This window comes from Telmatherina bonti (assembly GCF_933228915.1).
Source record: "Telmatherina bonti genome assembly, chromosome: 5".
NCBI classification, from domain to species: Eukaryota; Metazoa; Chordata; class Actinopteri; order Atheriniformes; family Telmatherinidae; genus Telmatherina; species Telmatherina bonti.
The window spans coordinates 7769971-7842059 of NC_136623.1; the positions used below are offsets into that span (position 1 = coordinate 7769971).

General features: G+C 41.6%; 3 protein-coding genes across 4 annotated transcripts; all 3 read right to left on the reverse strand.

Moving 5' to 3' along the window:
* Positions 1 to 19158: 19158 nt before the first annotated feature.
* LOC306755779 (protein rapunzel-like) lies at positions 19159 to 20422 on the reverse strand (the record flags this gene model as incomplete). Its single annotated transcript, XM_079240294.1, has 2 exons — positions 19159 to 19852; positions 19929 to 20422. The coding sequence occupies 2 exons, from the start codon at positions 20420 to 20422 to the stop codon at positions 19159 to 19161; spliced, it is 1188 nt and encodes a 395-aa protein (XP_079096420.1).
* Positions 20423 to 25088: 4666 nt separating this feature from the next.
* rpz (rapunzel) lies at positions 25089 to 30700 on the reverse strand. Of its 2 annotated transcripts, XR_013771299.1 has the most exons (3): positions 30636 to 30700; positions 26585 to 27925; positions 25089 to 26314 (listed from the first exon to the last, which is right to left on the reverse strand). XR_013771299.1 is itself a non-coding variant. In XM_079240139.1 (2 exons), the coding sequence occupies exon 2, from the start codon at positions 27879 to 27881 to the stop codon at positions 27198 to 27200; it is 684 nt and encodes a 227-aa protein (XP_079096265.1). In that variant the 5' UTR covers positions 27882 to 27925; positions 30636 to 30700; the 3' UTR covers positions 25089 to 27197. The 2 variants fall into 2 exon arrangements, 1 of the variants encoding a protein (XP_079096265.1); XM_079240139.1 differs by having other exon boundaries at positions 25089 to 27925.
* A 4291-nt stretch (positions 30701 to 34991) lies between these two features.
* LOC306756467 (uncharacterized protein) lies at positions 34992 to 45166 on the reverse strand. The gene is made up of 4 exons (XM_079241197.1): positions 44588 to 45166; positions 39185 to 39451; positions 38998 to 39088; positions 34992 to 35866 (listed from the first exon to the last, which is right to left on the reverse strand). The coding sequence occupies exons 1-4, from the start codon at positions 44973 to 44975 to the stop codon at positions 35449 to 35451; spliced, it is 1164 nt and encodes a 387-aa protein (XP_079097323.1). The 5' UTR covers positions 44976 to 45166; the 3' UTR covers positions 34992 to 35448.
* Between the last annotated feature and the right edge of the window lie 26923 nt (positions 45167 to 72089).

A 72089-nucleotide genomic window follows, 5' to 3' on the forward strand; every position in this document is an offset into this window, starting at 1 on the left:
ACGTAAAGTATCAGTCAACCGTGTTAACTTTTCCAAACAGCTAAGCTAATGTTAGCCAAATGGTCAGACTGTAGTCCTCTGAAGAGACGAAGCAGAGGGGAAGGGAATCTTTATCTAAAGTTTGGTTCCATATTGAACATTATAACCAGGCATGTACAGCACAGCCTACTAAGCTAAGATCCAGTTATCGGGGATAGTGGGAATGATTCAGACAGAAAGACAAAGCCTCACTGTTTTACTAGTGACACCTGAAGTGCTCATGTTACCAGAAGTGTCATTATCCACAGTGGAAAATATGTAAGCAGGACCAAAATACAAGACTGTGAGACAGGAGATAGATAGGTGCTGTTAACCGAGTCTTTATCTGATCAATAAATTTAAAGTGCTGCAAAAGTAGAAGGATCCAGAAATGAAACTTGAACTGACAAACTGACTTAGCTAGCTAGCTAGAAACAAGCTAAACCAGACAACACAACAAAAACCCTGTAGAGTTCAGCAAGAATGAACCATTTTACACTCATAATGAGGCAGGATGGATCCATGCTTTAATTGTCTAATGAGTGTAAAAATCTGAAGACTAAATCTGAGCGGCATCTAGGAATATAATAACAATTATTTTTAATTTCCCCAGAATAACTTGTTGTTAAGCAAACTTTTCCGCTATGTTTGTCTGACACACAGTCAACAAGTGATGGCTGGACAGATACAACACATAAACATGACTAATCTGATTCGATCCCATCTCTACGGGGGAATTCTGTCTGAGCAGTAAGCTAACATTAGCTTGGTTGGTTGGAAAAGTTACGCAGGTGACTGACACTTTAGTTCTGCTTTTCAGCTCAGTCCTACTTTTAGACTTAGACTTGAACTTTATTTTAATCTCACAGTGAAGAAATTCACTAGTTACAGCAGTCTTGGTTTGGAATAAAGTGCAAGAAGCAATAGAAAATGAATAAATATAAATAAAAAATATAACACACAGATACACACATTTTAGCTTTTTTCTTTTTTTGCACCATCTGTAACGCTTTTAATGTTTCATGTCAAGCACTGGGAATTGTCTTGTACATGATAGGTGCTGTACAAATAAAATTGCCTTGCCTTATTTATAATTGAATCAGAGAACTAAACAGGTTAATGTATCATGTTTTAGTTCATTATTTGTCTTTTATTCGCAGCCAGTGCTTACAGCTAGGCTAAATGTTTCTCACCACCTGTAGATCATCTGTTCCAGTGTGGACCATTGGACAAGCTGGACCGAACAAACTCAAAGAGGAGTGTTGGGTTTTTTTTTGCTTATTTTACAGAAACAGAAAAATAAAGACTTGGACAGCACAATTAGACCAGAATGCAATTGGAGACATTGAAGTTCTAAATGAAACCAAAACGCTCCACGTTCGTAAACAATTTTTCCTAGTTTTCCTTCAGAAGTCCTGATTTTAAGATGAAATGTTTTTGTCTACTGTTTCCTTTCTGTTTTTCTCTCTTTCCCCTTCTCCTCTCCACATACTGGTCCTGTATGTTTGCACCTACTATCACAATGGCTACGGTCACGATATTCAGAATTATCATTCATAAAAGGTTCTCCTTACATGGAAACTCATTGTTACTTAACTCTGCTTTAGACTGGTGGGTTCTGAAGGGGTTCATATGGATGGCGGACGAGATGTCTACAGGAAATAAGCCCACTTCCTTTTTCTCTTCTTTTTGATCACAACATGGAAAAAACGACATAATAAGTTCCAGTTTTGCCTTTATTTTTATTATCAGCTCGACACGACCATACTGCTTCACTTATTTCAGCAGCTGAGGAGGAGAATGAAGATGAACTACAGAAGATCAGAGGCAGACTACGGGACAAGATAACAAGCATGCGCAGACGGATTGGAATTAACTTAGTGTGGACTTAAGGTTTACATGACAGAGGAATTAATCAGTTCGGATCTAAAATGTGAAGCAGCCACTTACTTTGCAATTAAGTTTAGTTCTGGATGGTCTTTTTTATTCAGAATTGGGTGTTTACATGGTCCCTTTTCATCATTTTAAAGTGGATTTAACTTTGATTTAGAACTAAAGAGGAATTAAACTCCCATGTAAATGTGGGTATAGAGACAATAATCTTGAGAGTGAAGGTCCTGCTGTGTATGTACAAAGGAGAACCTTCCTCCCTGTGGAATGTGATGAGTGTAGGACTCGTCTTTCTTTGCTACGCCTTCGTTTTCTTCAGCTGATTAATGCAGAAAAAATCCTCTTCAGGTTGGCTTTGCCACTGTCCTGCTGTTATCATGTAAATAGAGCATAACAAGCAGCTCTCCTGCTCCTCGTTGCCCATTTCTACTCGCATACTGACTCATTTGCCTGGTCTGTTGGGTGTTATTTGCTTCTGACTGTATCTGAGCTGCCAGAAAGCAACATTTTATTATTTATTTTCTGCTTTTTGTTGCTGGTATGAACGTCAGTTTCACACTGAGTACAGAGTTTGGATATGGTAAAATATCCTGATTCTTTTCCTAAATGGCCACAAATCCAGACACCAAAATCTTGCAAATTTAGCGCTAGCTAAATATGAGTAACCCAACCAGAATTCAGACAGCTAATTTTCACTCAAAGACCTATCATCATCCCAGATGTTTGGTCCATAAACACGTTAACAGCAGGTGTAAAAATGACTGTAGATGTAAAGCAGTCTAAAGTTAAAAAAAAAATACTTCTGAATTCAAACCAAAGTCAGCAGTTTCCATGCTCCGAAGCCATGAGAGTATGCACAAAATTCCTCATTAATCCAGCTAGTATTTGCTGAGATATGTCATCCTGAAACAACGTTACAACCTGGCAGCTTGTGTGTCTAACAAAAAACACACAAGCACACACTTGTACACCACACCATTAGATGAAAATGCCAGAAATGCATCTCTTGTCTGCATCTGAACCGTCCTTGACGGATGGTTTAGATGTCGACACACTGTTTTCTCTCAGGAATGTCTGTTGTTTGGGTTTTTAAAGTGGTGTTTAGTTTCTGAGTAACGTCGATTTTTCCCTCTCCAGATGTTTCCAGGTCACGGCGAACTGGGCGAGCGTTGGCAGATTTCACTATCACTAGCTTGAAAGAAGTCAAGGCAGCGCAGGGACAAAGGAAAAGAGCTTCCTCGGTTCATGTCAGTGTGCTTTCATGGAAAACCAAACTAACGGGTTGCTCTGCCATCTCGTACTGGAACTTGAACAGCCGCTGTCAAAAACTCGTTTAATATTTATTTTTTTATGGCCTTGCTGTGAAGAGCTTCGTCATGATTTCCACCACAACACAGCTGAACTTTGCCCAACAACCTGATCTGTATGCACAGCAGCGAAAAGACCGCCAGTCGGCCTTGTCGCGAGCCCGCATGTCACTCAGGCGGATCAATACAAACTCAAGTTAGATCTGAAGAAACAGATAAAGATTCAGAGGCTGGGAAGAGGTGGTGTATTGATTCCAAGCAAATTCACCCCAGAGTCCATCTTTGTCCTTACACAAGCCACTCAAAGCACCTTTAATCTCTGAGCAAATTGGAAATCTAATCACTCGTACGGGCAGACATTTTGTTTAATTTGTTAGTATTTGTTAACATGCTAGTTGAGCTCAATAAGTAACAGGGAAATCTGAAGTCTTTATTTGGTCCAAACTATGAAAAAGTTTAATTAAAATATAAGCGTATAGATGTCACCATTTTTTTTACCGTATGTTAGAATTATTTTAGGTGAGGCAAATTTATTTTATTACACAATTCAGCAACAGGGAACCTTTACTCAAACGTAATCTAATCAGATGTTGGTTAACAGATTGGATCAAATCTTGAAAATCGGGCCGTTTGAAAAAGAGAGAGAAAGATTCTGCAGTCAGATTGGATGTAATCCAATCCTAGTTGTGATCTGGATAAAACATTTTGTTTGTGTTTCAAATGTTTTAGTGTGAGCTGGATAACTTACCAAGAAAACAGGATTATCCTGATCCCAGCAGGGGGTTGGATTTCAGAAGGATAAAGTGGTGAAACTTTCAATTTGGTTAAATAATTAATTTTTAAAAAAAAATTATTCAGTGTATATGTTAATTTTTTAAAACATAAAATGATATTGTCACTATGAAATGAAACCTGACACAAATTTCAATTACAAACAAAAAAATAAAATAATACATTTTCCTGTGACTCGTCAATGCATAGACAGAGAAGAACCTGTTAAAAATAATTTCTTACAATAGCATCCATGACTACACCTCCAGTCAGGCCCTCATTCTGACAGAACGCTATATGTGGGTCTGGTTCCTCAACACGGGGCTCAGGAGCATCATCAACAAAGAGGGACACCGCGTCTTTTTCATTTGAGACGTTTATAACCTTCCAGTGTCGTTGTTAATAAATTTATTTAAAGTGGCTCTTCTGCCTGCTGTCCTTTACATAACTGGTAACATACATTGTTGTAAATCCTGGTCATCTGGATTTGGTAGTTTTAAAAACTGTGAATCTGGATCAATGTGATCTAATCCAATGCTGCTTTGGAAAACCGGCACAACAAGACAGATTAACAGATCCTGGATGCCAAAAAAATGCAATTTCCAACTCTTTGATCAGCTGGCCCAGGGTGATTCAAAGTGCATTAAACCTTGTAGTGCAAAAGGAATCCACCAGGGAGCAGAAGACAGACTGTAAATCTGCATTACGACTGTATATCTGTGGACCTCAGAGAAGGAACAAGAAAGAACTGTTGGATGACGCCATTCTTCTTTGTTTCTAAGTTCTGTTTTGGTTCTGCTTCAAAGAAGGCGCCACATTGTGATGGCGTCATGCTAGCCGAGGATATAACAGATGGACAGAGCTCCATGACGTCACCCGTAGCTTTCTGAAGAGCTGAAATGAAGCTCATTGGGCGGTTCCTACCATCGCTATCTCAGAAGCGTCATTTGTGTCGTCTCTCTCGGAAAATACAAATATGGGCAAAGAGGTGGAGCTGAGAGAGGGGCTGTGAGCGTCATGGTGGATGATTGACATCGAGTGAACTCCGAGCTTTCTGTAGCTAAGAGCTAACCAAGAAAACAAGGAGCTAACAGGGCTAACCAGTTAATGGAGGTAAACGGGCTAAAGCTAAGTCATGTTGTTAACCGGTTAAAAGGTGCGGTTGTTCTACATTCCTCCTTCTTGAAGCGGGACATAGGGTACCTGTCAATCAAAAGGACACGCCCCTAAAAATGCCGCCTTTCAAGATGAAATTACTTCTAAACGGAGGAGTTAGAAAAAAATTAACTCCCCTCACAGTTGTCATGAAGGTGGATGAGGGGTGAAGTGCAGTTTTTGGCACTTCTGCCTCGACTTCACTTTTAACCACTGGAGGTTGTAGCTTCATCTGCACCCTTCCAGTTTACAGACATACACCCATTGGTGGAAATGAGGCTTAAGCACCCGAAACAGTACACCCAGCCTGGCTCTCTTTCATTGTCCCAGTTGATCCACCTCACAACAGCATCCTACCTTAAACTTTCATTAAATCAGTGAACTCACATTTTTGTGATTTGGCTTGAAATGATGTGTGTTGATTTGTGTATGTAAAGTGCCCTTTGACAACATTGTTATGAACACTGTCAACACTGTTCTACGGAGAAAGATTGATAAAGAATGACAGGAAATCAACACACCTTCAAACATCTTCCTTTTGTAATCTTTCTGTGTTTCCATGACACCTAGAATTGCGCAAAAACTAATTATAAGAAAACGATAATGGAAACACCTACATTTTTCAAAAAAAGTCTCAAATATCACTAAAACGTTTTTTATGAGATGGTTTTTCAGACGTTTCGATATTGAAATATATTGCTACAGTGTAATAGAAACACTTTTCGCATTTACATGTCTCTGGATGTGATGTGAAGGACATGACCAGTTCATTTCCAGTAAATTTGGTGCGGTATAGAACAAAATGAAGCAAATTTCAGAGTTTTACAAAAGAAAATGAGGGAGAAAAGCTTCAAAAAGCCGTAGCGAATTCTCAACAGCGAATAATGCTACGTGGCTACCTTACATAAACCACAATTCTTGTACAATCTCGTCCGGTTGATGAGATTTCACAAGAACTGAGGCTTCCTTCAAATGATAAATTTCTGCTTATTGTCATGTCTTCAACCACGCCATCCTGAACTTTGCCCACCTTCATCGACACAGACAAACACCATGTAAATGGCACAGGAAGTATGTCCATATTTAGATAAAACATGTCTCATGATGACAGGATTGCACATTTCTAATCCTGTGTGCAGGTCGATCAACAAACCGAGCTCTCTGACATGTTTAGTTGAATCCAGCAGGTTGGAACTAAAAGTCGGGGGGGGGGGTTATATTTTCCTCAGGCTCTTAAATGATTAAATCCAGTTCTTTATCTTGACCCAGACTGGGAGGGATTACAAGGATGAAGGGAATGACTCTGTGACGTTGCATTTCCTGGTTTTACCCTCCTTCATTTCCTCTTTCTCATGCTTTTACTCATTTACCTCGACCTCTCCTGGGATCATTGAGCACAAGTCCACCTCCCTCATTATGTTCATGCTGCACAGTCAGACTCCTCTTGTCGCTGGAAACACTGAACCAGAGAACAACAACGTCTTCTCATAATTATGAGAACAATACAAATTCCTGCTTTTAAAAACATTCAGCGACATAATCCAAGAAATGACTCAAGTAATAACTCCTAATTGTTTTCTAATGATCACAATATGTTTTTTGTTTTCATAAGCCAAAGGGTTTTTGAGATGAGTGTGTGCTATCAAGAATAATGTGAGAAAAGACAACGGAGGCAGCGGCCAAAGCACAATGCAATGATGTAAGTCATGCAGAAAAAGAACATTAATAATCTGAGATTCTTCAGTCCTGACAGGACCGCTGAGCTGCAGCAAATGAAGGCGAGAGGAATCCGAGTGTGTGTGCAGGAACTTCAGGCTGCAGCAGTGTGGAAGGTTTCACAAGGAGACCTGATGGGGCCTCGGAGAGGGAGGCAGACGGAAAGGGCATCAGAGGCGAAAGGAAGGTGTTGGAAAACACGAGAGGAACGTTGAGGGGCTGCAGATGGCCGAGACATATGTTTATGCTTTACTAACATCTGACTCACACACACACACACACACACACACACACACACACACTCTCTCACTGGACATTTATCAGCTAGGAATGGGTTGGACCAATTTTCCCCCCCAGAATGACTTAATTCTTGGTGTCATAAGCTGCGTTTCCATTACATTTTAGCAAAATAAAAGCCGTATTTGTAAGTTTTGACCAACAACAGTTGTGATTTGCAGGTGTTTCTACTGAACAGTGTGAAGCGTATAATCCTCAGTTCTCGTAAAGTCTCGTCCAGTTGATGAAACTTTATGAGAATTGTGGCTTCAGCCAGGTAGCCAGGTAGCATTATTTTGGGGTTTTCTACTTACTACAGAGAATTTGCTACATCTTGTCGAAGCTTTTCTACCTAATTTTCTTTTCTAAAACTCGAAAATTTACTGTTATTTTTTTTCACACAGCGCCATCTTTACCGGAAATTAACTGGTAACGGGACCCCCACGTCACATCCGGGCACACGTAAATGCAAAAAAGTGTTTCCATTACACTGTTGCGATATATTTCTTTATCAAAACACCAAAAAAAAAAAAAAAAAAAAAAAACCACCTCATGAGAGGGTAAAACCGTTTTACTTTTTCAAACTGTAGGCGTTTCCATTTGTGGTTTTTTAGTTATTTGCACAATTCCAGGTGTCATGGAAATGCAACAATAGATTCAACAAAGTGAAAACATTCTTCAGAGATTTTGCTCCATATTGACATGAAGCATCACACAGTTGCTGACAAGAATCTCCACATTGTCCACCACATGCCAAAGTTATCATGGTGTAGTCGAGGGTGAAGGCAGGACCTGAATGCAGGACCGAGCAGGGGGAAAGTGGATGTAAAACTCTTACGGTTTACTGTGAAATAACAAGCTGCTCCTATAGAACAACAAAACAAGTTAAAAGCCCATTTCTGCTCCTTTACGTGCGTAAATGTGGACATCTGTTTATAAGTTGTCATACGTCATTGTCCTCATACTTCCATGTGTCTTTTACGTTGCCATGGTTGCAAAGTCAGTTCATCCACTAGTGGGCAGCGCTGAGTTCAGATTTCACTTCCGTACTTTGACACTGGTTGGACAGTAACACACCGCCTTAAAGTATATATACTGGGGCTTTGAATACATGTGACTATATACATGTGGCTTTGAATAAAAGAAATGGAGGAAAATGAAGGGTAATGACCAAATGACCAGCAGATGTAATGATAAAATGAAGACCAGGTGTAGTGAACAAGAAATGAAATGAAATAAAACAGGAAACTTAAACAGCCACTTATAACAGCCAAAACTAAACCAAAATCTCAAAAGTCTGGACAAGTTTGGTTCTGGACAGTAAAGGTCCTGCAGGTTTTAGATGTTTCAGACAATCTGGTTCAAACACAGCGGCACCTTTTCATCATGCAGTCATAAAATGTAACATAACTTTGGGAAGTGGTTGACGATGCAGTCGGCCATGCAGTCTCCAGCTGGTCTACATGCTGAAATATCCTCTGAGTCTAAAGATGCATTCACATCAGGAGAGTCCGCTACTCTCGGTCCGATTGGGGACTCGGCTCAGTCATAGTGTATCCATGTGAACCGAGATCGTGTTCACGCTGCATTTTGGTCAAACCAGTCAAACCATGAGAATAATTTATCCCCATTCCCACCAGAGGTGGCGCTGCACTAGCATTGGGCAAAACAGAGGACAAGACCTGCGTGAAGAAGAAAACCGTTTCCTTCACCTGCGAGTTAAACATGGAGACGAAACTATGGCTGTTTTGGGTTTTTATTGTGTCTTATGCAAGTATACTGCAGAAATCCACTGCAACAATGGACGCAGTATGAACACCAGACGAGGCAGAGGACCCTTAACGCCATCGCTATGGATTTACCCACAATGCAATGCTACGCCAAATACAGGAAGTGATTTCTTTTTTTGTAGTCTGCTTCCTGTATTTGTTTCCGTTTGAAGAAGGCTGAGACCTGCGTTTGTAGGCAGACCGAGTCCGTTTCTTTGGTCCGAATCAGAATTTATTTGCCGTGTTCACATTTCCCCAAATGAAGTGACTTTCCGAGCAAACGGACTCGGATTAGGACCAGAAAGGCTGATGTGAATGTGCCTTAACAAACCCTAAAATCCTGACAGATTTATGATGTAACATTAAATGAATGCGCACTTTACATTCTTAAAACTTCTTAAAAGGGTCATTTATTATATTTTAAAAACATTATATGACAGCAAACAGCTATCTGCTGCCAGTAGGAATAACAGGACCTGAAAAAATTAGTCCTCAGTTCTGGCTTGAGACCTGCAGCCAGTGTGTCACTGAACAAATGTTTTAATGCTTTTTATTGGATTAGTCCACTCACAGAGCAGCAGGCTGGTCGATCCGTCCACTCTGACTGACGGCTAATAGCGTTATGCTGCAGGAGCTGGCGGACAGAGCTATCCTACCATTGATTGACTCTCCCCTCCAGGGCCTCTCTGATGCGAGCATCCATCCCCTCTTTCATTTGTTTATGAAATATTGATATTGGCTGCTGTCTTCTTGTGGAGACGGGAAGATTCAGCTTGATGGAAACTAGAATATTTAGAGATGTAAGAAGTTTCTGATCGTAGCTTTCTGATTTATTGCTTGTCTATTAACAGAAAAGGAAAACTGTCATTTTATGGTTTTAACCACGTGCTCCCAAACAAGCAGAGTTTTTAAGACCTCGAAACACTTCTAACCTCCCCACCTCCGGTTTAATGTTTTGGGCTCATTTTCCTGTTAAGCCGGTGAGAAACGTGGCTTCAGAGAGACTGTTTAACTCTGGGCTTCTTCTTTAAAAAGGCCTGTCATCGGTTCTGTGAGCCAACAGCGCCCTCTGTCTGCAAACTCCTCATCACACCATTTCCTCACAATATTTCACTCTCCTTTCTATAAATCCTCAGTTTAACTTTCCTTTAACCGCAGAGCTGTGATTCTCTGACTTGTGCTGCATGAGATATCTGCAGTGCATCCTCGTTCAGTAGTTTTCCCATAATGACAGTCAGGATTGACGGGCTACCACAGCCAGAGCCTTTTATGCAGGAGGAGAGCCTCTTGGATCAATAGTTGTTACCTAAGAAAAGCCCACACAACCACTAATGAATCCACTGGCTCACAGTGCAGAAATACAGTCCATACAGGAAACAAACCGAACACTTCTTGAAGTACTAAAAGTGAAAAAACACACAGGTTTTCTGACAAGCAAACAGGCCTGTTGGAGCAGTTTCTACTTTTTTTTTGTAGGTTTGTGACGTTTAAGTGGTCAGATTGCTGAGCTGCTGTCTGGCACGCCTGTCTGTCTGCGATTTGTTGTTTCAGTGCAGGATTAAAGTCCTTAAACGCATCAAAGCTGTTAAAGTGTGTTAGTCACCTGTCTGGGATTTCTGATTGTGAGGAGGTTTATGCTAATAAGCTAGCAGGTGCAGCATCAAGTGACACATTGTCCTCTGTTCTGTTGTTGTTCTAAAGTATATTTTCCTCATAGTGACACAGTGATGATGACGAACGCAGCAGCTGGATATTAGCCTGAATATAAAATGCACATCATGGAACTGCTAAAGCTCCTGAACATTATTTCTATACCTCAGACAATAAGGAGTCATGTCTTGATGATTTTCCATGTTTAATCACACAAATATGCCAAACTTGTTTAATTTTTTACATTTAAAGAGTTATTTTTTCAACACCGGAGGGACAAATAAGCTGGCTTGCCAGTGTTTTTGTGTGTTAATATAAAATTTTGACACTTAAATGAGTAAAAAGCCTGAATTGTAACTTTATGATGCCGAAAGGAAAGATATAATGGTTGCAGTTTACATAAACTAAGCATCTCCACACACAGAGGATGTAACCTGCAGGGCTCAGACATGTCCAAACCTGTGCTTGACTTTACAAGAGCTTTATGAGCTAAGAGAGGGATTATTGAAATATTACCAGTGACTAATAAATAATAACAGCAAGCTTTTTCCTTGCGGTTTGTCTAAAAGAAATAACCCTTTTTGTTTTTGATTTCATTTGAGCAGCTGACACCACAAAACTCCATGTTTGTCTTCGTTGCGTGAAGCCAAAAGTGGAGGCAGTTGTTTGAATAATGCATGTTACCCTGATTCCATCTCCTCTGGCATCGGTGTCACGTTAGAGCGCAGTCTGACAGAAAATATGTACAGGGTGAAAACACATCTGGCTGCTGCTGGAGTCCTGCTGCTGACCATGTCCATCCCTTTCTGAGCACAGTGTAGCATCTTCTGATGGAAACTTCCAGCAGGATGATGCACCATGTCACAAAGCTCACATCATCTCCACCATGACGATGAGTTCACTGTCCTCCAACGGCCTCCACAGTCACCAGATCTACATCCAGCAGAGCAGCTTTGGGACGTGGTGGAACGGGAGATTCTCATCATGATGTGGTGGAACGGGAGATTCTCATCATGATGTGGTGGAACGGGAGATTCTCATCATGATGAGGTGGAACGGGAGATTCTCATGGTGATGAGGTGGAACGGGAGATTCTCATCATGATGTGGTGGAACGGGAGATTCTCATGGTGATGTGGTGGAACGGGAGATTCTCATCATGATGTGGTGGAACGGGAGATTCTCATGGTGATGTGGTGGAACGGGAGATTCTCATCATGATGAGGTGGAACGGGAGATTCTCATGGTGATGAGGTGGAACGGGAGATTCTCATGGTGATGTGGTGGAACGGGAGATTCTCATCATGATGTGGTGGAACGGGAGATTCTCATGGTGATGAGGTGGAACGGGAGATTCTCATCATGATGAGGTGGAACGGGAGATTCTCATGGTGATGAGGTGGAACGGGAGATTCTCATCATGATGTGGTGGAACGGGAGATTCTCATGGTGATGTGGTGGAACGGGAGATTCTCATCATGATGTGGTGGAACGGGAGATTCTCATCATGATGTGGTGGAACGGGAGATTCTCATCATGATGTGGTGGAACGGGAGATTCTCATGGTGATGTGGTGGAACGGGAGATTCTCATCATGATGTGGTGGAACGGGAGATTCTCATCATGATGTGGTGGAACGGGAGATTCTCATCATGATGTGGTGGAACGGGAGATTCTCATGGTGATGTGGTGGAACGGGAGATTCTCATGGTAATGAGGTGGAACGGGAGATTCTCATCATGATGAGGTGGAACGGGAGATTCTCATCATGATGAGGTGGAATGGGAGATTCTCATGGTGATGAGGTGGAACGGGAGATTCTCATCATGATGTGGTGGAATGGGAGATTCTCATCATGATGAGGTGGAACGGGAGATTCTCATCATGATGTGGTGGAATGGGAGATTCTCATCATGATGTGGTGGAATGGGAGATTCTCATCATGATGTGGTGGAACGGGAGATTCCCATGGTGATGAGGTGGAACGGGAGATTCTCATGGTGATGAGGTGGAACGGGAGATTCTCATGGTAATGAGGTGGAAAGGGAGATTCTCATGGTGATGAGGTGGAACGGGAGATTCTCATCATGATGAGGTGGAATGGGAGATTCTCATGGTGATGAGGTGGAACGGGAGATTCTCATCATGATGTGGTGGAATGGGAGATTCTCATCATGATGAGGTGGAACGGGAGATTCTCATCATGATGTGGTGGAATGGGAGATTCTCATCATGATGTGGTGGAAAGGGAGATTCTCATCATGATGTGGTGGAACGGGAGATTCTCATCATGATGTGGTGGAACGGGAGATTCTCATCATGATGTGGTGGAACGGGAGATTCCCATGGTGATGAGGTGGAACGGGACATTCTCATGGTGATGAGGTGGAACGGGAGATTCTCATCATGATGAGGTGGAACGGGAGATTCTCATGGTGATGAGGTGGAACGGGAGATTCTCATCATGATGAGGTGGAACAGGAGATTCTCATGGTGATGAGGTGGAACGGGAGATTCTCATCATGATGTGGTGGAATGGGAGATTCTCATCATGATGAGGTGGAACGGGAGATTCTCATCATGATGTGGTGGAATGGGAGACTCTCATCATGATGTGGTGGAACGGGAGATTCTCATCAGGATGAGGTGGAACGGGAGATTCTCATCAGGATGAGGTGGAACGGGAGATTCTCATGGTGATGAGGTGGAACGGGAGATTCTCATCATGATGTGGTGGAACGGGAGATTCTCATGGTGATGAGGTGGAATGGGAGATTCTCATCATGATGAGGTGGAACGGGAGATTCTCATCAGGATGAGGTGGAACGGGAGATTCTCATCATGATGAGGTGGAACGGGAGATTCTCATCATGATGTCGTGGAACGGAAGTTTCTCATCATGATGAGGTGGAACGGGAGATTCTCATGGTGATGAGGTGGAACGGGAGATTCTCATGGGGATGAGGTGGAACGGGAGATTCTCATGGTGATGAGGTGGAACGGGAGATTCTCATCATGATGAGGTTGAACGGGAGATTCTCATCATAATGTGGTGGAACGGGAGATTCTCATCATGATGAGGTGGAACAGGAGATTCTCATCATGATGTGGTTGAACAGGAGATTCTCATCATGATGTGGTTGAACGGGAGATTCTCATCATGATGAGGTTGAATGGGAGATTCTCATCATGATGAGGTTGAACGGAAGATTCTCATCATAATGTGGTGGAACGGGAGATTCTCATGGGGATGAGGTGGAATGGGAGATTCTCATGGTGATGAGGTGGAACGGGAGATTCTCATCATGATGAGGTGGAACGGGAGATTCTCATCATGATGAGGTGGAACGGGAGATTATCATCATGATGTGGTGGAACGGGAGATTCTCATGGTGATGAGGTGGAATGGGAGATTCTCATGGTAATGAGGTGGAATGGGAGATTATCATGGTGATGAGGTGGAATGGGAGATTCTCATGGTGATGAGGTGGAACGGGAGATTCTCATGGTGATGAGGTGGAACGGGAGATTCTCATGGTGATGAGGTGGAACGGGAGATTATCATGGTGATGAGGTGGAACGGGAGATTCTCATGGTGATGAGGTGGAACGGGAGATTCTCATGGTGATGAGGTGGAACGGGAGATTCTCATGGTGATGAGGTGGAACGGGAGATTCTCATGGTGATGAGGTGGAACGGGAGATTCTCATGGTGATGAGGTGGAACGGGAGATTCTCATGGTGATGAGGTGGAACGGGAGATTCTCATGGTGATGAGGTGGAACGGGAGATTATCATGGTGATGAGGTGGAACGGGAGATTATCATGGTGATGAGGTGGAACGGGAGATTATCATGGTGATGAGGTGGAACGGGAGATTCTCATGGTGATGAGGTGGAACGGGAGATTCTCATGGTGATGAGGTGGAACGGGAGATTCTCATGGTGATGAGGTGGAACGGGAGATTATCATGGTGATGAGGTGGAATGGGAGATTCTCATGGTGATGAGGTGGAACGGGAGATTCTCATCTTACAGTTCTGCAGGAAAAAAGTGTCCAACCAGGTACAAGAGGTGGACCTTATAAAGTGGGAGATAAGAGCAGATGCAGGCTGCTTTTTTACACCCTTTAGCATGTGTTATGTAACATAAACTTCACCCTATTTTCACTCTGAGTGTGAAACAGAAAAGCAGAAGGAATGTTAAGAACATCACGTCTCAATCCCTGGATGATGTGTCTCGTACTTGTAAGGGACCAAATGAACCCAATGCAACATGTTGTCATGCAGCAAGTGAGTGAATCTTCAGCCTGAACTGTGACTGAGGATGGATGAGGTTATTACATTTTCTGTTTAGAGACTGAAAGTTGTTTTCCAGAAACTACTCTTTAGCTTCTGGGTTTCAGGCCTGAAACCTGCTTTGTTCTGACATTAAAATCTCAAAGCAGATCCTCCCGGTTTATACTAAATTACAGCACCACATGCATCTTCTGACAGACCAAAGACATAACTGTACTCATTAATAAACCAAATTATTAATATAAATTGGTCTCCAGTTTTGCAAAGAAAAGAACAGCTCCTTGACGTCTCTTGCAGCAGTTTCCACTTCCTCCAGCACTGCGCTGCCGTCTGTAAACTGCTCTGGATTGAATCTGACAGGCTTGATTTACGACAGAGAGGATAAAAACTCTGCAGATCCGCTGAGATACGAAATGATGACCACAAGCTCTGCACCTCCACAGAACATTATGACTGATAGCATCCTGCTAAGCCAAGCACTTTGCTGCTCGTCTGCAGGATATCAGCTCAGCCAAAGGTTATTCATAGACTATCAAACCAGAGATGCGGTCAGGAAATGCTGACTTATGTGTAAATATCAATTAAATTAGCCCGAGTCGCTGTTGCTGAGGGTGCAGAGCCTCGTTTTAATGTGCAGCGCTGCGTAAATCACATTTGTAAGAGACAAGCAGATATTAGATTACACATGTTTACACATCCAGTTGCTGTTTGTTTTGTCAGTAGTTGTTACTAAGCATCAGAGCTGATCATTCATCAGGAACAGTCAGGAATACAGAAGAAGATGAGGCTTAAAGAGGTGAATTATTCACCAATGTACAAGTTGTAATGTTTAAAGTGAGCAGGAATATTAACAAACATGACTTTATGACTACAAAAACACAGAAGGTGAAAGGATAAAACGCAGTTGGAGGCACAGTGCCGGGCAACGCTGGAGTTCTGCTTCAGGCTTTTAGGAGTTGGACTCTTCAGAACACAAACGGCACATTGTCTCCTTTCCAGCACCGAGCTCTTACAGGCTCGTTTTTCACGCCTGAAGAGGCAACCTCTCCGTTCCCTGTGAGAGCTATGTAGGCCAGCCTGCTGAGCAGAGGAAAAGGGAGCCGGTGGCGTCACGGATGCAGCCTCAGCAAAACCCTCCAGAGGCCGAATCTGCAGCATTTCTGTCTGCAGCGGCGAGGGAAACGTTCCTCACTAAACCTCTTAGTTTACAAAGTACTGACGGTTTTCAGAGGTTTATAAAATATGTGGAGATAGTATTTCATCTGTCTCATTATGTAAACTTGTGTTGAAGGTCTGGAAGTGAGTTAACTATTTAAAATCCTTCAGTTTTCACATAAAACAGCTTTTATGGACCAACTATCTACCTGGATCTTTGCAGATGTAGCAGGATTGTTCATGTCGCAGCATTATCTGCTGCTGGAGGTCCCACCATGGACTCAAAGGTAAACTGCACTTGTAACTGGTGGGAAGTGTTCACTGAACATACAGTTATGATTGTAGTCGGACTGTAAAACATCATTAACGATCTGAGCTTTCCAGCAGTCTGGATCATGTGTTAGAAGGTAGACTGAGTGTTTAATCTGTGTTTATTGTCACGTCCACTCAGGATGCCTGGCTCTAGCAGGTTAAAGTTGTTCAAAATTAATCTCTTTTTCCCACCAGGACGAACCAATGAGGCGTCATTCTGGCTGGTCTCAAGAAGAAATAGTAATCCAGAAATAAGCAGAAATATAAGCTGATGGTCATAAAATGCTTTCCTCTGTATTGTAGAGTATTCTGCAGATGAGATGGGGTCCGTTTCAAGTGTTTCACTGATACTAACAAGTGGATTTTAACACCTAAACACGCCTACACAGTTAAGGGAAGTGTAACTAAGCAATGTCTGAAAGCAAAAGGTATTTTAAGTCAGAAGTAATGAAGAAAACAATGAACTGTCATGACTGCAACGTTGCCACCAAGTCCCATCAAAAGCCTCTTTTTCAAAATGTATAAACACTCCTGTGACAGCTTTACTTCATGAGAATCTAATATTTGCAGTCACTTGTTTCTTTGTTGCATCCAAAAAACATGAATATTATAATAAAAAAAAGTCATTCGCAGCTTAAAAAGCACCAGTTTCACATTAACAGACAGTAGAGCAATGCCTCGTTGAAGTTCTTCTCAGACTTTCTCTTTATGGCAGAAAAAACTTCAAGTTAAAGTTCTCTTTTAATAAAATAATCCAAATGCCCTTTTCAGACCATCCGAGTGGCCTCCAAAAATGCCTACTGGAGTATTTCTAGGCTGATGTTTGCCTTTTAAAATCATCAAATCTCTAGTTTCGCATCACATTTGCACCAAAACTGGAAAAGTTTAATATCTGAGGCTCCAAAAATGCACACAATGTTGTGATGTTGTGTAAAATAAAATATATATGATTTGCACATCCTTTTTACCCTTAATTAAAATGAATACACAAAAAAGACAAGAAATTTCATGTTCAATCTGAAAAACTTTATTGGTATTTTCACTCATTTTTAACTTGATGTCGGCAACACGTTCCAAACCAGTTGGTACAGGATCAAAAAAAGACTGGGAAAGCTGAGGAATGTTAACAAAAAACACCAGTCTGGATCATTCCACAGGTGAATGGGTTGACTGGAAACAGGTGGGTGCCATGATTGGGTATAAAAGAAGCATCACCGGAAGACTCAGTTGTTCGTTTGTATGGATGGGGTGAGATGAGCAAACTGCATAAACAAGTATTACAACCATTTACAAACAACGTTTCTGAACGTACAACTGCAGGAATTTCTGGATTTCATCATCTACAGTCTAGAAAATCCAGAGAAGATTTAGGGAATTTGGCAGGATCTCTGCAGGCAAGGCAGAAAACCAACAGCTGAATGTGCGTGACCTTCGATCCCTCAGCCGGCATTGACTTAAGTGTTTAAAACAACAAAGTTTATCAGTTTGAACTTTAAATACTTTGTTTTTCTCGTGTATTCAGTTGAATAGAAGTTTAAAATGATTTACAAGTCATTGTATTGTGTTTTTATTTTTCACACGTTGGAACTTTGTAACTGAGGTCGTAGAAGAGGAATGACGATCATGTTACGTCTGTAAACAGATTGTTTTCTTCACTTTCTGTCGCAGTTTGTTCGCATTAGGCAGAAAAATGCACTTTTACTGTTAGATATGAACACATAAAGATCAACAATTAATGTTAAGAACAGAGAAGAGAGGCTTGAATATGAACACAGAAAGACGTTATGTTGCCTGAATGTTGCCATGAAACGCATCGCCATCGCACAACTTTCTGCAGCTTTGTTGACTCGACCGTAAGCAGGATACCAGTCTGGTCCATACTGGTTTTTTGGCCGGAGCTGGTCCGCAGAATCAATAACAACATGGAGAAGATGTTTGGTAGAATCGGTGGAAATTGACCCCCCCATTCGGCTGTTTGGAGCTGCCAGTCTGAGATTGGCTATGGACTCAAGGCCGAGGGCAAATTGTTTTCCTCTTCTGGAACCCAAACAACAATCATATCTGGATTCGGATTCCCAGCGGTCTTGGGCCAGCGCAACCCCCCTGAGAACGAAGAAGAGATGTTCATAGATGCTCTGTCCCCCTCCTCATCCGTCCCCGGTCCCCTCCCACATGACTCACAGCCTCCCTGGACTTTGTGTCTTGTTTGAGTTCGTGCTTGAGTGTATGAGGTTTTTTTCTCTGTCTCTTCGGACTGCGACATCTAGAGGCGCGGCCCGGAGTTACATGACCTTGTTTCCCTCGACCCCCTATTATCCTAATGTATCTCTGTTCTCATCTGTTATAAGGCGGCGCCGGTAAAACTGGTTCAGTTTGGTTCTGTATTATTCTTTTGTCATTAATGTTACATGTCTGTATGTCAAACCTTGGACGAGCTGGCTTGAACCCTGAATTTCCCCACGGGGATGAATAAAGTATCTTTGATTTGATTTGATTTGATTGATTACTGGATTTTGGACAAACTTGTTTTCTGATGAGACCGGCGGCCAGCTGTCGCGTGATAAATGTCTGAACACCTGCTGCTAGAATCCATTTTCTTTCCTCATCGCTCTTCCTTCCACTTTGACGTCACAAACACGCCAGGATGCCAGTCAGAAGGAGAACTTCATGTACACAGTTTCAACTTGTTGATATTTGCATCCTTTTGTAATTAAATCAACAACTTTATTCATTATGATACTTTATTATTTGGATATTTTGCTGATAAAGTGACTTGTGTGAGTAATAAGGTTAAATACAGATGCACAGAGCTGTAAAACCCCCCAGACCCTGAACGCATCGTCTTTACTCTGAGTGCACGCAAACAGCCACGTTCTTGTGCCTCTCCCAGTAGTGGCAATCTTCTGGAAAACTCCATGCGGCGGCAGACTCCTTGTGCCGACTGACGGCGTGAACAACAAAGCTGCTGAGCTGCTTCTCCAGCACCTCCACCACCGCCGGGGCGTTCCCCTTCTTCCCCTGGCCCTCCATGGCCTGCAGGATGCAGTCGCGGGGCACCGGCTGTGGCTGGCTGCTGTATGACACCACCAGGTTGATGTTGTTCACCTGAAGCACTTCGAACCAGTTCTGTCCTGCCACGTGGTGAAAATGCTCGCCGGCGCGCCAGTTCCGGTAGGCGCTGCCTGAATGGTTGATGAGCCGCACAGACCAGCACACCCAGTCGTACTTCTTCACCAGGAACTCCAGCAGCTGCTGAGTCGTGTCCTGCAGACTCAGCTCGTCTGTTTCTTGCAGGAGGCGTTGGGCGTCCACCTTGGCTTGCTCTGGGAAGGCAGCAACGCAGGACTCTATTGTCGTCTTCATCCTGGACTCTACCTCTTCCATTTTGCCGCTCCACTCCTGGATTTTGTCTTGCTCCTCCTCTTGGCTCTGCATTGTAAGAGCATTGTGGCCCAGCAGAGCAATCAAGCCCAAGCAGAAGAGCTCCTTCATGCGGACGCAGAAATCCTCCAGGAGACGGCGATTCCTCGCCACGTACCTGCAAAAAAAAAACGGTTTCTGCTTTCTTTCTCATCAAATTATAAGTTTGTCTTTTAAGAATTGATCATGTTTACCTTTCCACCACCTCTAAAATCGACTCTCCAAAGCTGTTGTTCCCCATCACAGCATCGTAGAGGACAAACAGGTTCTTCTCTCCTCCAGTTTTTGCAAAGTGTTCCAAAAACAGCCTCGTCTTCACCTCCTTGAACTGCTGCTTCGCCTCCAGGATGTCCATGTACTTCCGGAACTGGTTTCTGATGATTTCCTCCACGTGGAAGTACTGCCAGTCCAGCTTCCCCTTCTTGATCTCGCAGTCGATGTCCTCCAGCTGGCAGGACAGAACATCCAGCTTGTTCCTCACTGTCAGGAACTGCTCTTTCACATAGAAGACCTCTTTGCTCTGGACGTTGTCTAAGGCCAGCCGCAGGACCGGAGCGGCCGCCTCGCAGAGAGGAAACATCTCGCCCACCGCGCTCGCCAACACCTCAGCCCCCCTCTCAAACATGTCCATCACCGCCTCAATGGCCTCCTTCTTCTGGGCCACGACTTTTTCCAGAGAGTTGCTCATTTTCTGGGAAGCAAAGAAGAAAAATCACTTATTAGACGACACAGTAGATGATCTGTTAGACGTTTCTGCACTTTTACACACCTGTTTACAGCGAACGGATCATAAACAGGTTTGCAAAGAACTTGGAGAGAAGCTGCATCGACCTGGATCAGGTGTGTGAAGGAAAACATCTAAAGCAGGGGTGTTAAACTCCAGTCCTCGAGGGCCGGTATCCGGAAGGTTTTTGTTGTTTCCCTCCACCAACACAGCTGATTCGAACCACATGCATCCAGCAGCTTCTTGTCAACCTGTTTTTAAGTTTTGGTCAGGTGTGTTGGAGCAGGGAGACAACTAAAACCTGCAGGAAACCGGCCCTCCAGGACTGGAGTTCGACACCTGCGATCTAAAGCATGCATGGTGGTGGTTAACCCTTTCAAACCTTCCATAGCCAGAGAGCCAGAGCATCTTTCTGCATGCCAGTGGGTCATTTTTGTAACATTTTAGGGACTGAGATAAAGAAACACTGGATTACATGACATCCAGACACAATGCGTTTAGTAAACATTAGCTGATGTTTTATAATAATAACAATAATACATTTTATTTGTTGGGCGCTTTTCTAGACTCTCAAGGTAGCCTTACATCACAAATGATAAAACTGCATTAAAACAAGTTGAAAACAACAAGCATTAAAACAGACATTAAGGGACAGTTCAGTTATGGGTGAAGTGTTCGTGTTCTTGTCTAAACGGATGAGTTCTGAGTCTGGATCTGAAGTTTGAGAATGAATCGATGTTGCGTTTTAACCTTCCCGGGTTTTAAGCTTTCTACACACAAACACGAAGAGCTTTTTGCTTCATTTGAAAATCTGATAAAAACCACAAAACATCCACGTGTGAAGAGTTTCAGAAGAAAAAGGAGAAAACCAGATTACCATCTCACTGCAGTGCAAAGTTCTCCTACGACGTCCTCCATGTGGACGTATCGACCAGAAGCCCCCACAAGCTGAACGCCTCAGTACCGCAGCATCTCTGTCTTATAGGAGTTGCCTCCCCCAGCTGGACAAAGCAGCCGACCAGGATCAGCTTGAAAAACTGGACTAAAGGCCCAAAGCCTTGACCCAGCCCTGAAACTCTCCAGATATCGATCTAATCAATCGCTCCCTGCATGAACATGTCAAAAATCCATAAAACCCGTCTGAAAACTGAAAACTAGATTCCTCATAGAGGTTCTGGGCTCAGGAGGACCCGGTCCAGGTGATTTAAATTCACCCAGAACATCCAGCTCCCAACAAGTCATCTTACTGGTTTGTTTTATTCTGTAACGTCACAGTATAAATCTGTCTTCTCATGTTGGCTGGACAGACATGCTGCTCACTTCAGATGCATCTTTTTTAAATCTAAACTGTGAAATAAAAACGAATTCCCACGTTTTCAGCAGAGAAAATAGATGCAGGTTATGATGTCACAGAAACAAGATGGCCTGAGACAGCTGGATGAGGAGAGGACACACGTGTCCTTCCGCCTCTGCATGACTCATCTGGAGAAACAGATCAAGCCAAATCATGTTTAAAATCTGCTTTCAGCAGACAGAAAGTGTCCTCTGCGTCTTTCCTCCAGCTGCTGCGTCACCAAACAGCCGACAAATGAACTGAAATCTTTTTTTAGTTTGATCATATTTGCCAAAAAATCCGCTGGTTTATTCTGTTTGTGATTAACAAGTAAAACACGCAGCTTTCTGTGGTTTTAAATATTAAATATAAGCAAAGACAGCAGAGAGAAAATGGTTTTTCTGTGTGGAAAAAAAAAAAGTGCACCATTAACTGTCATGCGCAGGGAAAAGAAATGCGCAACGGAGGCTTTTTACGCACAAATCCTCTGAGAGATCCGGACACACCTTGGACTGTTCCCCCCCCCTTCAGATGGCAGATAAACACATTCATCACATTCCTGCAACAACAGCGTGTTTTCTGTACCTGATGGAGCTGCTGCGCTGCGCCTTCACGCCCGACGAGCAAAACAGCCGCAAACAAGTTGGTTTTTTTTAGCTTCTCCAAGTTGGAGAGATTCTCACTGGTCTCTGTTGCGTTGTGGAGCTCAGAGGGGTCCACAGCGGGATTCAGAGATGCGCTGCAGTCTGGTCTGCAAGGGAGAGAGAGAGGCGTAGAGAGGGTGAGAGGGGAAAGAGGGAGAGAGAGAAAGAGCGCAGAAATCTGCGGAGGGTCCATTTTCTTCTCAGCCACCATGAAAGAAGGACTCTCCACCATGAAAACGGATAAACATTCCACGTTTCTCTTTTGGGGGTCTGCGGCAGCTTTCTTGCGCACTTGGATGAGATGGAATCCAAACTTAAGGTGAGACAACAGCGCAACTGTTTTGTGGTTTTGGTGTCTGAACGTTGCGCGTTTATTTAGATGTTCCTTTTATCCGCGGCAGCATCAGACTTGGTGCTAAAACACATTCTGCACCTCTTTCCTCAAACCTTTCCGTTTGGCACGAGCTCTCTCCTCATCAGAAAGATGTTAGACGTGCTGGGAGGAGAATGTGAGGACCACAGGGTGTATTTTTAACTCCAGGAGCTCTGTGCGTCACATTCAGCCTGTCACGACTGGAAACCAGACAATCCGCAGGGAAATCTGCTCCATTTGCAACTAAATATACTTTAATTTGTCTCTTTTACTGATGATCGAATAAAATTTTTCCCTGTGGGGACACGAGACGTGAAGGCTGCGCATCTGACCCCCACCCCACCACCACCCACGCGCCTGTAGGGTGGGAATAAATCATTTAAAATGGAACATTATGAATAAAACAGATTCCATTTAAATCTCCCAGTATGGATGTTAGAGTCTCCAGTCCTCAGCTGGAACCTGGCTCATCTCAATCAGAGGAGGTAATTAAAAAAAAAAAAAAAAAGCGCCATCTCATGACGTATGATGCGCGTGCTGGCTCATTAACCTGCAGGAAAGTGCCTCATATCTGCGCGCGCGCGCTAGTCTGCGCTACAAACTCCTGCTTTGCGCATTTTCCTGCTGCTTTTTGCGTCCCTGACCCTGAGGTGTGAGTCAGACCAGTTTATCTGGATGAAGATGGATGAGGGCCATTCCAGAAGGGCTTAACCTCGGTCATGTGTCGTCCGCCCCCCCCCCCCCCCCCCCCCCCCCCCGCCCCCCGCCCCCCGCCTCTGCATGGATGCATGTAAATGTTCAGACCAGCAGGTTCTGCAGCAGAGAGAAAACAGCTGGACAGATGTGAAAAGCTGATCTTCTGGCCCCTGAAGGAATTCACAGAACAGGTGTAGTGGTGACGCACGCGACACGCGCCCTCTGGCGGACACATCGCTGAACTGCATCCACCTATCCATCCTTCCATCCATCCATCATCCATCTGCAGAGATCGCGTTCTTTCTAACATAATTTAGCTTTCAGGATCTTTTTTTTTTTACATTTCAGTTTAAATATTTGTTGAAACAAACAGGAATCACATGTTCACCAGTTCAAACCAGTACTTTCATGAGGAATGTTAAGATGATTATTTTTCACGTGATGAGACAAAAATTGAAACTATATCTAGGCAGAATGAAAAAGAAATAAAATCTGCACAACACAAAGCACCTGTTTTACATTTCAGGTAAAAATTGTTGCTAAAAGAAATTCTGTTTGGGTTTCTGGGTGGGAAAAAAGCATCTGCTGTTTAACGGTTTAACACACTGGAAAATGACAAAAAATGTTGCATTTAAAGCAGAAAAGAAAGTTTTTACACTCCTAGCAAGCTTTAAAACCACGTCAGACATTTTGTTGTAGAGATGAATCAGTCGAAATGCAGCTTTTAGCTGAAACTGATATTTTATCATGAATGCAGGAGATTTAAAACCAGACAGAAATGATTTCTGCCTGCAGACGTCGACCTCGAGACATCATCCTCTATTTATTATTATTGTTCTTCATTTAGAATAAATAAATTAATAAATTATTGTTTTTCATTTAAAAGAAATAAATGAAAGAATTTGCTTCCGTATTGATCATAAAGTCACGTGATGGGAAATTAATGCCTAAATAATTTACTGAAACAGATCGGAACAGCAGCAGACTGATCCACCTGCTGGTACGTTTCTCTGATGGAAACACGTCTCACAAGCTGACCCGTAGAGGGTCTGGTTCTGTGAGGGATCCTACCCAGAACCAGGACCTCCATGAGTCAAAGACAGACTTTATCCAGAATCAGGACCTCTTCGGGTCTTATGGAGGGAAGGATCTTACCCAGAACCAGGACCCATAGAGTTCCTGGATCTTTGGGAAACATCTTGGTGAAAATGCAACTATCTGCCTTTAAACTGGTTTTTATGGACGTTAACAGGTAAACGCTGCGTCTGCCAGGCTGCTGGTATCCAGTCTAAAGCAGTTTTTAAATAGTTGCGTGTCGACACAACGTGGTTCCTCCGAAACACATGAATGATTCCTCCGTCAGGTCCGTGTGAAATAAAAACTGGCGTTAAAGCGGAAGAAGAAGCAGGAAAATGTGCGAAGAAACCTGGTGAGGATCTGATCGAGTTGTCTCGCTGCTGGGAGGAAATCACAGATTTTAGTTGAGATTTCTGCAACAGTTAAAAAATGTATTTATTTCCTGCACAAACATGTTGAATTAAATGTTTTTACTGCGACTTTGCAAAAATGACAAAACTAAAAATCAGAGTTTTCACTTGTTTATTTATAGTGGAGAATATATAACCAAGCATCAAACAACCACAAGAAAAAGGCAAAATATTCACATATACAGCATTTTAAAAAAGCCTTCAGAGGTCCGTAGAATTTCCCTCCCTGTCAGGAGAGTTTGGACTTTTTAGTGTTGTAACAATAAAATGAGACGGTGAAGACAGAACGGCGTGGAGGGAAGGGACAGTTGGATGGATCAGTTTCTACTTTTCCATTTAACATGATCTGATGCTGCTGAGGAGGAAAAAAAAGACGTGACAGGATTGTTTTATGGTTAAATATGAACCTTTTACAGCCAAACATTAAGATTTATACGTTACTGCTTATTAATAATAGTCATTAATGAGTTTGGATATGAGGGAAAAAATGGCTGGAAGAACGATTATGACAATAAAATCCCAGAATAAGAAAGAAAAATAATATAAAGCTACTGGCACATTGAGGCACTGTCGGTCTGAAGAGGAGCGACCACCAACAAATTAGATGCTGACGACAAAAATCTCAATCAGTGGCAAAAAAAATGAAAAACATGCGACACATATTTATTCTGTCTTAAAGTTTTAGTGCACGTTAAGAGGAGATGAAATATTGAAAACAATCCTCTGAATTATTAGTGTAAAATGTGATTTATTAGTGCTCCGTAGCTGGTGTATTTCAGGCTATGAAATACACCACATGCAACGTGCAGCTACGCGCAGCTACGTGCAGCTACGTGTAGCTACGCGCAGCTACGTGCAGCTATATGCAGCTATGTGTAGCTATGTGCAGCTACATACAACTATGCGCAGCTACGTGTGGCTATGTGCAGCTACGTACAGCTATGCATAGCTACCTGCAGCTACGTACAGCTATGCGTAGCTACGTGAAGCCACCTGCAGCTACGTACAGCTATGCGTAGCTACGTGAAGCTACCTGCAGCTACGTACAGCTATGCGTAGCTACGTGAAGCTACCTGCAGCTACGTACAGCTATGCATAGCTACGTGAAGCTACGTGTAGATATGCGCAGCTACATGCAGCTACCTGTAGCTATGTGCAGCTACCTGCAGCTGCATGTAGCTACGTGCAGCTATGCGCAGTTACGTGCAGCTATCCGCAGCTACGTGTAGTTACATGCAGCTACGTGCAGCTACATGCAGCTACGTGCAGCTATGCGCAGCTACGTGAAGCCACCTGCAGCTACGTACAGCTATGCATAGCTACCTGCAGCTACGTACAGCTATGCGTAGCTACGTGAAGCCACCTGCAGCTACGTACAGCTATGCGTAGCTACGTGAAGCTACCTGCAGCTACGTACAGCTATGCGTAGCTACGTGAAGCTACCTGCAGCTACGTACAGCTATGCATAGCTACGTGAAGCTACGTGTAGATATGCGCAGCTACATGCAGCTACCTGTAGCTATGTGCAGCTACCTGCAGCTGCATGTAGCTACGTGCAGCTATGCGCAGCTACGTGCAGCTATGCGCAGTTACGTGCAGCTATCCGCAGCTACGTGTAGTTACATGCAGCTACGTGCAGCTATGCGCAGCTACGTGTAGTTACATGCAGCTACGTGCAGCTATGCGCAGTTACGTGCAGCTATCCGCAGCTACGTGTAGTTACATGCAGCTACGTGCAGCTATGCGCAGCTACGTGTAGTTACATGCAGCTACGTGCAGCTATGCGCAGCTACGTGCAGTTACGTGCAGCTACGTGCAGCTATCCGCAGCTACGTGTAGTTACATGCAGCTATGTGCAGCTATGCAGCTGTTCATGATTAACATTCATCGTTCTGACAACATGTTCCCGTGTTTGAGCGCTTCCCGCCCCGTCATGCTGATTCTCCTGTAGTGTTTAGATATTTCCCATAAATTGCAGTAAACGGACAGTTTTTTATATCGTTCAGAAAGTGCAAAATGGAGGTGAAGCCTGACGAGGAGCAGTGAAGTGGGGATAAAAACCGTACAGACAGTGATGAGAAAATATGATGCGGTTGCTTGGCAACAAGATTTCAGCAGCTAAAGAAACGTTTAACGTCCCGGTTGCTGCTGTTGAAGCGGTGGAAGGAAGGAAGGGGGGAGGCGCCGCGGGAATGTGGACCGTCTCTCAGTTGCACCTGCTCAGAGCCTCCTGCATCTTCTCCTGCACGTGCTCCATCTTCTCGGCCCACTCCTCGCTCAGCCCTTCCTCGTCGTCACCGATGATGGCGGCGTAGCCCATCAGTGCGATGAGGCCGATGCAGAACAGGTAGGTGAGGCGCGTGCAGAGCTGCTCCATAGTGCGGCGGTCGCCCTGCGAGTGCTTCAGGTAGACCTCCAGGATGGGTCTGCTGAAGAGCTTGGGCTTGCCCACCACGCCGTCGTACAGCGTGTGCAGGTTCTGGTCGCCCAGGTCGTCGCTGTAACTCTGCTCGAAGTCGTCCTTCTTGCGCTCGCGGTGCTCCGGTCGTGCCTCCACCATCTCCATGAACTTCCTGAACTGGTTCTTCAGGTTCTCCTCCACCTGGCAGTACTGGCCGTCCAACGTCTCCTTCTTGATCTGAACCAGCGTGTTGCGGTTCTGCTGGGAGAGCTGGTCCAGAGCCCGGTGGACCGAGCCGAACTCGCGCTTCAGGGTGCGGATCTCCTCATCGTCCACGTGGTGCAGCACCACCCGGATCAAGGAGCCGGCGACGCCAAAAATGGGGTTGACCACGGCGGCCGCGGAGGAGATGGTGGCGACGCACTGCAGCACTTTGACCACGCCCTGCTTCAGCTTGGCTCGGTCCTCGTTGATCTCGTCCTCCATCATGGTGACTGCAGCTGTGGAGGCCACGGTGTGAAGATGCAGCGGATCTGAGGCGGACGGGAAGAGAAGAAGAAAATTCATGAGAACTATTTAATCTGACTGAAGAACATCTCCACAACTAGAAGGACCGGAGTTATAATCCAGGTCTCTAGAAAAAGCTGAGACGTGTGACGTCACTACAGGATAGGTCTGGGTGATTAATCGGATTTTAATCTCATTACGATCTGAGTTTTCAACCATGATAAAAATAAAAGGGTGTGATTATTTTCCTCTCCTGCTGTCTTCAGCTGCTAATCGAGCGTCTCTGGCGTTGCAGCGCTGTGCTGTAAACTCCTCCCACAGCCGCTTTGCTTTCATTCAGACACTGTTGCCAACTTGGAGACTTTCTCGCTAAATCTGGAGACTTTTTTTGTTAAAAGCGACAAATCTAGCAGCTTTTACTGGAGTTATTAGAGACTTTTCTGGTGTTTAGGCGACTGACTTGAAGGCACATATTGTTCTGCAGTTACTGTAAGGAAGGAGCAGCGGGAGCCTCTCCCGTCCTAAAGCACTCCCAGGCGGCCAGTCTCAGTCGGCTCCGGCTGCAGGTCAATGTAGAATAACTGCAGTAGGTTGTGGAAGTTCACCTAAACATGGTTTATACCATTGTCAGTGACAACTGGCTGCATTATTTTCCTATACATAGTTCGGCCAGTTAAACACTAATATCCCTCCGTTACGGGGCGTTACCATAGCAACGCGTTAACCAGCTGGTTCAGATCAGCCGTCATTTAACAGGTGAATGAGAGAAACTGAGTCCCGAACGAATCTTTCAGTTTTTAAATGAATCATCTGAACATTTCCGTCCAGCTCGAACTTTCTGACCTTCCGCTTTAAGCGCCACAGAAAACCAACATTTCTCTGCATGACTGTGACACTGAATCAGAACGAAGAGGCACGTTTGACTGCGTGCAGCTGCCAGCGGTGAAGGAGTTAACAGCTGCCTGCGCTGCCGGCTTTCAGCACCAGGCTGCTGTCTGTGTGTGTCTATGGGCCGAGCTGATAGCTCCTCAGCAGCGGCGGTGCGGGGAACGCTCTCTGACACACACACACACACACACACACACACACACACACACACACACACACACACACACACACACACACACACACACACATCATGCCGTCTGCTTCTTTTTGTTTCCACCAGAAGGGGGCAGTGATTTACCTAAAACAACATCCACCCTCTGATTTCAGCACCACCTCTGTGGACTGAAAAGGCCTCAAGCCAAATTAACCCTTTCACTTCAGGGTCGCTTTAAATGATTAGTTTTAACAAACTGACCAGCAAAAACAGGAGAAAATGTTTCACTTATGCAAATAAATTCCTGCAGAATTAAACTAAATGCCATCAGATCTTCCTCAAATGTCGCATTTACAATGATTTTGACTCTTTTTTTCCCCAACATTTGGGGCAAATTTTGTGCTGAATGATGTAAATTCTGTCCAAAAACACAACAATCCAGATTTAAAGGCATTTTTGCTTCACAGATGTTGTTTAAAAAGCAACTAAATCCTTAAAATGTTATATTTTTATGTCCTCAATCTATTTATTTTGCATTTTTTTGTTCACAGATGATCATCCGCTGCAGAAAAACTCTGTTTCTCAGCATAAACCAACGAAATCCAAGAGGCTATGCAGGTAATTAAAGGGTTAACAACACTTTTATGGTTGAAAATGTTGCTTTTTTGTGTCAAATGTAGGAATTTCCTCAATTCTATTAATAATTTTAGATATATTTATTGACAAAAGAGGTTTTTAGGGCTCAACTGGACGCCGTTTGACAGCTGTGTTCACATCTGTATCAGTCAATTAACCCTTTGTGTAAATTATGCAAATGAAGTCTTAAATCTGCAGCAGGACTGAAGGGATCCTGACGGTGTGAGAGACTTTTAACACGTTTAATGAGAAATTACTAATAGTTTTTATATAGTTAGTTAATATAAATAATTTGTAGGATGCATTAATGGAGTGATTATTGGTTCATGTGTTAAAAAGTCTCTGAGACAGCATGGCCTGCACAGACCTCATCAGTGTTTATACACACACACACACACACGCACACACACACGAAACGTCTTCAGCAGGGGAAAAGCCTGAGTCTGTAAACAGCAGCCGGACCAGGAAGTGTCAGCTTCTCTCACCTGCCTCCACCTGGTGGAGAGGCCATCTTGAGATTAGCAATGCTAAGCTAACCCAAATTCACACATTAAAAATGAACTAAAGAGTTTAAAACGTACACAGATGACATTTTTAAATCTAATTTGCATCATTTAGAGGTTGTTCCTGCTGTTTTCTGACAGCTTGTGTTGTTTTGACAGAGCTCAGCCTGTGTGGCAGCTGGGACTCCTTCCTCAGGACATCCACCTACAGCCTCCTAAACTTCTAACAATAACTGTGCTGATGGAGGAAAAGACACAACAAATAATCATCATCCGGAGTTTTTCATTGTTTGTGAGTGTTGGAAGAAGCAAGGCATCCCTGTAGGCATGAAAGCCTCTTCCTGGCCAGCTACAGCTCCCCCTAGCCACCTCTCCATATTTCCTTGTTACTGCACACCAGAAGCTCTGACCCTCCCTGCCATTAAACCCAGAAAATGCACTAAAATACACCTGGAAACCGTAGTTTTTCTATCTAAACGTTGAGTTTAGAGAGTCTGCCTGCCTGTGAGCCAACGCAGAGCCTCTGTGGCTCCAGCAGAAGACAGGATTTCTTACCTTTACAGTCTGACTCTGTCTACAACTCCCTCTCCAGAGTCCCAATCTCGACACCCTCCTTCTTCTTCCCAGCAATCCCTGCAAAAAGGACACGTCCATATATGTTGAATATGTAGGGGTGATCAGATTGGACAAAACCATTTTTTATAAGCTCAGCTTGCCTCATAAATCTCCCAAAAGGTCATTTAGGCCTCAAGTAGACATATTCACCAATATGGCATTAAAAAAATGGTGTAAAATTAATTTAAATGGCAAATCCCCCTCCTCTTAAATTGTCCAATCTACCCCCTAAAATTTCGACTTATTTTGCTCCATCCAGTAGTCACGCAGTTGGAACTGAAGCGCGTTTGTCAGCCAGCGCGCAGAGGAGCTTTCAGGGACTTTCTGTGCGTTTCTGAGCCCTGGAGCATCTCTGGGAGGCTACAAGCGCTCTGCTGCTGGCATTTAGGACTAAAAGAGACCATTTTATTCTGGATTTGGCTTCGAAAATACAAAATAATATTTGCTCTCCGGGTTAAAATCCAGCGACATCGACAGAGTCGTGAATCCAAGCAGAGGTCTCCAAAAGCGGACAGGTGGATCCAGAGGCACAAACATCTTCCCAAAGCTCCGTGGCGCAGAGGAGGGAGGATTTCTTCTGGTTTGAAATGTTAAAATAACATTTAAGTCTAATTTACTTATGAAAACAAGAAAAAAAATCTAATAAAATCAGCGTTACACTCAACTATGAGTCCACTTTAGAGTCCAGTTAAACCAGTAAGATGTTCCAAATGGCGCACAGACAGCGTAGTTTAGAAATTTATCAGAATTTAAATTATTTTACCTAAATATTACTTTATCAATGCAGACAGCATCGCGTGAGTCTGTACAACTACAAACTACCGTCATCTGAACCAGCAACAGCAGCTAAACCGTGGTGGAAACGCACGCGCTGTGCGCCACAGCCCCGCAGCCTGACAGCGTTCATTCTGCCTGGAAATGGACACGTTCCTCCCACTGCACGAACACGCGCACAAAGCCAGTATATCCCGCGTGGTGGGGGAGCACCAGTCCGACAGCTGAGCTTGTTTCTCCCACAACAACCAGCGTCCTACTGGTCTGACTCCAGATCAGTCCTGCTGGTCTCAGAGTGTCTGGTGCGCGTGAGAACAGCAGCAAAACGCGCAATTATTCTGGGCGTTTTCCTCTGTACGTGTCCAGACCTGGCGGTCCAGCAGCAGGTTCCAGACCCCGCACCCCCCCCTGCATCCCCCCTGCATCTCCCCCATCTCCCCTCTCCGCCTCCGGCTGCAGCAGCACAAGAGCAGCGCTGTGCTCCAGACTCAAACTGGGATAAAAAGGCTCCTTTCTGGTCCAGATGACAAAGCTTTATATGTTCAGAAGCATCAACACCCAGACCGCAACAGGCGCGCGCTAAGCCGGAGCTTCAACAGGACGCACGCACGCCCGCGTGCTTGTTGTGCCTTTACAGCAGCAGTTGTCACGGTGGGAGAACACACACCCAACTACACATGATGCACAGCTAAGACAACTTGTGCAACATCAGCTGTTGCTGCAGGATTCAGGACAAACAGCCGCTGTTGCAAGAAGGGGTGCAGGTGGCGCGCGCTTTGGTCTGACAGCTGCTGCGAACCCTAAACCAGCTTTGTGTGTGAATGAAGCTGGTTTCCTGTGATCCGCGTGCACGCGCAGCAGCTGTCACTGAAATGATGCTTTATTTTGAAATAAAGTATAAAAAGATAAAAAGACGCATTCTTGTCTTTATTATGTTATTTATTAATTATGATCTTGCTTTAATTGGCTGATGAGGTGGGAATTTTATTCCGAAACGGGAAGAAACCAGTAACAGACTGGTCCAAGTTTAGTTTTCTTTTTTAATAGTTTTTCATTTTCTCTCGTTTTTTAAAAGTTTTTTTTCAAGGAAATAAACTAATAACACACATTAAACACACACTTAATAAAAAACACATACATGAAAATATGTGGAAAAATATATAGGCTAGCACCATTTTATTTAAATCAGGTGTGTTGCAGCAGGGAAACATCTAAATGTGATGAGAAACACCAGCAGGATGAACATTTCAGGTTTTTACCTTCATGTTTGGCTGTGCTGGTCATCCCAGAGGAGAACGATCAACACAAGTTTTATCCAGCTGGAAAGCTGATATCAGACTGATGGTTGAAATTAACATTTGAACATAAATAATTAACTGAGATGTTTCCAAAGTTTCTGGAGGACTTTTATCCATGTGTCCCTCTGGTCCTCTCCAACACACTTCAGTCTTCTGGCTTCAGGTTTGACATCTCATCGGGGGTCCAGCAGCTCTGCATGTCTGGATGTTTTTATCCCAGGATGGAAAAACACTGTAAAATCTAGATGTTGTACCTTCAACCACTCATGTACGCTGAATAATCTCCTGTATAATAATCGGAGAAATGATTCCTGCTCTGATCCACAACTTCCAGTTCAGCACTTTTAACAAGAATCAACCTCACAGTTGGATTTAAATCACGCTTTATTATTCGGCATGTTGAAATACATGGTTTTATTCAGCCCAGTACAAAGTCATAAAGTCAACTGGTAATAACTGTTATAATAATGGGTAATAACCCATCATGAACAGATAATCTGACTGTTGCAGTTACAGATGTTGGACGCCAGGTGGAGCTGCGCACACGGTCCTGTCCAGATGCTGCTGCGCACCTGATCCCCAGCTGCAGTCCTGCATCTCCTGCAGGTGTCAGAGAAAATGTTCCCCCAAACCTAAAATACAGAGTTTTTCATCCTATAAAAGCAAAACAACAGAAATATTTATTTATTCCATCAGACGTCCGAATTTCATGAATATATAAAACTGTTGCGGCGTCGCAGCTGAACGTCGTCGTTCTACTCTCCCGTTGAGAAAGAAATGTTATATATTTATATGTTAATTTATAGAAATTGTATAAGTTACTAATTTACACCATCCTACTTGCATTAAAGCTGCTTTGATCGGGTATTTCATACTGTTGAGTCATTCTGCCGTCAATCACTTGAAGTTTTTATTAAGTGAAGGGCCGATTAACTATTCAATTACTGTGATTCAGCACATTCTGATTCAATTATGATAATTAAATTTTTTTAATTATTATTTTTAAAATTTGATATTAAATCCATGACAATTTTTTTTAAATGAATCTGCATTTTATCTAGAATATTTCAGCCCAGATTTGAAGAGTCTATGTGTTGTAGTTTTTTGTCAGGACCTGGTCTAATGTGGTCCAGATGCCAAAAATGTCATAAAATGAGCCTTATTTGCATTTTCACAATTAGAATAAAGGTTTCACAAATATATTTTCTTGAATCTGCATAGTATGTGGATTATTTTAGTCCAGGTTTGAAGAGTCTAGCTATTGTAGATTTTTGTTATTGTTAGTTATTTTTGTTGCAGGAAGCTAGCTGTTAGCAAGAAGCTAGCAGTTAACAGGAAGCTAGCAGTTAGCAGAAAGCTAGCAGTTAGCAGAAAGCTCGCTGTAAGCAGGATGCTAGCAGTTAGCAAGAAGCTAGCAGTTAGCAGGAAGCTAGCTTTTAGCAGGAGGCTAGCAGTTAGCAGAAAGCTCGCTGTAAGCAGGATGCTAGCAGTTAGCAGGAGGCTAGCAGTTAGCAGGAAGCTAGCAGTTAGCAGAAGGCTAGGAGTTAGCAGAAAGCTAGCAGTTAGCAGAAAGCTCGCTGTAAGCAGGATGCTAGCAGTCAGCAGGAAGCTAGCAGTTAGCAGGAAGCAAGCTTTTAGCAGGATGCTAGCAGTCAGCAGGAAGCAAGCTTTTAGCAGGAAGCAAGCTTTTAGCAGGAGGCTAGCAGTTAGCAGGAAGCTAGCAGTTAGCAGAAGGCTAGGAATTAGCAGAAAGCTAGCAGTTAGCAGGAAGCTAGCAGTTAGCTGATAGCAGGAGGCTATGGCTCGCTAGCAATTAGCTGCTAGCAGGAAGCTAGCTGCTAGCCTTGCAGCTCCTGTTACTGAGTTTCAGATTTAAAGGCAGCATTTGCAAACATGTTAGTTTTAATAGACACGAGACCTGGACAAGATTTACTGCATATCAAAGAGGTTTAAAGCCAAAATAAAATAAAATAGTAAAACTAAAAACCTGTGACAACATCTCCATTCCAGCCAAGTTGGAGAAGCTTGTTGTTGTTAACTATTGCTCATACGTTTCCTGAAGATTCCAGAGAGAGAAATTAAAGACAACATGAAAAATGTTTGATATGTGTTGGATTTATTTATTTTTCTACATAAATATGTTAAAAACTTGAGCTAACAATACTAAATGGAGTATAAAGTGGTATTAAGTATCAACAGAGTGAGAAAAAAAAAATCTGCATTGGTGAGAAAAGAAGCCTGAAACTTCTGACAATAGTTTATTCAATAGTTTATCCAACCGTTGCACCCTGAACCGTAAGCAAATCGAAATGTAAGGTACCTAAAATGGCACACTTTTTAAATGTGACGTTATTTTTTAAGATCGTACTTAAGTTAAAGATAATTTATCCACCAACATGTTGATTAATTATCTTTAACTAATAACACAAACTGAACTGTATGACACGCAGGACTGTGTTGTGATCAGGACGCACTGATTGTTGCACGTTTGCACTGCGGAGCAGGAGAATCGCAGCAATGCGACTGCTGCAAACACACACATGGATCACTTTACTTTCAGACAAACACAAACACCATCGGTTTATAGACAGTAAAATATAAACTACATCCTAACATTTACAGTCAACGTGAAACAAAGTGAAATCTAAAACTGGAATGTTTAAAAAAGCAACTTTTCTCCATCAGCTGCACATTATTCCTCCACTGCTAGTGTGGGGCCCTTCCATGTTTGGCCCCTGTGTGGCTCCAGATGGGTGGTAGCTGTCCAGCAGGTGTCCGTATTGCACACCGTCAGTCTGATTGCGGGTGATTTTGCGAGCGTAGTACCTCCTGGACGCGGCTCTCCACGCCTCCCTCTGCGTGGTCTGGGATTCCGCGGGCAGCTCGGATACGAGCATCCGCCTCTTGTCCACCGAACAGCTCGGCTGGGAGTCCTGGTACGCCGGCATGTGGGTGAAGGGGATGGGGTGCGAAGGGTTCGCCTGCTGGCGGGCGATTTTTCGGGCGTAATACCGCCTGGACGCTGCTCTCCAGGCCGCTCTTTTCAGGCTCTGAGCCTCCTCCGTCAGATCAGACATCAGGACTCTTTTCTTCTTGCTCCTGCAGAAGAAAACAGATTAAAGCAGTGAAGGTGAAGTTTAATGAGGTTTTACTGGAAAATCAGGACACATTATACCATCATAATGACAGGAGAAGAACCAGTTAGAACTGGTAGATAGGGAACCACTGCAGAGTTCTGCATCTAGTGGTTCCCGCTTATCATCTGGGATTTATGATATAAAATCAGTTATTATGATGAGAGCCAATCCCTGCTGCTGGTGAATCGGACACTAGCTGTGTTTCCATTACATCCAAAACGTCGCAAAAACTAAATATCGCAATAAAAAAAAGACGCTAATGGAAAACTTCCATTTCGATAAAAGTCTCAAATACCGCAAAAGTTTTTACGCTCATGAGATGGTTTGCAGACATTTCGAAATAGAAATCTATCGCAAAAGTGTCATGGAAACCCTTTTTTTGCATTTACGTGTCCCTGAATGTGACATGGAGGGTCATGTGACCAATTCATCTCCAGTACAAACAGCAATTCAGATCGGGATGCACCGACACCAGTATTGGTACCAGTATGGGTATCGGCTCAATACCAAGCGTGTGTAGTTGGTATTAATAAAAGTGTACCGATACCACGACCGATACTACACTAGTCAAGCTAGCGCAGATGTGTTTGATGACATGCTTCGGACGTGTTTTAAGAGAAATAAATGCCATGATTAAAATGTGACATTTTTTGTTACACTAAAAGCCAGATCTTTGTTTCAAAACCACACATTTCTAGTTGTATTTTATGGAGAGAAATTTGTTTCTTTATTATCCGATCAAATAAGTAAGATTTGAAACCAAAAAATATTTTTGAGAACAAAAAATAAGTGAGAATCAAATTTTTCTTTGAAGGGATAGAAACAAATTAGGTTCCAATTAAAAAAAATATATATATTTGAGAAAGCATACTTCTCCAACTTCAATCAAAACTAATCATTGTTAGTAAAAAATTACAACCATTGTGCATAAAAATAAGTTCTCTTTACAGTTAAAAACATTTCGTTGCAACTTCTAAAGTTTTGGTTGCAAATTTAACTGCATCTGATGGGCGGGGCCTGCGCTGGTGACTGAGAGCAGAGTTTCTATTGGTTGGTTTCACCTGGCTCCGGCGCCAGCTACGCCTTCTGCATTTCACCCATTTCTCTCTTGCTTTTCCTGCTTGCAGGTAAGTTAATAGTCCTGTTGGTCTTGAAATCTATCCCAAAAGTTATCAATTGCACTAATTTGTTTCTATCGCACCCAAAAAAATTGATTCTCACATTTTTTTTGTTCTCAAAAATCATTTTTGGTTTCAAATCTAACTTATTTGATTGGATAATAAAGAAACAAATTTCTCTCCATAGTATTTAGGTAAAATGTTCCAAATGAGAATAAAACTTGTTGAAATTGTTAGATCTGTAATGTTATTATATTTGTATTGGTGAGGTAACTTTAGAAAGGATGGATCATTTATTACAACGTGATGAAATCTGACAGTTATAACAGCAATAATAATCATAGTCACAATAATGTTCACATAAACACATTTGGTATCGGCAAATATCGGCATAGAAAGATATTCATATTTCAGATATCTGTATCGGATCTGAACGCCCAAAAAGTGGATCGGTGCATCCATAATTTAAGATTTTTAGAAAAGAAAATGAGGCATAGAAGCTTTGAAAAGTCTCAACAAATCCTCCACAGCAAGTAGAAAATCACACGATGACGCTATGTGGCTACTTCGCCAAACTTTACTACACTTCTCGTAAAATCTCGCCTGGTTTGCTGAGGCAAAGGCGCTGAACACTGTTCAACGGAAACACCTCCACATCGCAGCTGTTGCTTGTCAAAACTTACAAATAAGGCTTTTATTTTGTGAAGAAACAAGAGATGAGACGTTTGAAATGGAAGCACCGAAGCCTGTTTCCTTCAAATGAGACGGACTTGGTCAAAACTCTGCATTGAAGCCTGTATGAAAGCTCTGCCGTCACGTGACCAAGGACATGTGACTCTTCATGCGCCCATTTGACGTCACTGATTCAAAGCGTTGGCGGTACTGGTGCCATGTTATCTATTGAAACAAGAAACGCCCGGCGTTCCCTCCTGCTCGCCGCTTTACAAGCTAAGAGAGCATTAAGATGGAGAGAGAAAACTTGGAGACATGGAGACTTCTACTGGAAGAAAACGATCCCATGTATGGGAAAACTTCCACCTTGTGCCACTCACAAAAGGAGGAGAATAATAATATGGCAAAAGATGAAATAGTATTAGATTACATGTAATACTTAGTAATGTAGTATTATATTTAGCATTATATGGTCCTGCTAAATATCTCTCTGTGACACTGGCTAGGATAACTGACAACAGAAGATTGGTTCATATTAAAATATAAAATATCATGATGTTCAGGGTGTTGCTGACGGATGAGGCTGTTCTATCATTCTGAAATCAGGAAAAAGCATAAGATTATTCTATAAAATTCCCACTAAGATGCATAGGCACGTCTCCCAAACTGTCACATATCCCAATAAACTAAACTTGACATACCTGTCTGTCATCTTGTATCAGAACACACACTTTGTATCTAACTCATGTTAGAAAATCTAATGAATCCCAGGACAACACATTGAGTCTTAACACAGTGAGGAGACAGAATATTACAACACTTATAGAGGTAACAACCCCTCAGAATAAAGACCGCTGTAAGACTGAACCGTTTGTGTCAGAAGTTAAAGCAAGTTGGAGAAACTATTAGACCTGTGCCTGTAATTCCTACAGCTGACCACCAGGTGTCACTGCTACGGTCTGTTTTATAAGGCTTTGAAGCTTTGACTCTTTTCTCAGTTCAATCAAATCGAAGCTTTAAAAGCTTCGCAAGGCTTCATCGATCCATCTCTAGAAATGTAACAAAAACGCAGCGGGTGTTTACTGCAGTTACGACTGCAGGATTCCCGAAGCGAGCCTTCCTGCTCCGTGGCGTCCTGCGTCTCCACCCTCAGGCGGTGTGGCGGCATGTGTAAACGGGCTGACAGATCGGATGAAGGAGATGCGGCGCGTTGCGGAGTCCTTGAAGCTTTTGGACGCCTGATGTCTGAACGTCTGAAATGTGTCGATCCACGATGAGCTCCCAGTTCCAGACTGGAACTCACCCCTGCTGCTGATCCTCCATCATGTGAAGAGCGCTCAGCTCCGCATGACGCGTCTCCCTCATCTTCATCCTCTCGCTGTTCTCCAGTCTTTCTGCAGATGTTGGAGAGGAGCAGACATTTTGTTCGTCACACCGTCCAGGACAACCAGGAAGCTCCGACAACCAGCAAAAAAAAAATCCCAGCTTACTTCTCTGACTGGGACTCCCTGCTCCCATCTGCTGCTCCTCACTCATCTCCCACTTGATCAAAACGGCGTCGATGTCGCACGGCTCCTCCTTGACGACGAGGCTGCTGGGAGATGACGGCAAGTTTCCGGACGACTCCGCGGCGCCCGGACCCTCCGGGGAGCGGGAGGTGCAGGTCTGATCGGAACCCATGTTGCTGGGGGACGACAGAATAGCCGACTCGTGGCTGAGGGAGGAGACGTGAGAGGGGGGTCGAGCAAATACGCCCACTGTGGAGAGAGAAAACATCGCAAAAGCCATTTATTCCTCTGGAAATAAACACGTTGCCTGTATTTAAACATGTCCGGTAGCTTCTGTCACACCAATAAATGTACGATTTATCCTGACATACGTTACAAAATCCTTACAACCCCCTAAACTTTCTACTCTTCGATCATATCGTCCTGTTTCATGTTAAACATAAAAGCCACGATGATTTCAACATATTTCACTGAACTTTAAAACGGTGTGGACTCAGGTTTGGCGATACATGGAAATGATAAAAAGCAGCCATGCTTTCACAGTTCTGACGTTTTATTTTATTTATTATCTATATTTATTAGATCAGGGGTGCCCAAAGTGGGGCCAAAAAATCAGCCCGCCAACACTTTGCTTTTGGCCCTTGAGTCACTGTTTATATTAATGCCCTACAGAGGTTGATGAAAAGACACTTTCAGTGTCATGAACCCAAATCAGACCAGACTCAGAGGGACCCTGAGTGACCCTAACAGTGAGCCAGGTGCAACCCAACATGGAGAGACTGGTGATGTCCAAACATCAACTTCATGTTTTCCAACAACAACTCGCCTTGTTCCACATGAACTTTTTCTGGTTGTTGACACGTTGCACTTGGTTAAAGTTTAGTGTCTGGAATTATTGTTTCTAGTCCCTCGAACTATGGCGTCATTGTTCTATTGCTATATTGATGTTTTGTGTGACATTTTATTTGCCCAGATGGGAAAAAAATACACTGTATTTGCTATTGAGCAATAATTCTAACTTTGTACATTTTCTTGTGTTTCATCCCTAAAGCTGCAGCGTTTGGCTCACTGGGTTTTCAGTTTGGCCCTTTGGAGGCAAAAGTTTGGGCACCACCGCTTTAGATCTTAGAAATGTAAAATGAGATGGTGGAGAGGCCATTTAAGAGTTTTTGTTTTCTTTTGTGAGAAATGGCTGTTATGGAAGTTAAATTATTTTTGGATTATATTTTTTGTATATTAGGTTATATTACACAGATAGATTTTTATTTAAAGTTTGTTATTAGCGTTTTGATCAGTGTAAAAACAGTGAGGGAAGACAGGAAGTTTGTCACGTCTGGGGGTGGTGTGTGTTTTTTTTGGTTGGAAATCAGTGTCAGGTGGTGCGAGACAGGATGAAAAGATTGTTTGATCACTTTCAGGCGTTTCGTTTTGTTGGTTTTTGTTAACTGGAACAAATATATAACAATCCACCTTTATTCTATGTTTTTGTTTAAAGAAAAATAAATTATTTGTAATTTTCTAAATCCTTTCCTTTTTTTTATTTGGATCTTTGGAAGTGCGTACAAAAATCGGACAGTCCACCGCCTTTAAAAGAAACGTGGAAAAGGCTGCTACAGATGGTATAAATGGATCCATATGAACATGAAATTGTGACATTTACGGCCCGTAAGAAGAGTATTTGCCGCTTTGCAAAAGATTTAACTTGAAAAATTAACACTTGGGTTTCAACTTCCTGTCTGGATCAGCTCAAGTGGCGGCAGAGAAAAGGAAGGGAGCGTGAACGGGTCGAGAGAAAAGCTCCTGAGCAAGGACAACGCAAGTTTCTCCTTCAAGTGTTTCACATGACACTGCAGGTAAGTAACGGGGGGTCAAAGTGTGAGAGATCAACGTGTAAACTCCTTCCGAACGTGTTTCAACGCTGCGTTTTCCTTCCCACCGGGCCTTCCATCATATTTAAATGTCTCCATGTAGCGACCATTAAGCTGATCTCAGATCAGATCCTCCCATACGGCCTCCTGCCGTCGTTTCATTAAAAACCAAACATCCCAACTTTTCCATTTTTCACCTCTTCACAACATTTCCCGCTGAAATGACCAGTGATGCAGAAGCCTGTACAGAGACTGTACAAAGACTCCTTCAAGCTTGATCTGACCTTCAATGATGGATGGAAATCCACCGTAACCGATGCAGATCAAACTTATTTAGCTGATCCATTCTGGGTCAATAAAGGTAATGCAAACAAATATAAAGCAACAAAGGACTTCTCAGGTTTATTCACCGCTTTCATACCTCAAAGTGGGTCCAATTCAACCCAAACGGCGTGCAAGACTGAAGCCTAAATGTTTCCTTTAATGTGATACACAGTAAGACTGCTCGATTATGACAAAATTATAATCATGATTATTTTGACTGAAATCGAGATCTGGATTATTTAACACAATTATCCAGTATTTATAAACAACGCTGCGCGTTGTGGTGTTCTAGACTCCGTGTCGTGCATTATAACCGTCTAATGCACGGTCTGAGTTGTTTAATCTGCTTTTACCGCTTATATAGGAACTATTTTACGTTGGCCTGGATGTACGTTTTATACCAAACAACCGCTGTCAGGCTGCAGCGCGTTTCTCTCATTCACCTGTTAAAAGACGGCTGATCTGAACCAGCTGGTTAACGCGTTGCTAACTTCCCGTAACGAAGGGATATTACAGTGTTTAATTGGCCGAGCTATGTATAGGAAAATATTGCAGCCAGTTGTCACTGACAATGGTATAAACTATGTTTAGGTGAACTTCCACAACCTACTGCAGTTATTCTACATGGACCTGCAGCCGGAGCCGACTGAGACTGGCCGCCTGGGAGTGCTTTAGGACGGGAGAGGCTCCCGCTGCTCCTTCCTTACAGTAACTGCAGAACAATATGTGCCTTCAAGTCAGTCGCCAAAACACCAGAAAAGTCTCTAATAACTCCAGTAAAAGCTGTTAGATTTGTCGCTTTTCACAAAAAAAGTCTCCAGATTTAGTGAGAAAGTCTCCAAGTTGGCAACAGTGTCTGAATGAAAGCAAAGCGGCTGTGGGAGGAGTTTACAGCACAGCGCTGCAACGCCAGAGACGCTCGATTAGCAGCTGAAGACAGCAGGAGAGGAAACTGCAGAGAGAAAAATAATCACAACCTTTTATTTTTATCATCGTTGGAAACCCAGATCGTAGTTGAGATCAAAATCTGATTCATCGCCCAGATCTAACACACTATGATGGGAGTATTTTGTGTCCCTTTAAGAGGTTTTTCTCCTCTCTGACTGGCAGGTCGCCGCAGTATGCAGAATCCCCCCCCCCTTTATACAACCTGGAGCCAAATCATTTCAGTTAAAATCTCTGACGATGGCGTCTCGCTGGCAGAAAGTTCTGATGGAAATCGCACACAGATCTTCAAACTGGTAACCATTGAGATGCTTGTCGACTCGGAGCACTTGGTCGTCATCGTCACGTACTGTGTCGCGTACCGATCTGCGCAGACGCACACACACGTGTGTGTAATGTTTTGCACCTTTATTTTTCGTTCAAACTTTCACATTTTTGTTAAAAAAAAGAGAAGTAGTTAATTTTCTCCATGGCAACAACCGAGTCAGTTCTTAGACACGGCTGGTTTGGGAATCTCGCTGTGAAATCAAAAGCAAAGATTCTTAATCTTGATAAGACTGCAGGCAATATCCTGCCCCCCCCCCCCCCCCCCCCCCCTATCCCCGGGACCTGCTGGAGCAGGCCACATGCAGGCATGCAGGGAGCAACTTATCAGATGACAAACATGTTTTGCACCATGAATACAAACCATGAAGTCAGGGAGGTGCACAGAGATGGAAAAGTGGGACGAGGGATGTCGGTGGGTATGAGGTGGAGAATACCACACAGGCAGATTTATTTCCTTATCTTTAATTAAATAGTTTAGGACTTTTTGTGTAATTGTAGCTGCGATACGGACTGCATCGTGGTGAGCTGGGTGTCAGCTTCTTTCTCCAAGATAAATAAAGTCACACTGACTTCAGCTTGACAGCACTGATAAAAAAAAAAATCTGAAATTTATTTGCTGAATGTAATTAGTTTTTTTTTTTTATTTCGAACAAATGAAAGAAAATAAGAAAAATATACAACATACCTGTACATACATATGTACAGAAATACATGTGTGTATACATACATATATATATATATATATATATATATATATATATATATACACACACACACACACACACACACACAAACACACACTAGGGGTAGGAAAATCGAATAGAAAAATAAAATATAGAATAATCAAAGATTTTAAAACGATTTTTGTTTTTTAAAAAAATGTTTTATTTAAATAAATAAAAACAATCCATTGCAAAATTTTTGTTATTTTTGATTGTTTTTATTGATCTTTTGTACTTGTCTTCTTGGGCATTATACCAGCAGAATGATGGTCTGGCTGCTGTGTTATTTTTTCTTAATTTAAATCAGATTTTTTTTTGTTTGTTTTTAATCTACAAAAATCAGTAATAAAGAAGAATAGTGAAAATCGCAATTTAAATCAAATCGGCACCCTAAAAAAACCGGAATCGAATCGGGACAAAGGCATATCGTCACAGCACTGATACATACATACAAATTAAGAAAATAATAATAATCACAAATATTAATAACAATAATAAAAATAATTCCTCATCAATTTGATAATTAAATAAGTTCGTGAGATAAAAGGACTTGGAAAAAGGAGTGGGAAGAAGTGTCCTCTCCAGTCCGGTCCAGCAGTAGAAACTTTGTAATAGACACAATTATGCAAAATAAATAGAAAAATAAAATAAAAATCCAGAATATCAAGGGGAGCACTATATCTATGATGCTTCCCTACAATACTTAGACTCTTCAAACCTGGACCAAAATATTACACATACTATGCAGATTCATGAATACAAAGTGTCTGATTTGTGAAACTTTTATTCTATTTGTAAAAATGCAAATAAGGCTCATTTTATGACATTTTTGACATCTGGACCACATTAGACCAGGTCTTGACAAAAATCTACAATACTTAAGACTATTTCAGTCCAGATTTGAAGAGTTTAAGTGTTGTAGTTTTTGTCAGGACTTAGTCTAATGTGATGTAGTTCAAGAAAAAAATCAGTGAAATAGCCCTTTACACAAATTGGAAAGCTGCGAATCAGAAGCTAACTTCAGCCTCGTTAGGCTATACATGTTTATAAATACTTCTACCGAGCCCCAGTTTGGGAAGCACTTATCCAAGCAAAATGCTTCAGTACCACTAAAGCAGGGGTTCTTAAGTGGTTTAGTCAGAAAATGAGCCCTAAATGTGTGCTGGAAGCAGCGGGGTGTGGTGCATCTGTCTACCCACCAGACAGCATCATGTCACAGTCCTGCGCTGCTGCAGACATTTCCGGGTCAAGGCAGCCTGCTTCCAGCCCGCTCTGCTCGCCTTGCTCAAGGTTACCTGAGCTCCGGGATCTACCTGGGTCGGGCTCATGTTCGAACAAGCCGCACGTGCACCCCTGGCATCGCAGGACCTGCATCTCGTGCTCGACCTCCGTCAGCCTGTTCTCCAGGCGCTGGATCTCTTTGTCCCTGTCGGCCACCGTCCGCTGGAAGTCATGAGTCCTGGCGCTGTTTACTCCGAACAACACGTTCAGGATGGAGTCTATCGCTAGCCGGATGGCGTTTTCCACCACCGCGGCCTCCTCGTCACGCAGGTGTGGGTACACACTTTTGTTTTTCACCAGATTCATGTCTGGGGGGGGAAGGGGGAAAAAAAGCGATTTGTGGATTTTAGCAAAGCGAGGAGATACAGCGGCGATGTTAGGCGACCAAACGCACACAACCGTCCCCGGAAAATAGCGTTAAACACGCGGATTTAAACGTTTTTAGTCGCGTTAAACGATCGACATTAAACAGGAAATACAGACTCGCATTAAGGAAACAGTCGGTCGGTCCACCGCAACCTGCAAACGGGGAAGAAGAACACTTCTTCACTTTTACAGCGGATGTCAGGTTGGAGTCCACAGCGCCCCCTAGTGGCACAATATATGTATGCATCTATCTATCCATTTATCTATCTATATATCAAAATCTATATATGTCTATATTTATATCTATATCTACAACTATATATATATATATATATATATATATATATATATATATATATATATATATATATATATATATATATATATATATATTTGCAATCCAGCGGTGGGGTCTATGCCATTGTCTGACATAGGAGCCAAAATTCCTGGTGGCGCCCTTGTGTGTGTGTTATATATATATATATATATATATATATATATATATATATATATATATATATATGTATATATATATAATACATACTTTTTTAAAAAGGTTGTCATAAAATATAGTAGTAATATAAACTGATAAACAATTTATATTAAAATAACATAGATGTATGCACTGTGATTTAACCCTTTGTAGTGCACTCAAAGAAATACCTTGAAATTAGAAATTTTAACCTAAAATTGTCCTTCTGGTATGAACCAAGACTTCCATTATGTTGTTACATTAACAACAACAACAACAAAAAAAAACAGTTGAAGCTGAATATGAAAGGATACAAAGTGATCAAAATTTGCAATCCAGCGGTGGGGTCTATGCCATTGTCTGACATAGGAGCCAAAATTCCTGGTGGCGCCCTTGTGTGTGTGTTATATATATATATATATATAACACACACACAAGCTTTTTAAAAAAGTATGTATTATTCTTATGAAGGTTTAATGATTTTCTTGTACATCTGTACATCTCTTTGGGCCCCTATCAAGTCGTGGGGCCCTTAGAATCCTATTAACCCCTTATTAACCCCTATATATATATATATATATATATATATATATATATATATATATATATATATATACACATACATACAGTTGTGTTCATATTTACTCATACCCTTTCATTAGAGAAGGAAAAAAGCAGCTGCTAGTCAAATAAGCTAATTGACTAAGTAATAATGCATTTTATTTATTACTACTAAGTAATAATAAATAAAAATTTCATGAATATCATATTTTCTAATTCTGGTTCAATGGAATTTAAAAAAAAAAAAAAGCAAACAAATAAGATAATTTGTTACATACTACATCACTTATCAACTAATATTTAGTTGAACAATCCTTTAATTTTTCCGCTCCAGTCAGGTGTTTTCTGTTCCTCTCAGTCAGACTTCTGCACCTGTTGACAGGTATTTTGTCCCACTGTTCAACAGAAACATTTGTTTGGTTGTTTTTTCTTTCTTCAACTCAATTAAATAAAAAAGAAAAAGTGTCTTATATTACTAAATTATATTTTTGCAGATTTTTACTTATTGTTCCTTTTTTAAGTCTCCAGTTATTTGAGTGACTGTTGTTGAGTACTGTTCAGCCTTTTCGTTAATGAAAGGGAATGAATACACAACTGTGTGTGTGTGTGTGTGTGTGTGTGTGTGTGTGTGTGTGTGTGTATATATATATATATATATATATATATATATATATATATATATATATATATATATATGTATATATATATATATATATATATATATATATATATGTATGTATATATTTGCAACAAAAAAATCAGTTTAAACACATTATATGCTCTTTCAAGTTTTTTTGGTTGAATAAAGGCTTAAGAGGATTTGCAAATCATTGTATTCTGCTTTGGATCTGGGTTGTATTGTAATACAACAAATTTAAAAAGTAGATAAAAAATCTTTGAGACAAGCAGTTAATCCTCCCAGTACAGCTGTGCTTTACTAATAATTTAACATGGATCGGTTATTTAAATGATCCCTGCATGTTATTTCCTTCTGTTGTCGTCTACAGGATCATAAATAATTTATCATCCAGCTTTTGTAATGACAACAAACAACTTTCTGTAACACTACTGTTCTGTTTATTTATCACTTGTATGTGCTGCACTTACTGAAAGTAAACGAGCTGCAGGCTGTTGACGAGGGGTGAATATTGTCTGTAAATAAATAAGGAGTGTGAACTTTTTGAATCAATAAAGAAGAAATATTCAAAGTTTTTGGTTCAGTTTACTGAACCTATTGCATAAGATATTTTATTGTTATTAAATAATGCAGTGTATTTCCTGCCACAGAAGGATATTTAAAATGCTGTTTCAAACAGACAGTTCGTCCCTTTAAACAACAGTCATCATATAAATGTTTTAACATTGCTTATTACAAAAATCTAAAGACAAGGAAATACTTACTGGCGATTAAAAGTGATATCAAAATACTGATACGATTGAAAGGATATGTGAAAAATTCATGGTTATAGAGAAGAAGAAAAGCAAACAGAACAAGTCTCAGAGGAAAAGAGACTGAAAGTGTCACAGATTAAACCCGAACACACACTGATAACGGTGAATTCAGGGAGTGTTTCTGCTCTGAAGCAACACACATTCTGTACAGAAACGCTACGCTGTGCAGATGGGTTTCACTCTATCACGTTGGCAAACATGTCATCCACGCAGTAACTCCTCATGCTTCCCATCGCCTCCTTCCCCTTCTCCTGCCGTCTCTTTCTGCCTCCGTCTCTGTCCCCAGCCAGCTGCAGCCAGCGCTTCATGTATCTCTCAATCTCCTCGTCCACGGCTTCCTTGCAGAACGAATTCTGCCTCACAGCATCTGCCAGAGCGGAGGGGGGTGCAGAGTTAGGCATCACGACTGCTCACGAGGCCTGTCAAACAGCCACCATGTTGTTTTGCAACACAATTTTATTTATTTAGCACAATTTAACAAAATGGTCTCAAATGCATCTTATTTGCCATGAAAACTCACTCAGGACAACTTTCTTGATCGTGAGGCTCTCGATCTTCTGCTTGTTATTTCTTCCCCTCCAGTTCACATTTTTGGCCAAAGTGTTGGTGAAAAGTTTGGCCATTATCCTCCAAACGCTCTCTTTGGTTGTCATTCCTCCCGACAAGCCGAGATATGAGATCTGCACAGAGGAAGATGAGAACAGCTACGGAGTCTGGCAAGGCTGTGCTTCACACAAAACATTAAAAAACTTACAGATGGTGCAAAGAAAGCAGTAAAAAGCAGCAACAATAGGAGCAATCCCAATAAAATCACGATAAAATCATAATTTGTCGATATACATGGAAGCAAGTTAGTAGTTTGTGATTTAATGGTTTAAATCAGATGCTTTAGGGGTAAACATGATGTGAAGACAGATGATCGTCATAGCAACTGGCTTTTGGATAAAACACATGTGGTATCACTAATGCCCACAAGGGGGCAGACTCCTCATAGTTACTGGCCTTACTGAAGGCTTAATGGATGCATTTCCAGCCTAAATGCATCGCGCCATCAGTTAGATTCCCTCATGTCTGGAGAGTATGTTCATGGTTATTTTTAAGATATTTCCATAACTGAAGCCTCAGGGATGTGTATTTTTTATTTAATTAGGGGTCAAACGTCACTTTTTCATCCCCACGTTTCATACAAATACGGTCATATCAGGCTTCAAAAAAAGACACATTTTAGTGTGTGAAGTTGATATGAGGTATAGTTTGGTTATATTCCCTCCTTCTCTGAGGAAACCATTTGCATTTAAACTTCAGGACAGTGTTTTTATCACTCGGCTTAATTAAAGGGGGGTTAAAAGTCAGTGTGAACGTAACGATTAGAGACGGCAGAGTCATCTGGGAAACTTCTCACCATTTTCTTCTTCAGCTCTGGTTCAGTGGACAGCCTCTGCTCCAGACTTCTCAGGTCCTGCACTGACTGGAGAGGAAGGGGAAGCGTTCCCACATCCGGAGGCTCCCAGTGCATCGTTGCAGACGAGCTGCCAGACTGCAGGATTTTAAGAACCGTGGTGTTCTGCTGCTTGATGGTCTCCAGCGAAACCAGTACTTCCAGAAGTATTGCTTGACAAAGAAACGGGAAAATCTAAATTTGACCACAGGAAGGGAACCACAAACTGTAATAGGAGCAGAGTGAGGAGCATGATTCTTACGATCACATGTGGCTGGTGGAGCCGACGTGGCGATGAGGCCCTGCTGCTGACACAGTAGAGGGTCTTGGACTGACAAATGTGACGAAATGGAGGCGCTTAAGTTCTGCCTCAGTGACTCTGCTGAGGAACACAAACTGTCTTTCGTTGCTGTTACTGCTGTCAGAGGTGGATGGCTGACACAGGGTTTCTTCACACCTTCCTCCTCTTCCTCTACCTCGCTGTCAAGCCGAAGGCATCCGTTGTGTTCTCTAGATTTAAGAAAAGAAACAACGTTCAACCTCTTCAGTCCTGCATTCCCTGCCTCCTGCCCATGTATCCTCCCCCCTACAAGGCCTGCAGATGATGTGACCAGGTCAAAATAAATTCACTGGAACACCGTGGAAATCGTCAATGTTTGTCTCTACATGGCTTTCTGTGGAAAGCAGAAGATGGCAGCTGAGTTCAGTAGGTAAGTAGAGGTGTTACGCGGGTAAATATCTCAGAAAGCCATCGGCTGACGATGATGATGATGATGGACACCTCTGTGATGGTCAGAGTCAGGAGAATCCTGCGTTAGACCCCACATTCACCTTTGCAACACCATGACAGAAGTGAAACCCAGGATGAAGAACACTTTACCATAAAACCTCCTTCGTCTCCATGGAAACAAGCAGGACCTTCATCATTCATGCCAAGCAGAAGCACACGAGACACATCAGCAGATTTTTCGAGCTGGAATCAAATGTTTGACCACCAAACATCAAAAGTACAATAAGCCTTGGATTCTGGCTCCTGCAGGACTTTCTAACACTCCTGTATCACCGCGTGGAGTCTGAACTGTGTGTGGTTTGGATGCAAGGCTTGGTCGAGTCTTTTAGCCGAGTTTCTTCCCGTCATGTCGGAATGCAAAATGTTGGGATTGCTGCTTCCTGATTTTCTGTCCTGGAAACTGTCATGAAGAAGACGAGCGTCTCCTGAGATGGAGTCTCCATTTACAGGACCCAACTGTCCAGGTTACGCTGTTACAGTCAGGAATAATCTAGCCAACCATTAGTTATGCAGCCATGGAGACGTCCCATAATGCACTGAACACTTCCTTGCTCCTTTTCCTGGATGTATAAATATCTGACAGTCATGACATCATATTTTTCCTTTTTCCGCAGGTCTTCCTGAATAAAAGCTGCTGTACACATTGATCCGTCTTTCCTGTCCTCTCCACCACAACCAGTCAAAGCACATGGCTGCCCTCTCTGAGCCGGTTCTGCCGGAGGTTTTCCTTCCCACTGTCGCCTCATACAGCTCTGTACTGCAGCTCAGGATGGGGGATTGGATTTCTATTTGCTAAGGTGTTTATGAAATGGCTTGAATTGATGTGTCTGTAAAGCCTGGAGACGGCGTTGTTGTGAAGTGATGCTATACGAATGAAGCTGAGCTGAACTGAAAGATAAATCCAGAACTGGTCATGAGACGGAACAAAATAAAACCAGAAATATTGTTGGAGGTGTACTTTTTCTTTTCTTAGAGTCATACATAACTCCTGGATTTCCTTAAAGAAGCTGCAAAAGCTTTACCTTTCTTTCCTTTTGAGGAGAGCAGGAGATCTGTCGAGCGCGGTCGCGAACAACCTGCTGAGATGAGGATTTGCTGTTTTTGCCACATTTTCACCTTGCAGGTCTGCAAAGATAAAATTTAACAGTGCACAAATGAGCAGATGTACACTTAGTTTTTTTTTTACAAACAATGCTACACAGATTGCCTCAAACAATCATTTATATCACCCGTCACTACTTGGGGGAGAGTACTGCTACCAACAAGCCAGAGCTCAGTGCAAGGAATCATACTGTCAACACAACTAAACTCAGGTGTACAAACATGTTTCTATCAGAAACTTTGACCAACTACAACTTTTATTTCTTGTCTTTCAGTTGGTTTGATTCTTTTTACTTTAAGACAACAAGATAAAAGAGGTTTGTCCATGTAAGTGTAATGTTTCCTCTGCGTTTTGTGTCGTCATAGTAAAAAAGAGACTAGCAGGAACTTCCTGACTACTTCCTCCGATGACTGATTACTCTGAGACAAACGCACGTCTCATCTGTACTTTCTATCGGTTCACACAGGAAACAGGAACTTGTTTAAGATTATTATTAACCAACAACAACAACAAAACAAATAAAGGATAGTCTGAAAGGATAGAGAGAGTGAAAACTGAAAACTATTTTTCATCATCAACATTTTTCCTGTATTTTAATATGAAGAATAAATCTGAAATACTTTTAGGACAGAAGCAACACGTCACTGCCCACCTACATGCTCAGTGCAGGAACATTGCATCTTTCTTTTAAAGATGATTCTTTGGCCTTAAAATGCTTTCACCGCCTCGGTGTACCACAAAGTTCCATCCGAGGTCCCCTTACTTTCTTCAGATGTTACGTTTTTATAATGATGACAGTAAATCCCCATGAAAACCCACAAATCTCAGCAGCCGAGTCGCTCTCACAGCTCATCAACATGAAGTTAAATCCTCAATGGACCAAAATTTCCTTCAATTCAAAGACAACTCAGAGGTCAATCTGTTTGTTTGGCAATCATATTAAAAATCGTCCTGGCAACCGAAAAACTTAAAAGTAATATTTTATTCTGACTTTTCTGATTGATTTTAAGCTGCCGCTCACCTTTAAAGCCTTAAATGTCCCAAATACATTACAAACGTACTGATCTGGATTTTCCAAACCACCGAGACCCGCAGGTCGGTGTCACTGCTCGTGACAACTGGGGGGTCCGGCTTTTGGATTTGATCAGCAACTTTAAACCAGGCCAGAGCAGGCTGTTTACAGTTAGTAAGCCCCGAGATACTGATGTGATGTTTCATCTTCATTTTATTTGCACAGATGTGTGTTTGTGTTGTTTTCTGTGAAAAATTATCACAAAATACAACTTAAGTGGGGATGAATAAACGTCTGTAAATGAAACTTTCACCAATCTGGCATAAACAATAAAAATAATTGATGTTTACCATCTGAATTATATCTCATTACATTAGAAAACAAACACTAAACATTCAATACACAGATATCAAGTCTCCATCCGTATGAATATAATGTTAATTGCACCGTGCTCTTATTGTGAAAGTCTATGTGTGCGACTTCTTGTGAAGAATTAGCGTTAGCTTTGAACATCAGGTGATGAATCAGGTGCAGGCATGGGTACAGAGATGACAATGGCCGATAATCCAAGTAATTCTGCTCCAAACTGTCGTCTGCGAACACTAAAAGGATGTTCACTGGCACGTCAACACAGAAACGTTTTACTGTTACGACACTCCGGATACAACCAGCCTTTAAGCTGGTTTAACCAACCAGCCTGCAAGCTGGCTTATCCTTTAAGATCAATACTGATATAAACAGTGATGAATAGATCATTAAAGGCACTTAATAAAACACCTTTAACTGGCGGATATGGAGCTTTATTACAACTAGCAAGTTTAACGGAACAGCATTATTTAAAGCTGGGGGAGGTGATGTTGGGGAACTAGCAAGATGTGAAGTGGCGCCCTGTCTTGGCTCCTCCCCCTGCATTGGCCCCTCCCCCTGTCTTGGCTCCTCCCCCTCTGGTTTTGCTCCTTGTGTGATCCAAGGCTTTTGTCTTACCTCCACCTAGGAGGTTATGTTTCTGTCAGCGTTTATCTGTTTGTGTTCAAGATAACTCAAAAAGTTATGGACGGATTTTAATTAAATTTTCAGGAGTTGTTGGAAATGGGAAAAGGTAGAACTGAATTTTTCAAAGACCATGGCGGAGGTTTGCGCTTTCTGAGTAGTTTTCTAGTTCGCAGCTTTTTCCACCAATGATTTTCTCTTCCTCGGCTGTTTAGCAGGAGGAGGCAAATAAACCGAGCCGGGTCGGGAAATCCTTCCTGCATTTTCTCAGCCATGTTTGCCTTTCGAGTTTCTTCTTCACTACTTTGTATTTTCATCCTAACACGCTGTTTATATGCAGGCTGTAGCTATCAGGTGTGCGCTGCTGGAGGGGGAGGAGGGGAGCCGGGAGAAGAAGCTACAAAATATAAGAAACGAACAACTCCATTTGGGTCAGAACGTTTGGATTGGTCAGATTTTTTACAGATTTACAGTAAACTGAGGGGTCTAACTATATTTCTTATTGTTCATGATTACAGAATGTATAGACTACTATCAGGACGAGGAACCACTTCACCCAGAGTAAAAATAAAATGTCTCTGAACAACATTACCTACTGTAGCTTTAACATAAACACAAGAGAAAGTAAGGAAAGAGAAAGAATAAGTCTGGGGGATTTTTCCCAGCCATCAAGGACCATCGTTCCTGTTCTGTTCAGACAAACTTTCTGGCTCCTCTTGACATCCACCATGACACTCCCAGCCCCCCTCTCAGCTCCACCTATTTGCCAATTTTCGTATTTTCTGGGAGAGACGACACGTGTGACGCTGCCAAGATGCTGATGGTAGGAACCGCCCACCGAGCTTCAATTCAGCTCTTCAGAAACCTACAAGTGACGTCACAGAGGCTCCGCCCACCTTTTATATCCAGTCTATGGTTACTGCAGACTCGGTCAAGCAGAACGATGCAACTGAACCGAGTCTCTAACTGTACCAGGACCAGTGGACTATCCCGACTAAGAGCTTCATCTTTTTCTTCTAGAGCAGCTTTCTCTGAACGCCTGGCTCTGCAGCGCAGCTAAAACCTGCAGGGCTGATGTGCAGCCATTTTCTTCTTCTTCACTCATTGTCTAGAGATGATCTTCCCAAGTAAGTAAACCGTTATCCTCCAGGCACATGATAAGACTCATTTAAACCACACCTGGTGTCTTTTTGTTTTTCACTGGTGGGAAAGAAAGCCGATCATGCGTTGGATGTTTCCTATCACTTATTCACTGATGACCTCTAAATGTACTGTTCATTTAAAGCTTCTGAAACCCACCAATTACGCTCCTTTCTTAACTGTCTTTCAAAAGTAAAACAGTGGTTAAGCGATAACAGTCTCTAACGTAGCGATAACAGTCTCTAACGTAGCGATAACAGCCTCTAACGCAGCGATAACAGTCTCTAACGCAGCGATAACAGTCTCTAACGCAGCGATAACAGTCTCTAACGCAGCGATAACAGTCTCTAACGCAGCGATAACAGTCTCTAACGCAGCGATAACAGTCTCTAACGCAGCGATAACAGTCTCTAACGTAGCGATAACAGTCTCTAACGCAGCGATAACAGTCTCTAACGTAGCGATAACAGTCTCTAACGTAGCAATAACAGTCTCTAACGTAGCGATAACAGCCTCTAACGCAGCGATAACAGTCTCTAACGTAGCGATAACAGTCTCTAACGTAGCGATAACAGTCTCTAACGTAGCGATAACAGTCTCTAACGCAGCGATAACAGTCTCTAACGCAGCGACAACAGTCTCTAACGCAGCGACAACAGTCTCTAACGCAGCGATAACAGTCTCTAACGCAGCGATAACAGTCTCTAACGTAGCGATAACAGTCTCTAACGTAGCGATAACAGTCTCTAACGTAGCAATAACAGTCTCTAACGCAGCGATAACAGTCTCTAACGTAGCGATAACAGCCTCTAACGCAGCGATAACAGTCTCTAACGCAGCGATAACAGTCTCTAACGTAGCGATAACAGTCTCTTAACGCAGCGATAACAGTCTCTAACGCAGCGATAACAGTCTCTAACGTAGCGATAACAGTCTCTAACGTAGCGATAATAGTCTCTAACGCAGCGATAACAGTCTCTAACGTAACTCTGATAAGACCGAGACACTTATTATTGCTCCAGACAGTGAAATCGCCAACATAAAGCAACATCTAGGCAACCTGAGCTCTTCATCCTGAGAAACCTAGGGGTAATATTTGATGAATTCAACACAGTTGGTAAAATTAGCTTTTTTCAACTTCATAATATTGCAAAGCTGAGACCAATGATGTCTAGGCGAGAGCCCGAAATGACTCTACACGCATTTGTGTCCTCACGATTAGACTATTGCAACAGTCTCTTCACTGGATTCCTGTTGAATATCGGATTCGTTTTAGAATCCTGGTACTTACTTTCCGAGCCCGACATGGACAGGGTCCTAGTTACACTGAGGACTTAGTTAAGCCCTACGGTCCGGCTCGAAGTCTAAGGTGGACCAGGAAACACCTGTTGGTGGTCCCACGAACCCGTTTTAAAACCCGGGGAGACCGTTCTTTTAAAGCTGTCGCTCCCCATCTCTGGAATGAGCTTCCTCAGGATCTGTGCTGTCTGGATTCAGCAGATGCTTTTAAAAACCTCTTAAAAACATATTTGTTCAGGCATTTTAGCTCCAAAAGACTCGGTGATGCTGCTGTGTTTTTATTTATTTATTTCATTTTTCCACACGTTGCAGGTTTTATATGTTTTATTGTTGTGAAGCACTTTGTGACCTTGTGTCTATGAAAAGCGCTATATAAATAATGTTTATCTTATCTGATCTGATCTGATCTGGGTCCATCCCAAACGGTTTCCCTCCCTCTATATCCAACTTTCTGGGACAAAACCCTCAAAATGTTTCAAACTGCGCTTGCATCGGCCATTTCCTTGAAAAGCTTCATAAAAAGAAAGTGGGGACTTTAGTTTTAAGTCCCTGCTTTGTGTAAACTGCCTCTGAGCCAAGAATCAGCAGCTGCCAGTGTTAGTTCTGAGAAGCAGGTTGGCTGTTTGTCGACGACGAAGACGAGGAACGTCAGTGTGAAGCGGAGAATCGTCTGATCTTTTCTCATCTAGAGGTGGAAAGCTGGCATCCTCGAGCAGAACGCAGCTGTCCATCTGCTTTACACATGGCTGCAGAGGCCTTTGGAATATTTTTCTATTTCTTTAGTGCAGTTTGGCTCTCTGTCAGACGCTTTGCCGTTTGCAGGAACAGGGTGTGATACGCCTTCACAGGCCTGTCGACGGCCTGGAGATGGTTCTCGTAGGAGGAAGCAGATTTGTTGTTTCAGGAGCGATCAGAAGGGCAAAAGGTGGTTTTCTGTAGAAACCTGCAGCTAGAAGGATTCACACTCCAGCTGGGAGGGAGAGGAAATGGTGCTACAAATGAGTATCATGTGTCATCACAACGCTTGGCTTTCATCGATTCCTCCACTGCATCGCTGTCTTCATCATCATCATCATCACAGCCTTCACGTTCAGTTCGCCTTCTGAGCACATAATTCATCCTCCTCCCGACTTTAACATGTCCAGAAGTTGTTTTAGGGTTCAACCAAGAGACGATTAATACTGGCCTCCAATCTGTGGGACGAGCTGCCTTCCCAGATCAAACTGGCCGACACTGGGATCCTTTAAACTGCATTTTTTAACTTCTTGGCTTTTAGCGCAGACGAGCATTGTGTCGTCTTTCAGCCTTTAGCTGTCTCTCAGTGTTTCTACCAGTAGTTTTAGTCTTAAGTTTCGTTTCTGTGTTCTTTACTGTTTATTTCTGACGATACATTTTTGATTTTCACTTCTTTTAGTCTATGTTAGTTCCTGGATTTCTTTAGATCAGGCGGCCCGCGGGCCACATGCGGCCCAGAACCAACCTCTATGTGGCCCAGCTTGTGTAAAAGAATAAAGATATTAACCAAGAACCTTCAAGATTCCTACACTGATTAAGTAGCCAACAATCCTACAGTTATGCAGACCATGAATGCAACACTTGGTTGCCTAGCAACATTAACCCCAGCGCATGTTGTTGTGTTTTGAAGTTGTAAGAGTAGCGCTAGCTAGCATGTCGTTCTCCGTCCCAAAACTAAATTGACAACGAAAACCGCAGATTTAACCCCGCCTGGACTAATTAGTATTTGGTTATTTTGCCGTCACATTGGAGCGTCAAACCGACGTGTTTAATATGCGATGAGTGTGTGGTGGTGTGTAAAGAGGCACCACATCGACAAGTTTAGCGTGACATGACCTTTTTATGTTAAAAGTTAGGAGAAAAATAGTTTCTGACTGGGATTTTCATTATTTTATTTTGTGCATTTGCTCTTGTCATGTGGGACTGAAGTTAAAATTGAAAATGTAATAAACTACTTATTTTTTATAAATGTAAATGTGTATTTTATTCATTTATTTTTACAGATTTTCCATTTTTTCTATTTTCCTGACTTCATTTACTGATCATTTTGTTATTTAAAAATCTGGCCCACCTGGATATCTAACAGAGTAGTCCTGCTTTAGATGATATTCTTTTGGAGTGCACTGGCTGCCATGTGGTTTTATTCTATAAATAAAGTGGATTGGGGAAAGTCAACATATCACCAGCCCTTCCTGATTATTATCTCTTTTTGTGGCACAGTAGTTGGAGGTTGCTCATACAACGTTGTGCATGTTTGCACGTGCTCGACTCGGTCATGTGCAGCGTTTCTTTTGCACGGTGGCACCATCTGAACGGTGCTTCATGCCACTGCCTCCGTTCACATCTATCTGCTTCATCTCAACAACATTTCAGGTGGGTGGGTGCTCTCAGGTCGACCACAGATCACGTCTCTCTGAGCACGCTGGGCTAGGTCAGGTTTCCCATGAGTTTGATTGGTAGAAAACACAACTCTGTTCTACTGCTGGAAAAACTGGACCAAAGCTCTTCCAAGCTGCAGCTTAAACAACTAATGTAGATTTTACAGCGCTGGTTAGCGAGCAGGAATGAGCTTACTTATGGTTTGTTTTTTAATGAAAAGAAAAGACCTTATTTAGAAGTGAGGGGCCGTGGGAACTGTAACCAGGTAAGAAAAAAAAAAAAAAAAAACAGATCAGTGGGTAAAATAACATGTTTAGAGCTAATTTTAACACATGCAGAAAAAATAAAAGTTACTAGATTTTTCATTTAAAACATCCTTTTTGTCATTCAAGCTGCCTAGTTTGTCAGCAGGTGTCATTAAAAGCAACAAAACACTGTAAAATGCAAAAATAAAGAAACTTTACGAGACTCTGATGACATCTGAGAGACATCACCCAGTGTGACATAAATCTGCATAAAGACAAACTCATTTCAGCGTCAGTGAAAATCCACTTATATGAGCAAATGTGGCAAAATGATGTGATCATTACACGTAAAATCTTCATGAGATGATTACAGCTGAGTACAACTACGGTACAGTCGGGTAAAAGTCAGTTCGGAGTACTGCAGAGGTGTGCTCGACGGGACAGGTTTACCACACTGTTTCAGTTCAGAAGCACCAACCAACCAAAAGCCAGGCACTTCTTAGAAAACCTTACCCAGAAAACTAAAAAAAATCCAGACTAATGCTCTGCAAAAACGTGCACGACACATGCTCATCAGGCTGAGCTTTGCTCTAGAATTGGTTTAAAATATTTCATAAAGCATAAATAAAACGGATTAAAAAGAGTTGGGATGCTGAACATAACCGCTTTAAAAATGTTTACAGCAGAAATAAACATGTTTACAGTAGAAATAAACATGTTTACAGCAGAAATAAACATGTTTACTGTAGAAATAAACATGTTCACAGCAGAAATAAACATGTTTACTGTAGAAATAAACATGTTCACAGCAGAAATAAACATGTTTACTGTAGAAATAAACATGTTTACAGTAGAAATAAACACATTTACAGCAGAAATAAACATGTTTACAGCATAAATAAACATGTTTACAGTAGAAATAAACACATTTACAGTAGAAATAAACACGTTTACAGCAGAAATAAACATGTTTACAGTAGAAATAAACATGTTTACTGTAGAAATAAACATGTTTACAGCAGAAATAAACATGTTTACAGTAGAAATAAACATGTTTACAGCAGAAATAAACACGTTTACAGCAGAAATAAACACGTTTACAGTAGAAATAAACACGTTTACAGTAGAAATAAATATGTTTACTGTAGAAATAAACACGTTTACAGTAGAAATAAACACGTTTACAGCAGAAATAAACATGTTTACAGTAGAAATAAACATGTTTACTGTAGAAATAAACACGTTTACAGTAGAAATAAACACGTTTACAGCAGAAATAAACATGTTTACAGTAGAAATAAACATGTTTACTGTAGAAATAAACATGTTTACAGCAGAAATAAACATGTTTACAGTAGAAATAAACATGTTCACTGTAGAAATAAATATGTTCACAGCAGAAATAAACACGTTTACAGTAGAAATAAACATGTTTACAGCAGAAATAAACACGTTTACAGTAGAAATAAACACGTTTACAGTAGAAATAAATATGTTTACTGTAGAAATAAACATGTTTACAGCAGAAATAAACATGTTTACAATAGAAATAAACATGTTTACAGCAGAAATAAACATGTTTACAGCAGAAATACACATGTTTACAGTAGAAATAAACATGTTTACAACAGAAATAAACACGTTTACAGTAGAAATAAACATGTTTACTGTAGAAATAAACATGTTTACAGTAGAAATAAACATGTTTACTGTAGAAATAAACATGTTCACAGCAGAAATAAACATGTTTACAGTAGAAATACACATGTTTACAGTAGAAATAAACATGTTTACAGCAGAAATAAACAAGTTTACAGCAGAAATAAACATGTTTACAGCAGAAATACACATGTTACCAGTAGAAATAAACATGTTTACAGCAGAAATAAACACGTTTACAGTAGAAATAAACACGTTTACAGTAGAAATAAACATGTTCACAGCAGAAATAAACATGTTTACTGTAGAAATAAACATGTTTACAGTAGAAATAAACATGTTTACTGTAGAAATAAATATGTTCACAGCAGAAATAAACATGTTTACAGTAGAAATAAACATGTTTACAGCAGAAATAAACACGTTTACAGTAGAAATAAACATGTTTACAGTAGAAATAAACATGTTTACAGCAGAAATAAACCCGTTTACTGTAGAAATAAACATGTTCACAGCAGAAATAAACATGTTTACTGTAGAAATAAACAAGTTTACAGCCTGGTTCAAAAATAAAAAATCTCTGTGCCTGAGAATATACAGACCAGAAATATATCATATTCCAGATATAAACAGTGCAGAACAGTGAATGAATCATAGTTATAATGTTATTGCACAGTTTGTTGCTGTTCATTGGTTTCTGATCTGTAGATTAGCGAGCTTTATGTTTAGACACTTTATGAATATATTTACAAAGTTTTAGACCTCTCTATCGGCTACTTTTAAAGCGAGCGACTTGCCTTAAATTTGGTGACTTTTTCTGGTTTTACTGGAGACTGACGTCAGATCACAACTTATTTACTCCTCACGATGCACAGAAGCCCGTTGTGTCGAAAAACCTTCCTTATTATCAGTATCCAGTTTGAAATTTTAATATCGTGACAACTCTAACGAGCCTAAAAAGCCACCGCTACACATCGGTCTTAGATCATGGCCGTTTTCAGCTCATTTCCAAACTATTTGGAGTTTTTCAAACACAGTTTCAATGAAATACCATCAAACTGAAAAAATAAAATAAAAATAAAAAAGCAAAACAGGCTTTGCAGCCCTCTCTTAGCATGTTTAGCAGCTTTAGCCTTTAGCTATCAGGCTTCTCTCTTATGGAACCAGCTCCCACCGTGGGTTCGGGAGGCAGACTCCCTCCACACCTTTAAGATCGAGCTGAAAACCTTCCTTTTCCATGATTCTTATAGTTAGGATATGAGCATCTCCTGAGTTGGAGTCTGCATGTACGGGACCCAACTGTCCAGGTTCTGCTCTTTGCTCTTTATGGGTCGTCTAGCCATCCATTACTTACAATTGTGCTCATATTTATTCATACCGTTTCATTAAAGAAGAAAAAAACAGCTGCCTGTAAAATAAGCTGAAATTGACTAAATTTACCTAAATAAATTTTTTTATGAAAATCATGACATTATTTTCTAATTTTGGTTCAATAGAAATATTTTTTAAAAAGCAAATAAATAAGATAATTTATTACATATTACATCACTCATAAAGTAATATTTAGTTGAACAATCCTTTAATGTTTCCGCTCCAGTCAGGTGTTTTCTGTTCCTCTCAGTCAGACTTCTGCACCTGTTGACAGGTATTTTGTCCCACTGTTCAACAGAAAAGTCTCTCATTTGTCCAGGACACATTTGTTTGTTTGTTTTTTCTTTCTTCAACTCAATTAAATTAAAAAACAGTGTTTTATATTACTAAATTATATTTTTGCAAATTTTTAGTTATTGTTCCTTTTTTTAAGTCTTTAGTTATTTGAGTGACTGTTGTAAATTCAGCCTTTTCTGTAATGAAAGGGGATGAATACATATGAGCACAACTGTATGTAGCAATGGGGATGTTACCTGATGCACTGAGAAGTACCTTGCTCCATTTCTCTAATGTTTTAATGTATAAATATATGCCAATATTGCCGTCTCTAACTTATTTCTCCTTTTTTTCCGCAGGTCTTCCTGAATAAGTGCAGTTTTACATGTTGATCTGTCTTTCCTGTCGTCTCCACCTCAACCAGTCCAGGCAGATGGCTGCCCTCCCTGAGCCGGGTTCTGCTGGAGGTTTTCTTCCTGTTAAAGGGGAGTTTTTTCCTTCCCACTGTCGCCACGTGCAGCTCAGGATGGGGGATTGGATCCAAGTCATGACTCGATGCAATCAGTTGGTTTCTATTATAGGATATGTATGAATTGGCTCGAAATGATTTGTATGTAAAGTGTGACAACATTGTTGTGAAGTGGCGCTATACAAATAAAGCTGAATTGAATTGAATGTTATATGTTAACGTTCATAACAGTCTGGTTAAAAGGACTGAAAAAAACCACTGAAAAGCAGAGTTCCTTCATGCTGGTGAAGAATCAGATGTAAATGAGACAGTTTTCCTAGATGTGCCTGGATTTGTGGTTCTAGACATATTTTGCACCACAAAAACAGATAAATGTGCTTAAATGTTTGATTAAACAAATCACTAAAATAAAATCAACACATAACTCATGTTTCCTCAGAGGTTCTCATGGAAAAATACATCTTGCCCTCCTATTAATTATTGGCTTCATGAATTATCCTCATGCTTAGCGATGGAGAAGTTGACATAAAAGCTGATGTGTTTTACTGAATTGGGGTCAGTTTTTAAACTTTCTCAAGTCTACTGATTTCCAGACTCCTGCAACAGCATCTCAATACATTCTATAAGTTTGTTCATTATTAATACTTTGCATATTTCTATGGCAATAATACATTCACTTCTGATGTACTTTTATGTGTATTAGATATAATGCTTGAGCCTATTCCTCTTTAGTTTGAATATCTGCATACAATTTAATTTGGTACCATGCATTTAGATCGACTGGTTATATGTCTGTACATGTGTATGTATATATGTGTGTATGTATATGTACATATGTTTCTTTCCTTTCTTTTTCTTTCTTTCTACCTGGATAGATGAGATATTGGGAGGGTGGGGTTGGAGGTATAGCTGGTCTGAATTGTATAATCTTGTAGATTCTGTTTCTCTATGTTTTTAACCAATCTTCAAAATTAAATAAATATATGTTTAAAAAAAAAAAAGAGAAGTGCTCATGATGTTAATCTGATGCGTGGGCGTGAAAGGTTGCAGGGGAAAATGTTAAATCCTCCTCCACATATTGATTGTTCTGCGTGAACTAATAGCATGGGGTCACGTAAACGTGCCATCTTTCTCAGTAAATCATCGGTAAATCAGCCAGATGTGACTAAAAGCACGATGCGTGTAGGAGGGATCCCGCTTCCCACTCGCTTCACTTCAACCATTCGTTTCTGCAGATGCATGTCATGCAGCCATCCCCTCTGACCTGGTGATGCTTACCCTTTTTTGCATGTTGACCTTCCAGCTGGTCCAGCAAACTCCCCTCACACACTTCCCATTTGATGACGGGTTGCAGGTCAGAGGGCTCCTCTTTGACCAGAGGGGGGGTGCATCCAGATCCTCCCTGGCTCTCCCATGTGTCAGTCTGGGCATGTTGGTGGGGAAAAGCCTCCACTACTCCAAGGTATTTTGGGGGAAGTCCTGTGGGTTCTGCTGCACCTACACCTGATCAGTGGATACACAGACAGAAAATAAGTGGGTGGATTTGTGGACTACATGTAAAGGTCCACGCAGGACATGTCATGCCACGTTATTCCGCCCTCCCACCTGTTCACCTCCTGTTTTGAACTAAACTCACCACAGGACGGGGCTTGAAGCTGCTTTTCCAGCTGATTCTTGCCGCTGATGACAGCATCATCATCATCATCATCAGCAGCAGCAGCAGCAGAGTTTATTTCCATCCTGCCGACCTTCCCACGCAGCAGCTTCAGCTCACTTTCACTTTCCTCCAGCTTGCACTGCAGCCTGCGGATCTCTTTGTCCCTGTCGGCCACCATCCTCTGGAGCTCCAGCATCCTGCGGCTGCAGGCGCTGCTCATCACCTGCATCACATCATTTACAGCCGTCCTGATGGCTTCTTCTATGGCAGCAGCCTCCTCCTCGGTGTGCAAGTTTTGGGGCAAACCCGACACGTTGAGGATGTTATTACTCATTGTTTGTCATGCGCTGAGCAGATGCAGTAAAGGTGAAAACTATGACTCAAGATTACTCCGAATTTCACCGCAGTTGCTGTTTTAACGTAATGGTTCCTGTAGCTGTGAGAGAACAGCTGGAGAAACACTGAGAGACTTAAATATAAGTTAAGTTAGTTTCTGCAGAAAAGGATGCAACCGAGCTGCTTCTTCTTCGGCGTTTCTATGTGTTTTGTAGTCGCTAGGCTAAACGGCGCCCCCGCGCCGACTACTGGGCACTTTGAGAATTGCAGGTTTATAATCTATTGCACTGTTGTTGTTTTGTTTTTGTTTGTTTTGTTTTGTTTAAATTATGTTTTATTACACAAAAAATACAGAACATTAACTGATTAGTCAGGGGGTCAAGAATGAAATTAAAATAGGTCCAAAAAGAATATGCAGGCCATGGAAAAATACATTTAAAAAATTTGAGCATCTTCACCAGGGCTGGATTAAAAGTGCACAGGCCCCTGGGCCCAGAGTGTTTCAGGCCCCCCCCTTCCCCACTACAACTAGGGTGACCAGTTCTTCTCTCACCAAATGTGGGACAAAGACTGAAAATGTGGGACAATGTGAGATTCCACTCTGGCATGACAAAGTTAAAAAAAAAAAACAAAAAAAAAACAACTTTCTATTCTGCTCTTTGGTAATAAAATTACTATCCAAACATAAAGCCTCCCTCTGAGTAGCGCGTTTTTTATGATTCGAATTTTTGTGCCATTCCCCGCTGTGTGACGGGAAAATTTCACAAACCCTCTCACAGTCTCCTCAAACAGGTTTAACCCAGGAATATCTGCTTTCCCAGTCTTTGCTGCAACAAGACTTTCTTTTCTTCTTCGCTGCGGTCGTCTCCCTGTCCTCCATGATCAATTGGTGTATTTATTTATTAATTTTCATTAGTCGGTGCACCGGTGCATCCTAGATGTGCATTAAGTCCCGCCTCCTAGTTTGATTAATTTACTTTATCCTTTATTCCAGACACATCGGTCCATATCAGCAATCAATAAGAAAAGAGAAACATGACACGAGTGTAACTCAAATCAGCAGGCGGTGTGATGTGTCAAATCTTTTGCCACACACAATTAGTAAAAGTCAGTTTTGTTTTGATTGTTTGTTTTTTTTCTTCACAAAAGTGAAGCCTGGTCGTAACTGTAATATTCTCAGAATATGTTTGTCCAAATTGCGGCCCGTAGTGTTTCATGTTTCTATGGTGATCACATCACGTGATACAAATGAAGAGTCTCTCTGCATCGTATGGATACTCCTGTACCTGCCACGCATGTTATGTTCTGACGAGCTTCTCAGTAAATACTTAGTGCTGAAAGTCATACTGACTCGTTATTGTACATTTAAATGCCAGTCACTAAGTAGAACAGTAACAATGCGGGACAGCACCCCGTTTTGTGGGACGTGTGGAGAGTAATAGAAATGCAGGACTATCCCGTATAAAGCGTGACATCTGGCCACCTTAACTGCAACATTGTGAAAATTGTGAATGATACATTGTGAAACTACATTTCGAACATCTCTCAGCCATTGGTCCCAATAGCAATACACTGGATACTGTGGTGTAACTATCTGGCTTTTAACATACATTTTGTTTCATGTCCAAACTGGTGTTTATCCTATGTTTGCCCCACGTGGGCCCCAAGTGGTCGCAGGCCCCTGGGCCTGTGCCTATAATGCCCATTGGATAATCCGGCCTTGGTCTTCACCTGTGTATACGTCTATACACATACATATCATACAAATTATCGTTGAGACTATATCAGTGAAATAAGGATTTGTCCAATATGCCCGGAGTTTTTCAGGCCTCAGGATTTTCAAGATCTTTAATGATGGAGTTCTTGTAAAAACATCGCAAAGCTCTGTTTGCCATCAGCCCATTTCCTTTTATGAATATGAAACTTTCCCATGAGTATAACAAGTTGTCCAAAAAATGTCAAGTCCTTTTTCACTTTTTTATCTTCAAAATTAAAAAAATGTCATTCTCTAAATGTACGCATTGTTCTGTTTTCTTTCGGATAAAATTTGTACATTAATCCTGAACAAACAGTGATAAAATAGATGATCAATAGTTTCTACCTCCAGGCTGCAGCTAATGAGCCTGTTAGCCCTTTTAGCTAGCTAGCTAGCTTCTGAAAGTTTTCAACAACTGTATGTAAAGTGTATAAGTGGTATGAATATTAATATTTCTAAGTGTTTTGTGAGGTCAAAATTTGTGGTTAAAAAGTCGTATATTAAGTGAATAAAAAGAGAAAAGTACAATCATTAAAAAAAATTGTAATAAAAGGACAGAAAAATCACTAGAAAGCTCCATTACTGTCTCAAAGTTTACTAAAACTTTATTAGAAAAAGGTAGATATACAATGGGACTACTTTGTCAGACTGAACATTAATACATTGATTCATAACCAGGATTGTACATGGTTCTTTGAAACATTACATTTACATATACCTCTCAAACCAACACCTCATAATAAAACAAAATAAAATTGCAAGCACCTTTTTTGGGGGGTATGACTCTATATAAATGCAAACCAGCAGATTTCTTTTTTTTTTTTACAGGAAGATGGATAATTTCTTTTAAAGTTACATTTGGCTGGAAATATTGACTTTTCTCAAGTTATGACTTTGTTATAAAAATATTACAGAAAAGTAGGTTATATTACAAACAATCATCACTCATGCATATGAAACAGTCTCACACTAAGCTGTTGTGTAACTGATTAAATTCTAATGTCAAAATCTTTTTTGTCCACACAGCAAATGCTACAAGCTTTACATATGTAGGTTAGCCAAAGCAAAAAGCAGATGTACTTTTTACACAAAAAAAAAATCTATAATTATCAATTTTATAATCTCTGCAAAGTGGAGATTATATTTTTGACAGTGTTGGTTTGTCTGTCTGTCTGTTAGCGATATACATTTTCAGGAAATCTCAGAAATAGACCAAGGAACAAGTTATTGGATTTTGTGGATGATCTGGATTATTACCTGGATCAATAAGTTTTTTGTTTTTTTTAAAGACTCTTCATGGGAAGGTAGGGATCATTTTGTTATTAGAGCTACTAACTAAAAAATAATGCTAACAATCATGGTGAAAAAGAAATTACAGTGGCTTGATGCACTCATTGAGTGTTTCTACTTTTTAATTTTGCCCCTGAAAAGAAATCAAAATGACATACTGTGCTGGAAAAATCTTTGTGGATGAGAAACAATGATGCTGAGTCAAACTGCCTTTGTTAGTTTATTCACACAAATGATACATGTAAGTCATACATGGAGAGATCTCTGAGAAGTAAAGAAAGTCGGCAGCTTATATAGTTCCGAAACTCCTCCTCTGTTGCTGGGCAGACCATATGAAACAATCATTATCTCTTATTTAAGACTAAACTGAACTCACTAAGCATCAATCACTTACTATATTACTTTATTGCCTTTAACCTTTAACCTTTAAACAACTGGTCAACCAAGCAGTTGACAAAAACAGATGCGCTGCAGGAAACTCTTCCTGCCTCTAACATTACCAGCGCATTCCATTGAGAGGTCATACATGAGTTAAAGAAAGCAGTTCACAATGAGTACAATGTCTGAACTTTATCTACATGGACTACAAAATACAACAAATCAATGTATATATGTCTAATATCTAATACAAATCAAACTCATAACAATTTTCCAACACACATACATTCAGATGTTAAATGAAGTAAAACTTGCATTATATGCTCACAGGTGTTTGAGGGTATCATGGTTTGCTTGTGCAACTCATCATCATCTCTCATGACTAAATCTTTTTCTAACCCAAACCCTAACCCACAAATCTCCTTCCAGTTTCATCCTTCTGCCTGCTGGGAATCAGAAAGAATTTTTCCACTGCTTTGTTTGGACATTAAAACGGGAACAATGCCTTCGGCTGTTTTGTTGAGGATGCAGTAATCGTTACAGAAATGTGGCAAACGGGACTCATCAACGGGACTGCTCGGTAAACTGCACTCTGGGCTTTGGCTCAGGTCCTCACAGCTGCAGCCAGAATCACCTTTGCTGATATCCAAGAAATGTTCAGGCGGAGGGGCGGTGGCTTCTTTTTGTGAAATATCAACCCCCCAAACAGGAAATGGTAGCTGAGTGTAAGGAAAGTCCTTTTCACCTTCTATAGAGATAGGTGGGGAGGCCACTTGCACCACAGGTAAGCCAACATAGGAGGTCAGATGCTGAGGGAATTCCAGGTGTGTTATTGGAGGGTTGTTAAAACCTCTGTATTCTTCTGGATCCTTCAGGATGAACTTTGGAACAACAGTCACAGCGCTGGTTATCAAGTCCTCTTCAGGTTTGTACGTCAGTACACATTTGTGGTGAAGTGACAGCCATTCCTACAAATTTAACAGAAGAAGCATGATTTGTGACTGAGTAGCATGTAATCCTAATGTCGGGATCCAGAACAGAATTAACATTCTAGTCCTCACATATAAAGCTCTTCATGACTAAACTCCATAGAAATATTATTCTATATGCCAAAAAGAGCATCTTATTCTCAGACTGCAGGTTTAATTGTGGTTCTGAAAGTCTCTAAAGGCCCATTTATGTTTTACAGAGAAGACAGAGAAGACAGACAAGCAGACGTACGGACAGTTTTATCAGTCTCCTGCATCAGTTAGGCGTGTAATTTAGCCCTTTTTGAAACGGTTTAGCTTTTCGTCACTTGAAGCAGAAAGTAGTGCAATACAACCAGAAATCATGGGGGCAGCGTTGAGTTGTAGCTAACCAGCAAAAGGAACAAACCAGTGAAGAAGAAGAGAAACAGGAAGAAGACAACGCAGAAAACATGGACATCATTTATATGTAGACGCCTCATTGAGCGCTGGAGAGTGAAACTGGGTCTCTGCCATATTGGATGTGTCACAGCTGCAGAGTCAATGTAGTTTCCCCACAAAACTCTTTTTTGTGGAACAACGCGTCAATATTACGTATATATTACAATATATTGTAATCCCTTAGTTATGCTGCTATAAACTTAGACTGCTGAACGATGTCACATAATTACCTGAGCAGTTTCTCCCTGCTTGTCTCTCTGCTCTTTATTTTACATTTATAAATATGTGACAGTATCTGCATCATTAACTTGTCTTTCCTTTCTCTCTCTCTCAGTTGCAGTGTCTATTGGTCCTTCTTTCTTGTCCTCTCCACCTCAAACAGACGGATGAGACGTGTTCTGTCGGGGGTTTCACTCCTTTTCAATCAAAATTTTACATTTACAACACTTTCCATACAAATAGCAGCGCTAAGTGTTTTACTATTATTGACTGTTGACCCAGTCCACAGTCCCAAACCCCCCAGACAAGTCCTAGTCTCCAATATCTGGCTTAATGTGGAAGTTAAATCTCTGGGACCACACTGGCACACCAATCATTTCAAAAGAGGCAACCAGTACCGAACCCATGGCAGGCCGGGGAACCCACCACTACCCTTAGGACAGAGGAGGATGCCACCAACCCCCAGTTAGGGCAAGCCTGCCGTGGTGAGCATACAGAGCGAGGTGACCCAGGGAGCTGGTGGGAAGAGTCCCAGTAAGGAAAACAGGGACTTTCTTCCTTTCCACTCTTTCCCAGTGCATCTCAGGATAGGGGTTGAATTAAAGACAAGAGTCGAAACAAATTTCCTTTCTATAGGCAATTTTTTCTCATGAACTGGTTTGCACGAACACAGTCAGTAACAGAGCTAACGTGGATTTGAACTGATCGGATCACAGCGGATTGTCTTTGAGTGATTATGTCTGTAAAATAAATAAAGATGACGTTGTTGGGAAGAGACGTTTTACAAATAAAGCTGAACCAAACTGTGTTCAACAGAATTCTTTGTGGTTTCCTGAACATATTTCACCTCTTGCTGGTGTGGAGCTCTGGATGCCTGTTTCTGCTTTAATTCAGGTGTGTCCAGCTTGTCTTTCTACCAGTGTTATTCATTTATTCATTCATTCATTCATTTTCTGAACTGCATTGTCTGATTAAGGGTCATGTGGACCAAGTGTGATCATTACGATCTTAAAAGCTCCACAGGCTTTTCTCCAACCTTCCATAAAACATAGTGTTGCGGCTTCCTAAAGCATATCCTTTAGCCGCGGAGAGTTTAAGGCTGGGTCCTGTAGATTGTACATTTGTGACGCGCGAGAAGGCTATTGAAACATAACGCTGAGATCCAAAGATGCGTTTTGTGCATTTATTGAACAGTGCGCACAGAGGATAACAACGGGCAGGATGGATTGGCGGATTATTGCAGAATTAAACAGAAAAATGTAAATGAATGAGTAGTACAAGGCGGTCAACAAAAAATACGGCTCCCAGCCCTGACTCTCTCTCTCCCTCGTGCTGCAGGTGAGTGAGCACCTTAACACTTCCGTGCCATACACACGCCCACACTCACGTGAATCAGTGCCTGCAACACACACACTCTCTAGCGCACCCTATACACCATATGCTTTTGGCATTCTGTCTCCTACACATAGTAAAGGAAGAAAAAGGATGATCACTTCACCTGGAGGTTTCCTTCATGTTGCTGAAACAGAGGCTGAAAGAAAGAGGCCGGCGATGGCATGTGAGTGATAGTTTTTATCTTCATTCTGCAAATAAAAGGAAAGATGAGACAGAGACGAAACACAAGATCCAAGCACTCAGATAATGTATTTCTCAGACACGAAACCAGGTCAGAGTAGAGATAAATTACCTCGCTGTAGGACTTATGAAAACCAAAAACAGGACTGCAGCAGACAGACACACTGGGCTCAGATATTTGGCCCAAAACATGATTATATTTTCCTGTTCAGAGAGTTCTGAAATCACACAGTTAATGAGTCATTTTACAGACATGAGTAAGATTAGGATCATTGTCTTTGTGAACTTGCAACAAAATTTAGTTGGTGACAGGATTAAAATATGCAGCAGGAGTAACAAAAAGAGACAAAGTAAAAAAAGAGGTAATAAATAAGTACAGTATGTTGCAGGTACCAAATAAATCGGAGGACTTTTCAGATACATATAGATACATTCACCAATTAATCCATATATTCATGTCTACATACATTTACAACACTGAAAAAGTACCAGCCCCCTTCCTGATTTCTTACTATTTTACAAATTTGTCACACTTAATTGTTTCATATCATTACATTAGTTTTAATATTAGACAAACATAAAAAGCTTTCCAAACTTACATGACCCTGTGTGAAAAAGTACCTCCCCCCTCGACCCCCTTTGTAAAGGTATGAATTAACTGTGATTAACCACTTTTTTAGCAAGCTGACTTCAATTTTACTGATCACATCCAGACCTGCTCAACTATGAAATTACTTCAATAAAAGCTGTTGGAGAAAGTGAAGCAGGCTGAGAGAAAAGAAACACATCATGCATTGAAATGAAGTCAGTCTGGACACGTTGCAAGCCGTTTCCAAGGCTTTCAGACTCTGGCCAACAACAGTCAGTGGCACGATCCGCAAAACTGGGAACAAACCTTCCAACATTACTACAAGAACAAAACAACGACTAATCCAGGAGTCACAAAAGAACCAGGAACATAATCTAAAGAATTGCAGGCCTCACTGGCCTCAGTTTTGCTCAAAGTTCATGATTCACCAATCAGAAAGAGACAATGCAGAAATGCAACATGGGAGAGCTCCAAGGACAAAACCACGACTGACCAAAACGAACACAAAGACTGGTCTCACATCTGCCAAGAAACATCCATAATCCCCAAGACTTCTGGAGAAAATTCTCTGGACTGATGAGACAGAAGATGAATTTTCTGGAAGGTGTGTGTCCCATCACATGTGGTGTAAAAATAAAACACTGTATGATAAAAAAAAAAAAAAAAAAATCATAGCAACAGTCCAACACGGTGGTGGTAGTGTGATGGTCTGGGGCTGCTTTTGCTTCAGAATCTGGACAACTGGAACCACAAACTCCACCGTCTACCAGAAAACCATGAAGGACAATGTTCCGCCATCAGTTTGTCACCTCAAGCTCAAGCACACGGTGGTTGTACAACAGGACAACGACTGGAAACACACCAGCAGATCCACCTCTGAACAGATTAAATGAAGGGTTCTGCAGCGGCCGAGTCCAAGTCTTAACTCAAGTCCAGTTGAAATGCTGTGGTGGGACCGAAAACAGGCAGTTCATGCTGGAAAACCCTCCAATGTGTCTGAGTTAAAACAATTCTGTGGAGAAGAGTGGGCTGAAACTCCTCCACAGCCGCATGAAAGACTTGTTGGCAGGCATCACAAACGCTTGGTTGCAGTTGTTGCTGCTGCAGGTGGAACAGCCAGTTATCAGATTCAGGGGGGAAATACTTTCTCACACAGGCTCATAAAGGTTTTAAGA

Coding starts and splice junctions, on each gene's coding strand:
- rpz (XM_079240139.1), bottom strand. CDS start 27,881: ATGATGGAGGACGAGATCAACGAGGACCGAGCCAAGCTGAAGCAGGGC.
- LOC306756467 (XM_079241197.1), bottom strand. CDS start 44,975: ATGAATCTGGTGAAAAACAAAAGTGTGTACCCACACCTGCGTGACGAG. Junction 39,089..39,184: donor AGGGAGTCCCAGTCAGAGAA/GTAAGCTGGGAT, acceptor CAACATCTGCAG/AAAGACTGGAGAACAGCGAG. Junction 35,867..38,997: donor ATGGAGGATCAGCAGCAGGG/GTGAGTTCCAGT, acceptor TTTCTTCTGCAG/GAGCAAGAAGAAAAGAGTCC.